The 60,448-nt window shown below is 41.2% G+C and overlaps 2 protein-coding genes and 1 long non-coding RNA gene across 3 annotated transcripts; 1 reads left to right on the top strand and 2 right to left on the bottom strand.

Moving 5' to 3' along the window:
• Positions 1–13,961: 13,961 nt before the first annotated feature.
• On the bottom strand, positions 13,962–15,004 carry LOC137084994 (uncharacterized). The gene is made up of 3 exons (XR_010906873.1): positions 14,574–15,004; positions 14,177–14,405; positions 13,962–14,045 (listed from the first exon to the last, which is right to left on the bottom strand). It is a non-coding gene; the product is annotated as an uncharacterized lncRNA (long non-coding RNA).
• Positions 15,005–17,082: 2,078 nt separating this feature from the next.
• Positions 17,083–49,545, top strand: LOC137084085 (sucrase-isomaltase, intestinal-like). Its single transcript, XM_067450031.1, has 26 exons — positions 17,083–17,104; positions 17,185–17,263; positions 18,657–18,784; positions 18,895–19,098; positions 19,306–19,460; positions 19,776–19,944; positions 21,417–21,513; positions 26,892–27,004; positions 27,225–27,350; positions 27,502–27,633; positions 27,836–27,955; positions 28,709–28,771; positions 41,104–41,220; positions 41,599–41,689; positions 42,709–42,847; positions 42,945–43,078; positions 43,190–43,224; positions 43,381–43,497; positions 43,807–43,955; positions 44,314–44,398; positions 44,538–44,594; positions 44,746–44,870; positions 46,704–46,792; positions 48,044–48,093; positions 48,997–49,158; positions 49,373–49,545. Exons 2-26 carry the CDS (start codon positions 17,206–17,208, stop codon positions 49,451–49,453), a joined length of 2,796 nt encoding a protein of 931 aa, XP_067306132.1. The 5' UTR covers positions 17,083–17,104; positions 17,185–17,205; the 3' UTR covers positions 49,454–49,545.
• A 2,080-nt stretch (positions 49,546–51,625) lies between these two features.
• Positions 51,626–56,007, bottom strand: LOC137084448 (uncharacterized). The gene is made up of 5 exons (XM_067450719.1): positions 55,842–56,007; positions 55,349–55,434; positions 54,702–54,896; positions 54,437–54,533; positions 51,626–54,119 (listed from the first exon to the last, which is right to left on the bottom strand). Exons 1-5 carry the CDS (start codon positions 56,005–56,007, stop codon positions 53,176–53,178), a joined length of 1,488 nt encoding a protein of 495 aa, XP_067306820.1. The 3' UTR covers positions 51,626–53,175.
• Positions 56,008–60,448: the final 4,441 nt, after the last annotated feature.

Below are 60,448 nucleotides of genomic sequence, written 5' to 3'. Positions count from 1 at the left end.
TGACTCAGCTGCACCAACACCATGGACACCAGGGTGTTGAGCGCACTACTGAATTGATACGTCAGCGTTGTTATTGGCCAGGGATGTCCGCAGAGGTGGCACAATGGGTTAGGGAATGTGAGAGATGTCAACTGGCTAAAGACACCCAACCGTTGGCCCGGGGCTTTATGGGTCATGTCCTGGCTTCCAAACCAAATGAGATACTAGCTGTTGATTTTACGATGCTTGAGCCGTCTAGTTCTGGACATGAGACTGTTTTAGTTTTGACAGATGTGTTCACTAAATATACTCTAGCTGTTCCAACTCGAGACCAGCGGGCTGAGACAGTAGTACAGGTCTTGGTTACGGAGTGGTTCTTTAGGTTTGGGGTCCCAGGTCGTATCCACTCAGACCAGGGTCGGAATTTCGAGTCAGCCCTTATGAAGCAACTCTGTAGATTTTATGGGATTGAAAAATCTCGTACAACACCTTATCACCCAGCTGGCAACGGCCAGTGCGAGCGGTTTAATCGAACCCTTCATAACCTTCTGCGCACATTGCCAGTTTCCAGAAAAAGGGATTGGGCCACTTGCCTTCCACAGATCTTGTTCTGTTATAACACCACTCCTCACCAGGCAACAGGTGAGTCCCCGTATTTCCTGATGTTTGGCCAGGAACCCAGACTTCCTGTTGATTTCTTGTTAGGTAGGGTCCAGGAACCTGGTGAGGGTGGGGTTCATGAGTGGATTGCAGAGCATCAAGCTAGGATGCACGTTGCCTTTGAGGGGGCACGGGAACGTTTGAAGGCAGCTGCTGAACGCCGTAAGAAACAGCATGATCAGCAGGTCCGTGATCCACCACTGAGGGAGGGTCAGCTGGTTTATCTCCGGGATCATAGCGTGAGAGGCCGCCATAAAATCCAGGACCTGTGGAGCTCGGTGGTGTTTCAGGTTATGCGTGCACCAAAAGATGGCGGTTCGGTGTACGCTGTTGCACCTGTGGATGATTTGGGTAAGATTCGGCATGTACACCGCTCTCTGATGAAGACCCGAATACAACAAGTCTCATCAAGTGTTGTTTATCCTGAGAGCCCCCTAGCTAGATCGCCATCTTCCCCAGGAGATCAAGAAGAGCTAGATCTTTGGGTTGCCATCCCAGATAGTTCTCAGCTCAGGTTAGGTCAAACTAGGGCATTACAGCCTGCGGTTTCAGCTGAGTATCGGTCACCAGAGTCTTTTGTGATGCGCGAAGAATCGATCCCTCCTTTGGAGGTGGCAGGACCTTCTTCTGTGGTACCCATGCCTTCTGTAAATGGCGAGTTGGTGTGTGATGTTGACCAGGGCCTTATGGGTGAGTCTGTTTTTCTTCCCCCTGCTCAGCAGAGGGATGATGTGGGTGTTGTGCGACGAACGAGGCGAGCCACAGCAGGGCAACATTCTAATGTCCACCATCTTCCACGAGCAGTGGACAATGTAAGGGATGTTGTATGCGTTCCAGGGTCTATATCTAGCATTACGTCTGGGCTGTTTAGACCATGGGACTAAGACCAGGGGTTTGTATAGTTTATCGTCGGGGCGACGACACAAAAATGGGGGGTAAAATGTAGTGATGTGGGTCACGTGTTTTGAAACGTCACCTTATTAAATGCGTGTCCAATAAGGTACCGCCTCGTTTTTGTATATAAACCTGTTGTTTATGCCCCCTGGAATGCGTCTTGGTTGAAAGCCCGCCCCTTTTCTCTCACTGTGTTGGATTTTTGGAGTGTGACGTCGCTCCGTTAAGGCTGTGTGTGTGTGGTGTTCTGCTTACCCCCAGTGCGGTGTTTACAGTGCCCACTCGTGCGTCATGGCAGCACAATAGCCAGGTCAGAACATCAGCTGTTAATCAACAGTTTAAAGGAGCTACTATATGACTGTTTGACGCATCCGTGTGTGTGCGCGCGAGTGTCACTTAGTCTAATCATAAGGGTTTATTGTTCACTGTGCAGCTCTCTCTCTCGCTCTCCAACCCTCGCTCTGGGCCGCGCTGCTGCTTTGGGCGTCATTCTTCTGGTCCACTGGTCAAATGGGCTTGATGTTTGTATTGTTTTGATTTGTTTCATTTCTGTTGAGTAGTTTTCGTTTGGATTGTATGCTCTTTTTGTTTTGTTCATTGATTTGTTATTGCTGTCACGAACCCTCAGTTTTGTTATCTGACTGTTGAATAACAGTCGCTCTTTATAAGTGTTAATTACCGCTATATGCGGTATTTGTGATCTCGGTCATTTGAAACCTTGAGCCTTGATCAGTACTGAGTTTATGCCATCTTTCTGTGACAGTATATGTTTTATTTTTAATGTATATTTGTTTGGAGAATTGATTATCCTTGTTTCATCTAGTACCTTGACTTTTTGATTTCATTTCTCTTTTTTTTGCTTTATTTAAATGTTTGTTTTTCTAATGTGAGTTCTCTTTTTTTTGGTATTTTGCAGGAGCTGGTTGTTTCCGGGAAGTGGGCTGATTCTGGTTTGCACGGGCTCCACTTAGATATGGATTGTCATTATTGCGGTGTCACTATATTTGGTCATTATTTGCAGTGATCTTTTTGTGGATGTGATTCTGATTGGAGGGATTTTCTTCTTTTGTGCACTGTATGCACCATATCAGCCTGCTTCTCATTAAGGAAACCTCAGCCCCCTACATTTATTTAATTTCCTCTTTTGATTTGACCAAGACCATTTAATATTGATGTTTCATATCAATTTTAAATTTTGTATTTCAATTTTAACCCTAATAAAATAATTGTTTATACGGAAACTCTCGCCTACAGCCTATTTTTGGTGGAACGTATTTGCGTGTTCTGTGTTTTTGGTTATTTCCCCGTTGTTCCGGGGTGGCGTAGTCGCTACAAACCAGCCACTTGCTACATATAGGATTCAGGAAGGGGGAGTATGGGGGAAGGTATAAAACTTCAAAATCAGGGTGATCATGGAACCAGTTCTGGACCAGAATAGCCCGATGAAATGAGACATTGTCCCAAACGACAATGTACCGCATCTGGTCCACTTGGTGTAATGCTGTGACAATCTCATGCAATCGGTCAAGAAATGCACACTGTAAAAAATTGTGTCGTAAAATAACGGTAATCTACTGGCAGCTGTGGTTGCCAGCAATGTACTGTTAATTTACAGCCCTCTACTGTTTATATACAGCTCTCATTTTTTACAGTATTTTACCGTAATAATACCATGAAAGGTAACTTTTCATTTGGAAAACTGATTACTTCAAACAGTTCTCATTTTAAAACTAGTATTTATAGGTGTTTGTATCGTAAAACTTCATTTGAGTCCTTTCACACTTGTAAGGTGTAGTAGTGAAATAATTTAGAAACATGACTTTAACTTCACTTTTTGCGGTTCATTGTGAGCAATAGCACACACATATGTGATAAATTACTCAACAAACAGCTCATAACTGCATCAGCAAACACAGTCACTGCCGTTAAATAAAGCATCAGGCAGCATATCATCAATGTTTCTCTGCTCATCCTGGACTGAAGCACAGGCTCTACTCTTCAGCACAACGGTAACCCACAAAACTAATGAATTCAACTAAAAGATCTCTTCTATATATCATCTTGTGCAACAACACATAAACACAGGTCATTTTAATATTTACTCTCCTTATCAGTTACTGACTTTGCACAATTTTTTTTTTACTTGCACTAATATTTCAGTGCAAATATCTTAAATCATCTGGTAAATTAGACTGTTACGTTTTACAGTATATTACTGTTTTTCCTTGATTTAACGGTAATCTACTGGCAGCTCTGGTTGCCAGTAAAGTGCCGTTTTTTTTACAGAACTTTTCTGTAAATTAATTTACAGTTTCTTACTGTTAATTTACGGTTCCCTCTGTGTTTTTTCATCTAACCCCTTTAACCCTTTTAACCCCACAGCAAAATCTTCAGTTTTAAATGAACACTGAAAAGTGTACACACTACAGAGTGTTAGAGTAATTGAAGCATTGATGAAGTTCATGAGATAATTAAGAGATGAATTAAGTGATAACTGAGAACACCTGTTAACAAGAATCACTGAAGGACAGAGAAATACAAGAACTACAACTGACTTCAGCCACAGCTTTAGATGAAATCAACTGAAGATAAAGAAGACATTAAATCTCTGAAGATCTCAGCAGAGGATTAAACAACTCCACAAACAGCATTACCAGCGTCACACATTACTAACCAGACTGACTTTATTCCTGTCAGATGTCGACAGAAGCTCTTATTGGGAATTATCAGATCTTTGGGTGTTGATGTTTAACTGAAAATATTTGGTCACCATTATCGTGATCAGTGTTTGCTTCAGTTGGGATCTTGGCCCTTGACTTTGTAATGATAGTCAGTCTGCTATAACTGTGTATTTCTTAAACACATTTATTGTAGCCAAAAAGCCAAGAAAAAAAAAATATGGTCAGAAGTTATTGACTATGTTTTGCTATAATTGTAATAGGATGTTTAGCTTGTTAATCTTGTCCAGTGTTTCTTCCCCAAACAAGCCCATTCTTTTAAAAACACATACATTTACTCTTATTTTATATTATTAAACTGGGACCTTTCTGAAATTATCAACCACTGATTAGGAATTAGTTATAATTTATAAAGTCATGAGTTCAAAAATTAGTTTGCTCTCTGCTGTCATTTAGACTCACATAGACATGAAGAATCAGCGTATGAATCTCAACAATGGTGACAATCAATAAAAAAAACGAACAGATCAACTCTGATCATCACAAAACACTACTCAAAGTCAACACAACAACAGCAGCAAAAATAACGCAAATAATAAGAATTAAAGAAAATAACCAGGCTATTCAGCAGCATAATTTATTCGTGCCGCAATGCATGCTGGGAGTTTTGAGTGTCACCACGGCTGAGATTCATACGCCGATTCTTGATGTCTATGTGAGTCAGATTAATTCAGATGTTTTGACCACAAGCGTTCCCATGCTCTTCAAACTATCTGGTTGTTGCAATACTGATGTTATAAAATTGTAGGGTTCAAGTTTTGCAAAAAATTAAGCGTCAACTACATGTTTATAGATAAGACTAGTAAATGAATAGTGAATTAAACTATTATTAAATAGTCAACATAACCAACTCATGTTTTTTTCTCAGCTTTGCTTGCTATAACACATGTATTGAAAACACACTATTACAGCAGTGAGAGAAAAACTAATGTTATTGTGTCAATGTTCAAGAGCCCAACTAAAGCAAACACTGATCACCATAATGGTAACGCCAGAAGAAACAATCAAACATCATCTGATAATTCTCAATAAGAGCTTCTGTCGACGTCTGACAGAAATAAAGTCAGTCTGGTTAGTAATGTGTGAAGCTGGTAATGCTGTTTGTGGAGTTGTTTAATCCTCTGATGAGATCTTCAGAGATTTAATGTCTTCTTTTATCTTCAGTTGATGAAATCATGTTTCTCTTTCCTTCAGTGAAAACAGCAGGTGTTCATCAGTGTCTGAATTCACTCTCTTCTTTCCTCTCTCTCTGTCGAGTGGTCTATATCAGTGAACTAGTGTAGGGAATAGTGAATAAGGGGATAGGGAGTGATTTTGAACACAGCCTCTGAGTGTCGACTTTAAGCGTGTTAATTCACAGTATATTACTGTTGGCTATTTTCTCGAAAATGACAAATATTTCCCAGAATGCATTGTTTTCTACAGTATATTACTGTTTTAATGGAAAACCGCATTTTACTGTCAAAATGTGGCCGTTTTTTTACAGCATTTTTTTACAGTGTGTAACCAGGTTGAAATTATATCTTTACTTTAACGGTTGAAATGTCACCAAATCCTGATTAACATTGTTTTCTATATGTTTTCTGTATGTTCTATTGTCAATATTTATGGCTGGATGTTGTATTCAGACCATAATGTTAATACCTGTACTGTTACTTTAAGAGTGTCGCAGGCTTTGTGGCGTCATTCACGCGCTTCTTTCAGTTTGCGCCAGACTAGCTGAGAGAAGGAGCTTGAAACCTGTGTGGAGGAGGCTGCATGTGACTTATGTATTTTTTTGTTGATTTGTACAGTCTGCACCAGGTTCGCTGAGAGGAACCAAATTTGCTGTTTCACCTTCATTAAAAGAGAAACCAGCAATTGATCGTGGTCTGCGTCTTTCCTTCATTCAACCCAACAAGAACACAACGCAAGAATATACAAGGGTTAATGGGCGTGCATTCAACCTAACAACCTGTTAAAGACACAGCGCGCCCGTTACAATGGTGCCGTGACCTTTCAAGGATTGGTCTGAAGATCGACGTCAGCTCGTTCGCCGTGGGAAGCTGCATTCACTCACCTTTCACCGTGGTCAGGTATTCCCTTGGACTGCAGCCTGATATTAATTTTTTTTGTATTCAATATAAAAGCATTTAAAAGAGTGCTTTACTGATGTGCAATTAATTGCTGATTGATGTGATTATTCTAGATTTTTTTTTTTTCTTGTGCTCTTCCAGTTTAGCCATTTAGATTTTATTTTATTGGCTATATATTTTTTATTATTATTCACATTTCTTTTCTGTGTATGAGTGACTGAAATATGGCAGAGGGTTACACATATTTTGCAGAGAGTGAAATTGATGGTGCTGAGCGTGACTCTTTTGAGGACCAGTTTGGTGTGGGTAGGGGTTTGTTCTTTCGAACCTTAGAGTCCAGAACACCAGGGCCTAGTGTCACAGCGTTACACACCCCACAGCTTACCTCTACACGTTATGTAGATCGTGCCATGCCAAGCCAAGTTGGGCAGAATCCAGACTTAAGCTCACTCATTACACAGTTAGCTGAGAAGCTAGGTGAATCCATTACAGCTAAGCTACAATCTGACAGGTGCACACAGAACACCAGTATTCCTGTACAGCCCTCAGAGATGACATTACCTAACGTCAAGGTTGTCATGCAGTCAGACATAAGAGAGCCTCCAATATTCAGGGGTGATAGCTCAGATAAATTCACAGTTCATGAGTGGGAAAATCTTATGACTCTGTATTTAAAGAAACGAGCCATTCCAGTGATTGAGCAGTCACAAGAAGTCCTGGCAAAGCTTATGGGCAAAGCAGGGGATGTGGTGAGGATAAAGCTGCGTAACGACAAATCTATTAACCATGATGCAAATCCCCATGTGATTTTTGACATTCTGAAACAACACTTCAGCGAACTGACTTACTCAAACATGCCTTTAGCAGATTTCTACAGTACATTGCCCATGCCAGGTGAAGATGCTATGGAATACTGGATAGGCTAAACAAAACAGTTGATGTAGCGGATGAGTATCTAAAAAGGCAAGGTCGTAGCATTGATGACCCAGGCCATGAAGTCAGTATGATGTTCATCAAATACTGCCCAGACCAGTCTCTTGCAAGTGTTTTCAAGTTCAAGTCTGCTGAGAAATGGTCGGCATGTGAGATCCAGGAGAGGCTTGATGAGCACATGCAGGGGAGGAAAACTCAAGCTGCAACGGTTAGGCCACTTAAGGTGAGCACAGTAGAGCACAAAGTCGTTTCCCAGTGTCATGTGCCTATGGCTGATAATACACCAGCCTCAAACATCACTGTACCATCTGTGCCATCTCCGTTGCCCATGACTACTGCGAGTGTTGACAATGACTGCATGAGGAGTTTGGTGAACTTGTTAGACCGACTGGTTACACAGCATACACAAGTGCCAGCTAACCCCAGAGCTCAAGTCGCAGTCCCTCACTCGTTTCAAAAGGTGTGCAGGGTATGTAGGGCTTCTGATCATTCCACATTGTCTCACTGCAGGCGAGAGAACAGGTGTTTGAAGTGCTTATCACCTGGCCACTGGAAGAGGGACTGTCCTGATCAGACCAACCAGCGCCGCTCTCACTCTGCCAACAGCGCTGGTGGACAGGATCAACAGTTAAACTAGAAAACCCACACCCTGGGAGGGGCGGTGTGGGTATTTTAAATGAATCCCTCTCTGATACACATGACCCAGCTCGCTTATATGAGGACTGTTGTGCCAAAGCAACTGAGGGGACCCGAATAGACATTCAAGCCACACAGAAGATCGACGCATTCAGTGAGTTGTTTTATGCTACCGTCCTTGTCAATCACAGTGTGCAGCTTAAAGGCATGTTGGACTCTGGCTCTATGGCATGTAGCATCAGCGAACATGCGGTAGAGAAGCTCAGCTCTGCTGGTGTTTTGCCCGAGAAACAGCACCCTGAAGAAAATATTGTTCTGATTGGCTGTGGTGGTCTGCAGACTCGACCTGAGGGTTTTTATGACTTGGAGATGCAGCTTTACGGTGCTCACTGTGTTGTACCTACCTTGGTTGTGCCTGGTCAGCATGACGATCTTATACTGGGCTCGAATGTCATCAAACATGTGATTCATGTTCTGAAGGGTGATAATGATTATTGGAACATGGCTTCCAGACCGGAGTATCAGTCTGATCCCAATGTTGAACAGTTTTTGTCGATGTTTACCAATGTCCAGCGCTGGAGAGGGAGTGAGGTTCCTGACAAAATAGGCACGGTCAAGCTCACCCAATCAGTGATACTACTACCCAGGCATGAACACTTGGTTTGGGGTAGACTCCCTGCTAGTGTGCCAATGTCACCTGGAAGCACTGTCGTTGTAGAACCAACCAATTCCAAAGCCATGCCAAGAGGTGTTCTAGTGGGCCGTCTTGTCACACCTCTCTGGGGTGATAGATGGGTGCCAATGACAGTTGTCAATCCATCTGACAGAGCTGTCACACTGAAGAGAAATTGCAAATTGGCTGATGTGTTTCCATGTTTGGCAATCGAGGATCTAGCTGCTTCTCAGGGTCTACATGTGGCTTCAGAAAAAAAACAACCAGATGGACACAAACAACATGACATTGAGATACATCAGTTTCATACGGAGAAACAAGTACAAGCAATACCGCAACAGAAACTTGACACTTTGCCCAGTGCCTATTCAGCCGGTCAGCTGGCTAAAAGCCTGTCAGAGTTGGGCTTAAGTGACGTTGACATAGACGCATGTCAGGTTAGTAAAGACTGTAAGTCTAGGCTCACACAGCTATTAATTGAATACCAAGACATCTTCTCCAAGCACTCATTGGACTGTGGTGAGGTCAAAGGATACACACATCGCATTCATCTCACCGACGATCGCCCTTTTCGCTTGCCGTACAGAAGAGTCCCTCCTGCCCACTATCAGAAGTTGAGGCAGGTTCTCACTGATATGGAGGAAAAGGGGATTATCAGGAAGTCCTCAAGCGAGTATGCTTCACCATTGGTGATGGTGTGGAAGAAAGACGGTGGGTTGCGGATTTGCACTGACTTCAGGTGGCTGAATGCACGGACCTTAAAGGACGCGCATCCCTTGCCGCACCAGTCTGACTGCCTGGCTGCCCTTGGTGGCAATTGCCTCTTTAGTACGATGGACCTCACTTCTGGCTTCTTCAACATCCCAATGCACGAAGACGACAAGAAGTACACAGCTTTCACAACCCCCCTTGGACTGCATGAATATAATCGCATGCCACAAGGACTGTGTAACAGCCCAGCGTCCTTCATGAGGATGATGATTGGGATTTTTGGGGACATGAACTTCACAAAACTACTGTGTTATCTTGACGATCTTCTCGTCTTTGCATCGTCAGAGGATGAGGCCCTGTACAGACTCCGTACAGTGTTTCAGAGGTTGCGGGAGAATAACTTGAAACTGGCTCCGAAAAAATGCTATCTGCTTCGAGAACAAGTCGGATTCCTTGGACATGTCATTAATGGCGAGGGTGTGGCCGTCGATCCTGCAAAGGTGGAGATCATCACCAAGATGACAGTACGAGATCTCATGGAGGACGATGAGTGCACGCCTTCTGTCCGGAGAATCAAATCTTTCCTTGGCATGGTATTTTACTACCAGCATTTCATCCCAAACTGTTCCTCCATTGCGAAGCCCTTGTTCGCACTTACGGCTGGACAGAAGAGACGGGGACGGTCAGCTAGAGATAAGAAGCCCCTAGGTGCCTATCGCAAGCTTACTCCTGCAGACTGGTCAGTGGAATGTGAAATCGCTTTTGACCGGTTGAAGACCATGCTGTTGGAATGTGTTGTGTTGGCTCATCCAGACTTTGACGAGCCATTTATTCTGTCAGTCGATGCTTCGTTGAACGGACTTGGAGCAGTGCTCTCTCAAGTGCCTCGAGGAGAATCCAAGACCAGGCCGGTTGCTTTTGCCAGCAAGACACTTAGTGCGTCACAACGGAAGTATCCAGCTCATCGACTGGAGTTCATGGCTTTAAAGTGGAGTGTCTGTGAAAAGTTTAGCCACTGGCTAAAAGGCCGTAGCTTCACAGTTTGGACGGATAATAATCCACTAACCTACCTTCTAACAAAGCCAAAGCTTGACGCATGTGAAATCCGTTGGGTCTCTAAGCTTGCGTCCTTCTCATTTGATCTTAAACACCTGCCTGGGAAAAGAAATGTGGTGGCTGATGCCTTGAGTCGCGACCTTTTTGCGAAGCCCATTTCTCAGAGGCTGCTAAAAGAACCATATCCCACCCTGATTCAAGAAGCTAATGGGATAGAGGAAGATTCTGTGCAGGATGTTTTCAGGGTAAGCTGTCAGTCTCAAAGCTACAGATCTGGGGACCATCAAATGTTCAATGTGACGTGTGATTCTGCCGAGATTAGAGCTCTTTGTCAGGCCCATTGTGACTGGATTGATGCAGTGGAATCCAGGGCACTCTATCTGACCCAACACATCCAACAGCTGTCGAGTAGTCAGGATGTTACGTCCATGTTCTCCGCTCAGGAGCTGCTGCTGAGTCAAGAGCAAGACCCCAGCATTTCTAAGGTGTTACCTTTTGTTGCATCCAGGAAGCGACCATCTAGGCGGGAAAGGCATGGTGCTGATTCGAAGGTCCTCAGATTGTTCAAGCAATGGGACAAGTTGGAAGTCCATGATGGGATGTTGTATCGAGTGACGAGAGATCCTGTGTCCAAACAGAGAAGATCTCAATATGTGTTGCCTCTGAGTCTAAAGGAAAAAGCAATGTTGGGCATACACGATCTGGCAGGTCATCAAGGTCAAGACCGTACTCTCTCACTGGCAAGGCAGCGATTTTACTGGCCTGATATGGAGAGGGATGTGAGGGCACATGTCAGATGCTGTCAGAGGTGTGTGTTTGGGAAGTCGCCGGAGCCTGCTGCTCGTGCGCCCCTAGAAAGCATCAAGAGCTCTGCCCCGATGGAGTTAGTTTGCATGGATTTTTGGTCAGCTGAGGACAGTAAGCAGCGTTCTGTGGATGTCCTAGTAGTCACCGACCATTTCACCAAACTTGCCCATGCATTCCCATGTGCCAATCAGACGGCAAAGCAAGTCGCCAAGAAGCTCTGGGACAATGTGTTCTGTGTTTACGGTTTCCCTGAGAGAATACATTCTGATCAGGGCACCAATTTCGAGAGCAACTTGATTGCAGAACTTCTTCGTCTGGCCGGTGTGGCAAAATCCCATACAACAGCCTACCACCCCATGGGCAATGGGGGAACAGAGCGATTTAATCGCACTTTGGGAAACATGCTCCGTACCCTTCCCCTTAAGGAAAAACAACTGTGGCCACAACAAATTCAGACCATCACGTTTGCCTATAACGCCACCGTTCATGAGACTACAGGTTACCCCCCCCTTCTTCTTGATGTTTGGCCGTGTGCCTAGATTACCGGTGGATATAATGTTTAAGCAGGTTTTGAATGACCCAGGGATTGTTGACTATGACTCATATGCCAAGTCCCTGCTTTCTTGCCTCAAAAGTGCTATGGAAATCGCCCAGAAACATTCGTCCACTGAGCAACAGCACCAGGCCCGGCAGTACAACAAACGTGTCAAGGGTACCTACCTTTCTGTGGGAGATCGCGTTTTAGTAGCAAATAAAGGAGAACGAGGGAAGAGGAAGTTGGCTGACAAATGGGAGGATGGAGTGTACACAGTTGTTGGTGCAAATCCCGATATTCATGTTTATAAAATACAGGATATGGAGGGACGCACAAGAGTTGTGCATAGGAATCTTTTGTTGGAGGTCAACTTTTTGCCACTCTCTGGGATGGATGAGAGCCAGGATACCCATGCAAATGATCAGTCTTTGACCAGTGAGGAGTCTGCTCAGGAAGACTGTGATAATGATGATAGAGGCTCAGCGTCTGTGTTATTAACTCAAGATGACAGTGCACAGAACCTGTCAAATTCCAGAGATGGTGAGAGTCTTGCAGTTTTGTCCCCTGAAGTCCCACTTGAATCTGAGTCAGCTGATTCAGAAGAGCTAGACCAGTATAGTTCAGTGCAAAGTCCTGTTGCTGCCATTATTGATAACCAATCCATTTCACCTGCACCACAATCAGATATTTCACACTCACCACATGCTGATCCATTGGTTCACACTGACCCACACACACAGACCGTGACTGATGGTCTTGTTAGAACACGTGCAGGGAGAGTAGTGAAATCAGTGAACAGACTAATAGAATCCATGGTTCAGAAACCATTTCTGAGGGGTTCAAACATTTTGTTTGGGAGCCATAGATAATCTCTTTTTGTTTTGCATAGATGACTCTTGTTATATATATAAAAAATTTGGACTGTGTTATGAGCATTGATACTTGCAATGTCTGCGGGACAATTTTCTTTTGGGGGTCCAAGTGTTGTGTGGCGTATCAGGCGTCGCATTGAGCTAAGGGGATTCAGAGATCTGATCAACCTTTTTTTCCCCTGAACCTTGTATGTAAGGTGACTTCTAAGTTGACAGTGGACTAGGTCTATTTATTTTCATTTGGGCCAGATTGTGTCAGTACCAGACGTATTGTGTTCTTTACAGTCCCGAGATTCCAATTTATCAGGATGTTGGTGAATTTCAGGAGGGGTGAATGTAACCAGGTTGAAATTATATCTTTACTTTAACGGTTGAAATGTCACCAAATCCTGATTAACATTGTTTTCTATATGTTTTCTGTATGTTCTATTGTCAATATTTATGGCTGGATGTTGTATTCAGACCATAATGTTAATACCTGTACTGTTACTTTAAGAGTGTCGCAGGCTTTGTGGCGTCATTCACGCGCTTCTTTCAGTTTGCGCCAGACTAGCTGAGAGAAGGAGCTTGAAACCTGTGTGGAGGAGGCTGCATGTGACTTATGTATTTTTTTGTTGATTTGTACAGTCTGCACCAGGTTCGCTGAGAGGAACCAAATTTGCTGTTTCACCTTCATTAAAAGAGAAACCAGCAATTGATCGTGGTCTGCGTCTTTCCTTCATTCAACCCAACAAGAACACAACGCAAGAATATACAAGGGTTAATGGGCGTGCATTCAACCTAACAACCTGTTAAAGACACAGCGCGCCCGTTACAAGTGCAAGTATCAGATTTGCATTATAGGGTCCCAGATTTGCATGGTGGTGGAGGACCCCATTTTGTGTGATAGCAGCGCAAAGGGTGATGTTACCCCCTCGCTGCCCTGGCACATTGGTGATTTCCCTGTGCCCAATTACATTTCTCCCTCTTCTTCTTGTTTTTGCAAGGTTAAATCCAGCCTCATCCACATATATAAATTCATGTTGAATTTCAGCAGCATCCATTTGCAAGACTCTCTGAAACACATTAAAGAAAATAGGATGCTATTCAATATCTATAGCACAGTATTTTTTTGTGACAGAACATTATGAGCAGTGCATGATACCACACCATAGTCAGATGAACAATGCATACCTCCACATACTCATTGCGCAGATGTTTCACTCTCTCTGAATTTCTGTCAAATGGTACCCGATACAGTTGCTTCATGTATATTTGATTTTTCTTTAGGATTCGACCTAATGTTGACAGAGAGACTCGTTGGATGTTATTGAAAATATTGTCATCATTGATGATATTCGCTTGGATTTCTCGTAGCCTGATGTTCACAATAGATGTTCACGATTTCTCGTAGCCAAAACCATGTTCACAATGGCGGCCTCTTGTGCACGACTAAACATGGGGCCCCTTCCACCTTGGTGTCCTCGACCCTCAATCCTATGTAAAAAAAAAAAAAAAAAGATAAAAATAAATAAATATATATATATGCAGCCTACTGTCAAATGTCACAGTAAACAATATTGATTATACAAGCTTCAGTTTCAATGTATACTGTGTGGTTAGCTTACCTGTTTTCTCGATGAAATGTCCGAATTACTGACGCAACAGTATTTCTGCTGAGATTTGGTTGAACTCTTTGTCCAGCTTCCATCAGTGTCAGTCCATGGTTGATAACATGGTCAATAAGTGTTGCACGGATTTCTTGAGTCAAATTTGGTCCTCGTCTTCTTTGTTCAGGTTCTATCACCTCTTCAAGTCCTTCTCTACCTCTTCCTCTACCTAGGTGTTTTCCTCTACCTCCTTCTCCTCTACCTAGGTGTCTTCCTCTACCTCCTTCTCCTCTACCTAGGTGTCTTCCTCTACCTCCTTCTCCTCTACCTATGCCTCTTCCTCCTTCTCCTCTACCTATGCCTCTTCCTCTACCTCCTTCTCCTCTTCCTCTACCTTCTTCTCCTCTTCCTCTACCTCCTTCTCCACTTCCTCTACCTCCTTCTCCTCTTCCTCTACCTCCTTCTCCTCTTCCTCTACCTCCTTCTCCTCTACCTATGCCTCTTCCTCCTTCTCCTCTACCTATGCCTCTTCCTCTACCTCCTTCTCCTCTTCCTCTACCTTCTTCTCCTCTACCTATGCCTCTTCCTCTACCTCCTTCTCCTCTTCCTCTACCACCTTCATCTCCTCTTTGAGCTCCCCCTCTCATTCTCACTCTTCTTCTTCTTCTAACTCCTTCCATTTTTGTTGAAGACAGGTGAACTCACCTGCTGCCTTTTATAGCACACCTGAGTGCTGCGTTTTCAAATTAGCAAATGTGTGCTTCCACACCTGGTAGATGTGTTTATCCAATTCGTTCATTAGTGTGGTAATTGGCAATCCGGTGCTTTGTAATTACAAGGAAGTAACCTCACAATCCTTATCTGTGTCTAAGATGTGAAAATGTGTGTAGAGTTTTACAAATCACTGTGTGTAATGTTTTGCAAAAATGGTGAAGCAGACATTGTGTGTAATGTTGTGCAAATCTGTGGAGGTGTTTTGCTCATTGGAGTAAAATTTTGCTAATTGTGTGGAAATTTTAATTTTAGTGTGTAAACAATCGTAAAAAACTGTAAAGTAAATTCTAATTATTGGACATTAAGTAAAGTTTACTAAAAAGTCTTAGTAAGGACAGCTGTTGGATTTAACAGTGTGAACATGCATTTAGTACAGCACACTCAACATTCTTAAGTACAATGTACTAAACTTGCTTAGTTTAGCTATTGTATCCGCCTAAAAGTTCACAATACTCAGTTTATTCAAGTTAAATCAACATTTTTTTCAAAATCAGTTAATTTGACAAGTTTTTCTTTAGTAGATTCAACAATTATTTTTACAGTGCTTCTTCTCGTTGGCTGGATAGAATATTTAAATATCGTGCAGCTCATAAATAGGTAAAATGTTATGTTGGCATTACTTAAATTGAACCAAGTTGTAATGCTAGTTGATGGCACTTACGTTTTTTTTGTTTACTTTACGCATACACTTATGTTCCCCTTTTGATTTACAATTTTGTGTTGCATATGCTAGAATATGTTAAGTAGAGCTTGAAATTGTATAAATATATATATTTTTGAGTTTAATCTATTTATCTTTATAAGTAATTTATGTTAAGCCAACGAATCGTTTTTTTTTCTGTGTGTGTGTGTGCGTGTGTGTGTATGTGTGTGTGTGTGTGCATGCGTGCGTGTGTGCTTGCATGCGTGTGTGCTTGCATGCGTGTGTGTGTGTGTGTGTGTGTGTGTGTGTGTGTGTGTGTGTGTGTCTGTCTGTGTGTGTGTGTGTGTGTGTGTGTGTGTGTGTGTGTGTGTGTGTGTGTGTGTGTGTGTGTGTGTGTGTGTGAGGGAGTGTATGTTTGAAGAAATTTGAATATTTTATACTTGCATGCATTGGATTTTTGTAATGTATTTAGAAAACCCCAACCAGGGACAAGAGTTGAAAATTAGCCTTAGCTATAAACTGTATATTTTATTTGACTGTTTTGTTTTACTGAATTGTCCTTGTTAAATAAATAAATAAAAGTGGCTGAAAAGTGGTCATGTTTAGGTATAGCGGTAAGTTAGGGGCTAAAATATATTTATATAATAGTAAAAACCATTTACATAAAATCAATTAATAATTGTAATATTGTATAAAGGATTTGTATAAATTTGTATGTCCTGTAACTGAAAGGTACACCAAAATCTTTGCATTGCATATAAATTATTATTAAAAAAAGAAAATGCAGTTTGTCCACGTGTGAGTTTACACATTTGGCGAGGAATAATTCTCCATTCATTCAAGGTGACTCTGATATATTCAAGGTAATGTTGATTCCAGCAACCACTCACGCCTTTCTCACATGCTTCTTACACAATGCTGTCACATGAAAATACTTATAAAACAGGTTCACAGGTCGCAGAAATTATATTGTTCCACCTTTAAAATGAACAGTTGTGCTATTTTTTTCATTCCTAATTTATTACATTTAATTTCAAATTATATTATCCACGTAATACAACTGATTTTTTTTTTTTTTTTAAAGAAAGACAAATCTCAAAAATCATATGGGTTTTCCTACTTTTCTTGAAATGACAGCAGTTTGTGTAAAACAGGATGATCTAAAAAAAAAATCATGTTTTCCAGCATGATTTGAGGTGATCCAAAGAGCATTTTATGAAAAGTTAGACATTTAGAAACCATGTACATAAAGCATGGTACATGGATGCAACTACAAAATTACACAACTGAATATATGAATAATATCTATTCATCTGGTCCATATACATACCAAGAACAAACCTACATTAAAAAAAATGTTTTTAACAGACTATAACAAACTATTAAAATAAACATTGTTTGTACATGAAGTGAGAACATGAGCAGGTGCTGGATAGTGCTGATAAAACATACGGCCCTCCAATATATAAAAAGGTGAACCAGGGCTCCACAACGCAATGTCCAGATACTGACATTGAGCTCTTGAACTGGTTTGTGTCACAAAAATACTTGAACCATGTAAACTTTGTAATAATTATTAATGTATAATTCTGTTTTAATTTCTTTGCAGAGTTCCAGTTTTTGAGAAACAATGGCGGTCTGTACTGTCTACCTGTCTCTCTGTCTTCTCTTAGCTTTAAGTGCTCCAGGTAAGACCATTATTCTATATTTTACAATTAAACACATTTTTTTTTTCATTAAACAATTTTAAATTAAGATACATTTACGCAAAGAAAAAAAAATTTTTTTACTAACATATAAAAAAGTCAAAAGTAAGTGTTTTTGTAATTTAAAAAAAATAATAATAAAAGAAATCTGTCATTTGGACTAGAAATCTTTTTCCGTTTGACTTGACCCCACTGGCAGATTTTTTTAACAACAACAACAACAACAACAAAACTAGTACTAAAGTAGTAACAAAACTAAAAGTCAAATGTACAACATTTTATGGAATTAAGTAAACTCTAAGTAACTAATTTGTCCTTTACAACAGAGGGTATGCATGTATATGCGGATGGGACAGTGTATTGAAGTGTGTATGTGGCCGCATGTCAAGAATGGAAAACTATTATAAAACTATAATAAAAAATAAATAATAACTATATGGCCTTGACAGCACGCAAAGAGCGCTTCCTTTATAATCACTAAAAGGTGTCACTCATTCAATAAACACAATCTCACAAAGATCTGCTATATTAATCAGTGAAGGAGGTAGCTATACAATGAATCTCTTATTTTCACAATGTCTCCAGCCTAGTTCAGACTACACGATTTTCAAACTCATCAGATCACTGCTCTTTTCACACTGCATGACTATCTGGGGTAGCATTTAATTGAAAATTGTAAATATTAACATTGTAATAATAAAACAAATAATATAATAACAAAAATTGTAAATATATCTATTAAAATACTGATATTCTGCTCTATAACTCCTCCCTGAACCTCCTGCTGCCCTGTATCTCACTCTCTCATTGGCTGTCGGTGTAATTTTCAGTCAGAACGCTGTTCACACAGCAGGAGTTTGAATCGCCGACAGGTCCAGATATTTAGCATGCCAAATATCTCACCGGCGTCTGATGCATCTCAGTCTTTTTGCCACTCAGTAGCGGTGTAACCGCAGTCGCTCCAGCTGACGGTGACGTCACGTGCATTCCCTCTATACATTTTACTCAAACAATATAACACTGAATTAAACCACACTTTGAATGTTTATGCTTACTTAAAAATACAAGTAAATAATACAATAGATATTTGAGACACCATATCTGTCTCTTTCAAATTTTACAAAATGGCAAGTTACTAAACGTAACAACAAAAGCAATGATAAAGCAAATACACCTGTAAATCAGTGACTTTAATGTTTATGTTAGTTTTCTTAAATTGTTTTCAAGTTGAACTGAATTTATAGTTTTAAATGCTTACTATCTTCATGTCATGTTGCTTCTCATCAGTGGCAGCTCCAGGATTTTTTTTCTTAAAAGGGTAATTAACAGTTTAGAGGGGGTGCTAAGATTATTTATTTATTTATTTATTTATCAGTTTTGGGAGCTGGGAAGGACTACACAGTCAATTGGGAGGCCAACTCCCCAAACTCTAGGCACTTCGATTGTTACCCTGAAGCGGGTTCTGATCAGACCAAATGTGAAGCCCGCGGCTGCATCTGGGAGGTCAGAGAGAGAAGAGATTCAATATTTAACTCTTTTGTATTCAAAGACACAGTTTGATCTGAAGTGTGTCTTTTCTGTTACTGTTCTAACGTGATTCAACACATTTATAGCCTTCAGATATTCCCAACGAGCCCTGGTGTTATTATGCCCAGACCCACGGCTACATCACCATGAACATGGTTGAAACAGCAAGTGGCATCATTGTAGATATAGAGCGCAATACCGAATTCCCAAGCCAACGTTCTCAATCTCGAGATGTCAGCAAGCTCCGTGTGGAAATCACATACCTGAGCGGAAAAAGCCTACGATGGAAGGTATGCTTTTCTAAATTTTGTAATAAAATCAAGACATTGACTAAATATATAATTTACATTTATGCATTTGGCAGATCCAAAATGACTTGCATTGAATTTAAAGCGCACTTTACTAGTGTGGTGTTACTAGCACCATGCTCTGTTGTCGAGCTTTTTCGGAATAATAAATTATTACATTTAAGACTGATTTTGGTCCTGTTGATCTAGATCTTTGACCCAGCCAATGCTCGCTACGAGGTCCCCGTTCCCCTTGAGCTGCCAGCCACACCAGAGACAGAGGAAAACAACAGACTGTACAGGGTTCAGATCCAGCGCAAGCCATTCGGGATCCAAATCATCAGAAAGGGCTCAGAAGAAATCATGTAAGTAATACACCTTAATTACTCTGCTAACTTGGACTCAAGAGAGCTTATTTTGGTAAAAATTGTTCTTTTACTGTAGTTTTCACTAAGGTGCACTTTTTGTCACCATAGTGTCAGTAATCAGTGACCACACCTCCAACACAACCACACACACACAGAGAGAATGAGAAAGGGAATTTATGAATCGTGACACTTTTAGGGTTTTCTCAGTCATTATAACACACTATAAAACTATATATAACAACAACATAACTTCTTAATTAAAGCAACTTATTTTTCAGTCTTCTCAATGTTTTTGAATATGTTTTTCTCTAGATGGGACTCTGCTGTGCCAGGGTTCACATTCTCTGATCAGCTCCTTCAGATCTCCACACTTCTCCCCTCAAACTATGTCTATGGTTTTGGTGAAACAGAGCACCCCAGCTACAATCATGACCTCAACTATCACACATACGGACTGTTTGCCAAAGACCAGCCTCCAGGGGTGAGTGTCATGATATTTTACACCCATGATATAATGTCTACTCCACCACCATGCACTACTGTAAAGTTTCACTAGCAGGAATTAGGAATCACTATGACACCTCAAACATCAAAAGAACAAACATATACTGTAGTTGAAGAAATTATAAATGAAGCTTATTCAAGGCTATTACATTTTTACTTTATAAGTTATATCTGATATAATTTAAATTTTGGTTCGAAGTCCTAAAAATTAAATTATGATTCATTCAATCATACATAAACTTCAATGGCTAAAGAAAGATAAGCGAGAGAGAGAGAGAGAGAGAGAGAGAGAGAGAGAGAGAGAGAGAGAGAGAGAGAGAGAGAGAGAGAGCAGAACATCTCAAATGGAGATTGATAAAATGCAGCATACTTGTTTATTGGTGTTTTCAGATCACCCGCGTGCGAGAAAGAGCTTACGGTTGCCAGATTTCAGTAATTTAAATCCCCCAAACAGAGCTTTTCTGTGAAAATAACACGTATACTATCCAGTGTTTTACCTAAACATGTCCAAGCTCTTTTTCGCATGCGGATGATCAGAAAACACCAATAAACAAGTAAGCTGCATTTCAGCAATCTCCATTTGCATGTTTATATACAGGCTATGCAGTGACTGTGATGTACTCCGAAATACAAGCATACAAAAACACCATAGGCCTACTTCAGTTCTCAAAAATATAAATATATAACTTATATTTTTACAAAATGAATAGCCTTGTCAAATGACAGTCGTTTTAACTTATATGGTGGAAAAGTTCACATCTAGACAATGCGGTCTCTCTAAGAAACTTTCAAATTGTTTAAACTGTCAATAAGTGGATAAAATCAGCACTTACTGCTTGCAGGAATACAGTTGTAATTGCCCCTTTCTTCAGTTTAAGACGCTGAGCGAAGCTTGCTTGAAATGGGCCGAACAAACGAACGATTTTGAAATAATTTGTTGTGGTATCCGATAATAAACCTCAACCATGTTGACATATGAAAAGTCCTCACGTCTCCTGCACAGCCTGAACATGACATGTCAATGAGAGCTGCTGTTGTTGCTATCCTCAAGTGTCGTTTGTTTATCTACAATTCCGATGATCCGGCTCTGTCAGTTCCGCCTGACAATGAACATGTTTGGACAGATGCAAATGTTGGGGGCGTGCATATAAATGATCCCCAACGCTTGCGTCACGGTTGGGTTTATGTTGAGAAGCACTTATTTTTCCGTGGTGTTTTTGATGCATGAGATTTACATATGAAGGAGGAGACAATGATGTTTGAGACTCACAGTATCTGATGTCTATGTACTGAACTTATTTTTTCACTATGTCAAGGTTAATTCAATTTTTCATTCTAGGGCACCTTTAAGCCAAATAAAAATCTCTCATTAACACGTATTTGTGTGTTTAACACTGAGGACAACTGAAATCCTATCACAAACTCTGACCTCTTTCTGCCCATGTGTAGTTTAAATTGAACAGTTATGGAGTCCATCCCTTCTACATGGGTCTGGAGAAATCAAGAAATGCTCACGGCGTCCTCCTGCTCAACAGCAATGCCATGGGTGAGTTCAACCACACACCAAACGTGTATCTCACTCGGACCCACCACCTGAGACCAACAAAAATACATTTTAAACCAGCTTAACATGTTTGCTACTTTAAACTGGTCTAGTTGGCACCTTGTTCATGGACAAAGGAAGACACTTAATTATTAAAATAAAGTCTATTATTTCACAACTAATTAGTATTTACAAAATAAAGTTATTTAATTTAATTATTAATAAAAAAAATCTATTATTTATATTATTATTTTTTTTATTTATTGTATTTATTTTCTGTAGATTTCTGTTATATGTTCTCTATAATTTAGGGAGATGTATCACATTACATCTTATTAGACTAAATATGTACTTGTGCATACTAATTTGTTTTTAAAAAATATATAATAAATTATATTTTGCTTAAAGGGATAGTTCACCCCAAAATGAATATTCTGTCATTCTCTCTCTCATGTCATTCCAAACCCGTAAGACATTCATTCATCTTCGGAAAACAAATAAAAATTAAGCGATGATAATACTTTTTGTGAGCCAAAACAAACAATGGAAAAAAACAACGTAAACTGCGTAGGAGACAAACATTTTCGAATGACGAAAACTGTTGAATAAAGAAATTATTTTGTTTTTGTTTTTGTGGACAAAAATTAGTCTTGTTGCTTCATAAAACCACAACCTTTCTAAATTAAGGTTGGACCACTGGAGCCACATGGACTATTTTAACAATGTCTTTACTACCTTTCTGAGCATTGAAAGTGTTAATTAAATAGTTGTCTATGGAGAGGTGAAAGCTTTCAGATTTCATCAAAAATATCTTAATTTGTTTTCCGAAGATGAGGGTGAGTAATTAATGACAGAATTTTCATTTTTGGATGAATTACACCTTTATGCAAAGTCTAGAATTGTAAGCCTATTAAGAAATACATTTTCTTTCAAAAATGTAATAAAAATGATATGAACAAATTAAGCACTTACACTTCTATCTCCAATTTTTGTTGCCATGTTGAGAAAAAAAATAGTAATATATTATATTATAAATAAAATTATATATATATATATATATATATATATATATATATATATATATATATATATATATATATATATATATATATATATATATTTAAGGGAAACGCACAACTAAAGTAGTTCCAGGCAAGTCTTGACCGTATTACAGTTCCATATCACTTCGCCACATGATTTCAGTTATTTTGAAGGTCCTTGCAGCGGACAAGAGCAAGAGAACCAAAACTGACGACACTGACCAAGCAAATAAATATAGTAAGCAATAGGATAAAAACAACATTATTTCATGTTTTTGCCACAAATTTAGCATTTTATTTTGTGCTGTAAAATAACAATAATCTACTGGCAGCTGTGGTTGCCAGCAATGTATTGTTAAAGGGTTAGTTCACCCCAAAATAAAATGTATGTCATTAACTCCTCACCCTAATGTTGTTCCACACCCGTAAGACTTCTGTTCATCTTCATACACAGTTTAAGATATTTTATATTTAGTTTGGCAGTGTATCTATATACACACTATACTGTCCATGTCCAGAAAGGGAATAAAAACATCATCAAAGAAGTCCATATGTGACATCAGTTAATTAGAATCTTTTGAATCATCGAAAATACGTTTTGGTCCAAAAATAACAAAAACTATGACTTTATTCAGTATTGTCTTCTCTTCCATATTTGTTTTAATCCTCAAATAAAGATTCAAACGGTCATGAATCAGCGTATTGATTCATGATTCGGATCGCCAATGTCACGTGATTTCATCAGTTTGGCAGTTTGACACGCGATCCGAATCATGAATCAATACGCTGATTCATTACCATTTGAATCTTTATTTGAGGTTTAAAAACAAACACGGAAAAGGAGACAATGCTGAATAAAGTCATAGTTTTTGTTATTAAAATACAGAGCAGACTCCCCAGACCAATGTACAATTTTAAATTGAGCTTGGTCTGTTGATAGCCAGACAAGTACTTTCCTTAAAGGGGGGGTGAAATGCTGTTTCATGCATACTGATCTTTTTACACTGTTAAAGACTTGGAATCCCATACTAAACATAGACAAAGTTTCAAAAGTTAAGGTGGACGTTTGATGGGAGTATTTCTTTGTCAAAAATACTACTTCCGGTTAGTCATAAGTTTCGGCAAGTTTTTTGAGATCATGCGTCCCCTTTGACGTTAATGGGGGTGGAATTTCCTTGTATGGGCCTTACGGACAATTCTACCGGAAGCGCGTGAGAGAGAGCGAGGGAGAGAGCGAAAGCAACAGGCTATGCCCATCAAAGCGCTGGCTTTGTAGGATGCTGGACAGGTGATGTGCACATAACAATGTCACCCAAAAAATGCGTTTTTGGTTGCCAGACCAAGACAGTCCTGCACAGATTCCCCCAAAACCCCGCGTTAAGGCAACAGTGGATGTAATTTGCTTTTCCGGATCAGCAACTGAGTTGCGCGAATGTTTATATCTGTTCGCTGCATTTCGGTGGCGACTGTTTCATAAACAAGGTCCAGCTCGACGCCGGATTTTCCCGATCGCCTACTGCTGAATGATGGAGCAGTCCCAATGTTAGAACCGCAGGCGGTGAGTAAGACTGCTTCAAATGTCTGTGTTATTGCCAATGCTCATCAAGTAGCCCAAACATGATCACATATAGTTAATTGATCAATGGAGCATGCGATGTGTAGTGCGTGTACATTTGTTTAGCTGGTCACTATATGTGTAACTTTATATTTGTGTATTGTAAAAGCACTCCAAACAACAATACACAAAGAGGGGGGAAATATGTTGAACTAAATAAGCGCGCTTCTTCATTCAAATGCGCTACTATTCCGTGTCTTTCTATGTAAACACTAACTTAACCTGCCGTGCAAAACCAGTCCGCTTACTGTCTAACGTTACACAAACCACGCGTAAACACACAAACACACGTGCACAACTGCACTTCCCACATGTACACCTTCAAAGACAAAAATACGACGATATAATTCAAGTATAAATATGTAAATAACACAAGCCGCTAAGCATATTATATAGTTAGTGTATAACTTGTACCACATAGAGACGTCCTGCTCTAGTCGTTTTTGCTGCTGCTCCTGTTCAACTGCAGCCTCTGGGTCTGATTCCGGATCATAGATGTATGGCTGTATCTGATTAAAAGCCATATTTTTATTTTGAATAAAGTTTTTTTCCCGCTGTTAGGGATGACACAGCTTTACGACGCACTCGACTCAACACAATAGCAGCAGCGAGCACACGTCATTATTTAGCTCCGCTCACACGACACGCCCCCACCCGCTCGGCTTTTTTCGGAAAGACTCGGAACAGCGCATCTTTCTTATATAATTATAAAAAAAATAAAGACTTTTCGGAGATATGCAGGATGCAATGCTACTCTATAGGTACTCAAGATTGACATGACACTGACTGAAACTGAGTGTTTCACCCCCCCTTTAAATTTACGGTAATCTACTGGCAGCGGTGGTTGCCAGTAAATTGCTGTTTAAAAAAAAAAAAAGTATTACAGTACTTTCCCATAAATTAATATACAGTTGCTTAATGTTAATTTACATTTCACTCTTGTTTTTTCATCTAACCATATTAACCCCACAACAAAATTTTCAGTTTTAAATTAACACTTATACATGTGTCCACACTACAGTGTTAGAGAAATTGAAGTATTGTTGAAGTTAATTCGATAATAAAGAGATTAATTGAGTGATAATTGAGATTTAGTGATGAACACCTGGTGTTGACAAGCAGAACCACAGAGGGAAAGAGAAACATAAGAACTACAACTGACTTCAGCCACAGCCTTAGATGAGCAGATAAAAGACGTTACATCTCTGAAGATCTGCTTTACTTATTATTGACCAGATTGACTTTATTTATGTCAGACATCTACAGAAGCTCATATTGAAAAAAATAACAGATCTTTAGGTGTTGATGTTTAATTGAAAATGTTTGGTCACCATTATGGTGATCAGTGTTTGCTTCAGTTTCAGATTTTGTAACGGTACTTTCCTTTAGCTGCTGTAACCGTGTATTAGACACATTTATTAGAGCAAAAAAGCAAAGAAAAAATTGTGATCAGGTGTTTTAGGTTATGTTTTGCTTATGACATAAACATAATGGAGTACTTGGTCCGTTAATCTCATTCAGTGTCTATTCCCTAAACAAACCCATTATATACATATATATCGTTTTACCCTTATATTATGTTACCAAAACCATGATACTTCTGCAAAATATCAAGCAGTGATTAGGAATCAGTTATTAATGATCATATGATTTACTACGGTGATATTTAGACATGAAGACATGAATTTAGACATGATATCTAGACATGAAGAATTAGCATATACGTCTCAACAATGGTGCCTATAAACAAAAACCATGAACAGATCAACTCAACAGATTACTCATTTAATGTTAAAAACATGTTTATTCTGTTTTGAAACTTGTAATTGTTTTAGATGATATGAGTATATTTATCAATGTTTGGCAACAATTCATTTTTTTGGCTAATTGTGTAGTGGTATGTCTGTTGATTTGGATTAGATGATTGTTGTTATTTGTTTTGGTTTGTGTTGTATTGTTTTGTTTTGTATTTTGTTATTTAATGCTGTGTATTAGGACCCCCTTGAAAATGAGATGATGCATCTCAAGGGGTTTATCCTTAAAGAATAAAATTGGTTACAACTCTGAATATCACAAAACACTACATAAAGTCAACAAAAAAACAACACCAAAAATAAAGGTACATAGTAAGAATTAAAATAATAATAACCAGGCTATTCAATAGTATAATTTATTCATGCTGCAGTGCATACTGGGAATCATGGACGATTTTTGTACAATGGATCTGTATTGTACTAATGGGTCTCATGCTGTAAAATGATTGGGATGCCATTAAAATTAAAACATCTATAACATTAAAGGTTAGACTCTGAACAAACTCAGTGAATCAGACCATTAATAAACAGTCATCTGTTTACAGATTGTTTCAGGTTTGTGTACTATAACAGATGCATTTAAAACACATAATTACAGCAGCAAGAGACAAACAAACATTATTATGTCAATGTTCAAGGCCCAATTAAAGCAAACAGTGATCTACATAATGGTAATGTCAAAAGAAACAATAACACAACATCTGTCAATTCTCAATAAGACATTTCTCATTAGGGAGGTAATAAAGCCGGTGTTCTTGAAGTAGATAAACTTACAGATGCTGCTACTTAACACTGTTGAGAATTACACAGAGGGTAAATCAGACATGCTAAATATCTCTGTGAGCTGAGGCTACACATTGAGACACATGGAAGATGTCATTCATTTCTCTTTTTTGTTTGTTTTGCTCTTAGATGTGACCTTCCTGCCGACTCCAGCTCTGACCTACCGCACCATTGGAGGGATCTTGGACTTCTACATGGTGATGGGACCCACTCCAGAAGCTGTTGTTCAGCAGTACACTGAGGTGTGTGTGTGTGTGTGTGTGTATACTCAATTTAAACAGACACACAAAAAATAACATTGGAAACATGCATAAATTAAATACATAAATGTGTATCTAAAGGAAGCTTGCTTGTCACATAGACAGAAGGGGCAAATCAATGCTAGTCACTTGACTATTTTTGTTCTAAAATGCATTTTTCATAAAATAAAAAAAATATTGCTGTCTGTGTTTTGTTTGACAGATGATTGGCCGTCCGGTTCTTCCAGCCTATTGGTCACTTGGATTCCAGCTTTGTCGCTATGGCTACGCCAATGATGTGGAGATCTCAGATCTTTACAACGAAATGAAAGCTGCTAAAATTCCTTATGTAAGTGATCTAATATTTTAGTGTATGCATGTGTGATTTTCAGTCTCCCTCTGAATGCAACAACAAACAGGCATGTAACTAACTGACCTTCAGAACCTGCATTGGTCATTAAGTTTAATGCTCATTATATTTGATCTTTGATCTCTCAAAGGATGTTCAGTATTCAGACATTGAATACATGGAGAGGCAGATGGACTTTACTCTGGACAAAGTGAATTTCAAGGGACTGCCTGCTCTGGTGGACCGCATGAGGGACGAGGGGATGCGTTTCATCTTCATTTTGGTACCAACAATTCTCAATTACTCAATGAATTGGTACCAACAATTCTCAATAAAAAATTGCTTCCATAAAATAGTAAAGGACATTGTAATGAGAACAGAGTTTTTAAATATAGATGGATGTAGTCTGAAATCAATATGGTCAGAAACATGCAGTGAAATATTGTGTAGCAAAAGTACATGCTTTATTTGTTTGTTTGCTTCAGGATCCGGCTATAGCGGCTAACGAGACTAAAGGCTCCTACCCTGCATTTGATACCGGGATTGAAAAAGATGTTTTCATCAAATGGCCTCGTGAGCTCAGCGATGACATCGTGTGGGGAAAGGTATGACAAACACAAAGGGGAAGAGGAACATATATTGATTTATAATGAGTCAATACCTTGTAGTTTTGTTATTTGTTGGGCATTCTTCATGTTCTGCGGTACCTTGAACTCTGTATTTTTTTTCAACATTGGTTTGCTTGTGTAGTAATTTAAGTATAATATGATTATCTACCTAACAGGAAATGCCTAATAGGATGGAAACAAAGAAAGTTTGCCATTGCTCAGTGAGGGATCAGTTTACATAAAACTGAGTTTGTAAATTATTATTATATTATCATACCAATAGCCATAATTTTCTCAAACATGATGCTTGTTTTATAGCAGCCGTCTTCAACCCTGCTCTTAGGACCCACTGTCATGCAAAGTTTATTTCCAACCTGCTTCAGCACACTGGCCTGTGTATTTTCAACAAGTGATCCTGAAGAGCTTGATCAGCTTCACCTGTCTTTGATTAGGGTTGGAGTAAAGTAAAACAAATTATTGTAATTTTCCCACTTGGGAATAACCATTGGAAGGCAAATTAATCAACCCATACTTTTATTCAGAATGCAGATTTATTTAAGGTTAAAGTGGAAACATTAATCTGGAATGCCACATTGAAGTGATTTTATAATTACTGGTAGTTTAGAGCATTTTGATTAGAGAACCTATTCATTTGATGTTTTCAGGCATATACAGAATGACGTGGGCTTGTACTGAAAGCAGGAATGATTCTGAAATGCTGATTTTAGCTGTTGTTTCTGTCTGTCACAGGTGTGGCCTGATTATCCCAATGTTACTGTGGACAATTCTTTGGACTGGGATACTCAAGTAAAGGTATCTGCTCCCCTCTCTCTCTCTTTCTGTTTTATTATATTTCCCTATATATCGCTTTCTTTCTCATTCCATCTCTCTTTAATCAAAGATCCGGGCTTCCCTTTTGAAAACGGTTCTCTCGTATTTGGTCTTCTAGATGCTAATGGGAAAATACTATTCTTGTAAATACTGAAGCCTTTATTTTAAAACACAGTGTAGCTGCACAGCCAGCATAGTGCAGAGCTATTAGCACATTGATGGCCTGGGTTGCGGGAACAGCACAAACCTATGGTGAGGTGGCATAACTGTGCAAACCAATCGGGGAGGCCGCCAAAATGGGCGGAGCTGTAAAAGCGGCACATTTTGCCATCAAAATCAGATTTATTCTCCTTCAGTAAAGACTCACCTCTTCACTGATGTCTTTGCTTGAAAGCAATCTCACCATCTACAGAACCTACCTAGAGAATCTGCAGCAGCAGTTCAGCAGACTGTTAAGCAGTTGAAGTTCAACGGCTTCCTGTTCAACACATCTGACTTGATACTGTCATCGGCAGATCCTTTAAAGAGCTTTTTTTTTGTTTTTTTTCTTTTTAAAAAAACACATTTTCTTTCTAAAAGAGCAGCTTCGCATTGTTTCAAGAGGTCCTCGTTATCCCACTTTACCAGCACAGTGTGTGTATTTCCTGCCTGGGCAAAATGCATGTAGATTCAAGGGGCTTCAAGGACAAGCAGACCATTTTATCCTCTGCAAAGAAATTAAAAGGCACACGTATTTATATAAATGAGGACTTTTCTGAGGCTGTAATGAAGAAAAGAAAAGAACTGCTGCCCAAGCTGCGAGCTGCCCGGGAAAGAGGAGAAATAGCCACTCTGAAATATGATAAACTGGTCATAAAATCCAAGAGTGGAGGAGCCTAGTTAGAAGTATGTAAACATTCAATCTTTTTGTTTTGCTTACTTGTATATTTGTCTGTTTTTATTTGTAATTTAGATCATGGCTATTGACTTGTGTCATTCAGCTTTTCCAATTAAGGGTATTACAATAGCGCACTTGAATATCTGCAGTTTGAGATACAAAACTAATGATATATATCAGATTTTGCAGTCCAATAGTATTGAAATCCTAGCTCTATCTGAAACACACTTAGATTTTAGCTTCACGGATGCTGATGTGAAGATAGATGGTTACAGATTGTTTAGGAGGGACAGAAATAGACATGGTGGTGGTGTAGCATTCTATGTTAAGGATAACATCCCAGTTAATGTTCGAAATGACTTCATATGGCAGAACATTGAAGCATTATGGGTACAAGTTCATATACCACACATAAAGCCTATCTTAGTTGGGTGTGTATATAGACCTCCCAGTGCCAATACTCAATATCTAGATAACATATGTGAAATGTTTGATGCTGTTTGTGATCAAAACAGAGAGATATTTATTTTAGGTGATTTTAACATTGACTGGCTGTCACTAAACTGTCCAATGTATAATAAACTTAAATCCACAGCTGCAATATGTGGCCTAAAACAAATCATAACTCAACCCACTAGGGTTGCAACAAGTACATTGGTTTCATCTGCAACATGTATAGATCATATATTTACAAATGCTTTTGAACAATGCTCCAAAGCAGTCTCTGTGCCCACTGGTTGTAGTGACCATAATATCATAAGAGTCACAAGGAAAACTAAATTGCCTAAAGGAGGCTGTAAAATAATTCATAAAAGAACTTACAGATTTTTCAACCAAGAGCAGTATGTGGGTGAAATTCAAGGTGTGGACTGGTCAGAAGTGTATGAAGACCGTGACCCTGACTCAGCCCTTAATAAGTTTATGGACATACTAATGAAAATAGTTGACAAGCATGCTCCTCTCAGAAAAAGAGCTGTGAGAAATAAAAGTGCCCCTTGGTTGGACAAAATTCTTAAAAATTTAATGCTGTCTAGAGATAACGCTAAAATAAAAGCTAACATTTCTTGCGAACTAGCTGATCAAAAACAATATAGAACTCTCAGAAATAAAGTAGTTAAAATGAATAGAATGAAGAAAAAAGAGTACTTTCAAGAAAAGATTAATGAAGCAAAAAATGATGGTAAAAAATTATGGAACACTTTAAATCAAATAATGGGCAGGAGTAAGTACTCAGCTGCTTCATATGTTGAAAATGATGGAGTGTTCATCACAGATCCAGAGGGAATTGCTAATTATTTTAACAATTATTTTATTAGTAAGGTAGAGAAATTTAGATCTGGTATGAGTCCAAATATCTCAGCATCTTATGATGCAATATTAAGTAAGATAATGAGTGAGAAGAACCATTCTGTCACTTTCTCATTCAGTCAAGTTGACAGAGGTTCTGTTGGAAAAATTCTTGCAGCTCTTCCTGATGGAAAGGCATCAGGCATGGACCATTTGGACTCCAGGCTTATCAGGGTGGCAGCTGAAGCTCTGTCCTTTCCCATTGCTCATTTGGTCAATTTAAGTTTGTTGCAGGGCGTATTTCCTGAGAAATGGAAGGAGGCTAAAATTATACCACTGCCTAAAAATAAAAGAGCCACATTTACAGGACAGAATAGCCGACCTATCAGTCTATTACCTTTACTCAGCAAAGTCATGGAAAAGATTGCTTTTGAACAAGTTTATAAATATTTTTTTTCTAATAGTTTGATTACAAAATATCAGCATGCATATCGGGAGGGTCACTCCACATGTACTGCTTTAACTCATATGACCGACAACTGGTTAGAAGAAATAGATGCAAACAGATTAGTAGGAGCAGTGATGTTGGACTTCAGTGCAGCGTTTGACCTGATAGATCACAAAATACTGCTTCAAAAATTAGAATGTTATGGTTTTACACCTTCGTCTCTGTCATGGATGGCGAGTTACCTATTCAATAGGAAGCAGCGTGTGTTCTTTAATGGTCAATATTCATCTACTAAGACAATACATTGTGGTGTGCCCCAGGGTAGCTGCCTTGGGCCTTTGCTATACTTGATCTTTACAAATGATTTACCTTTTATTGTGAAACATTCAACTGTTGTTATGTATGCAGATGATTCCACACTGTACTGTTCTGCAAAAAATCCTCATGATGTTTCAAATCTATTAAATCATGATTTGCAGAATATAAGCAAGTGGGTAAAAGATAACAAATTAGTTTTAAATGTAGACAAATCAACATCTATGTTTTTCTGGAAAAGATTGAAATTAACTACCCAGCCATCTTTGAACTTGTCAGTCAATGGGCTGCAGCTAAGACAAGTGACGCAAGCCAGGTTACTGGGCGTCACCTTGGATTCTTACTTGTCTTTTTCAGCTCATATTGATGGAATGATTGCTAAAATGGGGAAGGGTATTGCAATGTCCAGAAAATGTATGTCATATATCCCTATGTCCATTGCTAGACAGGTGGTCCAGTCTCTTGTTTTGTGCCATTTAGAAAACTGTCCAATTATATGGTCATCTACATCACAAAAACATCTTCGTAAGCTTCAAGTGGCACAAAATAGGGCGGCAAGGACTGTCCTCCAGTGCTCTTTAAAAACTAACGTGGCCCTGATGCATAAACGTCTTTCTTGGCTCACAGTTGACGACAAAATTAAATTACGATTACTTTTAATGTTGTGGAATGCAGTATTTATGAAACAGCCACAGTTTCTCTCTGAGAAGTTTGTTTTTGTAGGAAGTGGACACCTACACGCCACCAGGCAGGCACTAGGTGGTGATATAAAACGTCTCAGGTTACGTATGTAACCCTAGTTCCCTGAGGGAACGAGACGCTGCGTCGCTTTGCCATACTCCCGGCGTGTCCGTGATCACTTACTACACTTACATACGTAACCTGAGACGTTCCCTTTCGGGGAACTCGAGCTGCGTCGAAACGCTGTGAGAACGCTTATACCCACATCGCCATAGGACCAAGTGTCTCGTATGTGTGAAGCCGAAGCGCACACGGTTACGAGAGTACCTGTGCCCCTACTGTAGATGCCAGGTCTAGTTCGTAGAACCTGACGAAGGTAGAAGGAGACGACCAACCGGCCGCGTTACAGATATCATGGAGGGAAGCCCCCGACAAAAGTGCTTTAGAAGCAGCCATACCCCTGGTTGAGTGCGCCCGGACAGCCAGTGGAGATGGCTGCCCGGTAGCTTCATAAGCAAGTGAGATGGCCTCGACCACCCACTTGCTCATCCTCTGCTTGGATACTGGGGCCCCCTTCTTAGGGGGTCCAAAGCAAACAAACAATTGTTCAGTTTTTCTCCACAGGGCAGCTCTGTGGACATAAGTATCCAGTGCCCTCACAGGACACAGCAGATTTAATCTTTCCTGGTCTGACGTCAAAAATGGAGGAGGACAGAAGGCTTGTAGAGTGATGGGGCCCCGTGGGCTCGTAGGAACCTTGGGGACATAACCCGGCCTGGGATGTAGAAATGCTTTCACCATCCCTGGCGCAAACTCTAGACATGAGGGCCCTCCTGACAGGGACTGAATATCTCCTATCCTTTTAAGAGATGAAATGGCCAAAAGGAAGATGGTTTTTAGGGTGAGGAACTTATCCGAAACCTCCTCCAGAGGTTCGAACGGAGGTCCGGACAAGCCCCTCAGAACAATGGCCAAGTCCCATGCTGGGACCCTCGAGTGCATAACTGGCCTCAACCTTAATGTGCCACGAAGGAAGCGTGTAATTAAAGGGTGTCTTCCCAAAGACACTCCACTGCAAGGGACGTGGAAGGCACCCAAGGCCGCCACGTACACCTTAAGTGTGGAGGGGGTCAACCCTGCCGAGAACCTCTCCTGCAGGAACTCCAGCACTGTACCAACCGGGCAGTTAACTGGGTCCCACTGGCGTTCTCTGCACCATGCTGAGAAAAGTCTCCATTTCAAAGCATACAGCTTCCTTGTGGACGGAGCTCTGGAGTGTAGGATGGTCTCTACGACCTCGGCCGAGAGACCTTCCTCTATGAGCCTAGCCCCCTCAGAGGCCAGGCCCACAGTTTCCACATCTCTGGGCGTGGGTGCAGGAATCTCCCGCCCGCCTGAGAGAGTAGATCCCTCCTGGTCGGAATCTCCATCGGAGAGCCTTCCAGGAGAGATATCAGGTCCGAAAACCATACTCGGGTCGGCCAGTTCGGAGCCACTAGAAGTACCTGGGCCCCGTCCCGGCGTACCCTCTCCAGAACTCCTGGAAGCAGAACAATCGGGGGGAAGGTGTACAGAGGCAGCCTCGGCCACTCCTGTACCATGGCATCCAGCCCCAGCGGGGCCGGATGGGTCAGAGAAAACCACTGCGGGCAGTGAGAATTCTCCGCCGAAGCGAACAGGTCTATCTCTGCCTTCCCATAAACCTTCCAGAGGAGCTCCACCACCTCTGGGTGGAGTCTCCATTCCCCGGGCCTCGGCCCCTGTCTCGACAGGCTGTCTGCTTCCTGATTCAGGGCCCCCGGGATATATACTGCCCTGATTGACAGCAATTTCCCTTGGGCCCACAGGAGGATCCGATGTGCCAATTTGTCCAACGGACGAGACTTCAGACCCCCCTGGTGGTTTATATAGGCCACCACGGACGTGTTGTCTGTTCTGACTAGTACATGGTGGCCCCTGAGGTCGGGCAGGAACTGTTTCAATGCAAGAAACACTGCGAGCATCTCTAGCCGATTTATGTGCCAGTGCCGCTGATGCTCCTGCCATAGACCCTGGGACGAGCGACCACTCATGGTTGCCCCCCAGCCCGTGAGAGAGGCGTCTGTCGTTAGCGTTACGCGACGAACATGAGCCCCCAACACGGGACCCTGAGATAAAAACCCCGGGTTTTTCCACATGACCAGAGCACGTAGGCATCGCCGCGTGACTTTGATCGTGCGGAGCGGATTTCCCCTCGGGGAGAACCCTTTTGTCTTGAGCCACCACTGCAGTGGCCTCATGTACAGTAGGCCAAAAGGTATCACGTTGGACGCTGCTGCCATGAGACCTAACAGTTTCTGGAACTGTTTCACAGTGACGGCTCGGCCTAGCTTCTGTTCTTTGGCGGCTGCCAGGATCGATGCTATGCGTGTTGGCGATAATTGCGCCCGCATAATTACCGAGTCCCAGTTCACACCTAAAAAAGTGGTTCTCTGAGCCGGAGAAAGCACACTCTTCTTGGCGTTCAGCCTCAACCCCAGCTTCGACATATGGGCGAGAACAGCATCTCGATGCTGAACCGCCATCTGCTCTGTATTCGCTAGAATCAGCCAGTCGTCGATATAGTTCAGTATGCGGATGCCCTGTAGACGCAGCGGCGCCAGAGCTGCATCCACACACTTGGTGAACGTGCGGGGTGACAGTGCTAGACCGAAGGGAAGTACACGATATTGGTATGCCTCTCCCCCGAAGGCAAACCTCAGGAACTTCCTGTGATGTGGAAGGATGGAGACATGAAAATACGCATCTTTGAGGTCTATGGTGACAAACCAATCCTCCGATTTGACCTGCGCTACAATCTGTCTGAGTGTAAGCATCTTGAATTTTAGCTTGGCCACCGAGCGATTCAATAGCCGCAGATCTAATATCGGGCGTAAGCCCCCATCCTTCTTCGGCACGATGAAGTAACGGCTGTAAAAGCCAGACTCCCTGCTGGGAGGGGGAACCCTCTCTATAGCCCCTTTTTGCAGGAGTGTCTCTACTTCCTGTGCCATTACCAGAGCCTGCTCCGGGCCCACCTCTGTAGGTAGGACACCGCAGAAAGGAGGTGGCCGACTTCTGAATTGAATGGCGTACCCCTTTTCTATTATCTGCAGGACCCAACGAGATATATTTGATAGACGTTTCCACTCGTCTAGAAAATCTACTAAGGGAACCAGCCTCTCGAGGCTGGCCTCTGGTGTATTTTGAGCAACAAGCGCAGTGCCCTGAAGCGGCGGACCGGCAGGGAACAACTGACTTGACTGCTCGGGGACCCCCCGAAGGGGGTGCGGACCACCCTCGGGTGGCCCGCGGAGACCGACTGCGCCCCGGCATTGCGGCGGGGTTGGCAGCGCGGCCCCCCGAGGGTGCCGTAGGGAAACGGGTACCGTAGGCAGGGGTAAGCACCGTTTCCCTACGGGGGGAACCACCCTCAGCGTCCTGACGCTTCTGGCGTCAGCAACGCTTCGACGAGGCCTTCTTGGCGATCAGGACTGTCCGCAGATCAGCCCTGCCCCTCGAAGGCCTCGTCTGAGAGCGCCGCCCCTCGTCCCCACGCTGAGGGGGAGCTCGGGCAGCGACGCTCTGTTTCTGTTGAGCCCTGTATGAGGAGCTCGTACTCGGCCTGGGCTGCTTGGTGGTATCAGCAGCAGCCCCAGGGACCTGGACCCGGAGAGGGAGGAACTGCTTGAGCGCCGCAGCTTGCTTTTTCGACTCCTGGAACCTCTCGGTGACAGTGTGAACTGCGTCACCGAAGAGGCCTCCAGGAGAAAGCGGCGCATCAAGCAGGAAGGCTTTCTCCCTCTCCTTGATGTCTGTGGGGTTTAACCATAAGTGCCTCTCCGTAGCCACCAATGCTGCCATGGAGCGGCCCACACATCTGGCCGTCTCCTTGGTGGCCCGGAGAGCTAAATCAGCTGAAGATCTTAACTCAGTGATAATATCTCCCCCCACAGCATCACTACCGTCCAAATCCCTTAGCAGGTCAGCCTGGTATGCCTGCACGATAGCCATCGTGTGCAGGCATGCAGCCCCTTGACCCGCCGCCGAGTACGCTTTACCCACCAACGCCGACGTTGTTTTTAGAGGTCTGGTGGGTAAAGTCGGGGCCTTCAGGGACGATGCCGAGGAAGGCGAGAGATGGCTCGCAAGCGTCTCTTCAACCTTTGGCATCGCCCCATAACCATACTGTCTCAGCCCGCAAATGTTGCTGTAGACCGAAGTCTGCGGGCTGAAGACACGATATGAAGCCGGTCTCTTCCACGATCTTGCCACCTCGGTGTGCAAATCGTGGAAGAACGGCAGGCCCCGTCGCTGAGGTTCTGAAGCGCGAGACGGCAGGAAGCGTTCGTCTAGCTTACTATGACGTTTTCTTCCTGCCTCAGATCTTTCAGTGGGCCAGTCGATGTTTAACCTGGCCACTGCTCGCGTCAAAACCTCAACTAGCTCCTCACTAGCAGGGGACTGAAGTGGCGAATCTTCAGTATCGATACTTTCAACGTCCACCTCCTCAGAGCTGGACAGATGAAGTACCGGCGACTCTCTCGGGGGAGAAGAAACCGCCATGCGTGCTTCCATGCCCCGAGAAGAGCCGCTGGATGGAGCAGGTGAGGGCAGAGATAAGGCAGCGCCCGTCTCTAATCCCTCTGCAACATCCAATTGTGATCCCCACGACTGCAGCCTCCGCTCCGCCTCGGCGGCAGCGGGACCAGAGCCGCGGGGAACACGAGCCGAGGCACCCTCCTCGAAGAGTGCCCGGCGGGAGCGCAGCGTTCTCAGTGGCATACGCTCACAGTGCTCGCAAGCAGCCCCCTCGAGGGCTGCCTGGGCATGCTGCGCTCCCAAGCATGCAACACAGAGAAGATGTGTGTCCCCGCCCGTGATGTAGCGTGGGCAGGGAGGAACACACTTTCTGAAATTGCTGCTTTCACTCGCCATTTCTATCTATTTTATTTTCTCTTTTTCTGTTAATATATGGAATATTTAACAAAAAGGGTGGAAAATCTCTGATAATAGACAGACAAAAACACCAAATAGACAGACAGGTTCACACAGATCGCTTGCTGAAGGCTCAGAAGCTAGTTCCTGTTTGTTTTCACGGACGTTTTATAGCTTCCGGTCGATGACGTCATCACGCCGACGATCAATCTTTTTTCCGATGGAATGGTTCTACAGGCGCTTCACGACGCATTAACGCAGAGGCGTTCTCACAGCGTTTCGACGCAGCTCGAGTTCCCCGAAAGGGAACTTCCGCTTCCCAGGACAAATTTTTTGAAACGCACATCACTTTACAGAGCAATATCTATTTGGAATAGACTTTCTATCTCATCACGCAGAATTCAAAACAAATACAAATTTAAGAGGACAGTAACCAAGGAACTGCTGCAAATAATCTAGTGCCAGCTGTAAATTGTCTTTATTTTATTTTTTTTCTCTCTCTCTCTCTTCTCTCTGAATGTAAGCGCAATGTTTGAATTATTTTTATTGTAATTTGTGTTGATTATTGTTTTGTGTGATTTTATGATGTGAATAATTTTAAAAGAGGACCCCAGGAAGATTAGCTGCCATTAAATGGGCCGCTAATGGGGATCCTAATAAAACAATAAAACAAAACAACAATGTAGAACCTGCTCTCACTCAAGGTGGCTGTTCTCACTGTAAGAGCATGCCACTCTCCCCTCTGCATCTCTGCCCCCTGCCCACCCACCGCCATTGGATGGAAGGCCAAAATGACCAAAACAACTTCTGCTCTCACCTACCGAGCCTATGCTTCTGCTGGTTATACTGCCTCAGCCCTGCACACTATGGCTTAGGTGTTCCAGGCAAATCTCATTCGCTCCGCTCATTCGAGTCTGAACAGGACCCGGGAGCCTTTTGTAATCTGTGCAGTGCCACTGAATTGGCCTTATACTTACAAAGTCCACTGACCAGACCATTGGAAGGTGCATGGCCAGCCAGGTAGTACTTGAGCACCACCTGTGGCTCAATTTAATGGATATTAAGGATGCAGACACTACTTTCTTCTTTGACTCCCCTGTTTCTACCGCTGGTCTCTTCAGCCCCATGGTGATGGCTGCTTTACTAAGCTCTTCAAACAACCACAGAAGTATTCGCAGGCCATGCGCCACTTCCTGTCCAAACGCTCCAGCTCTGCTTTAGGTCACCCAAAGAATGTGCCAACCCAGTAGCCAGCCAGACCAGCGCCGCTGGTCTCCCAGCACCGTCCAGCAGCTGGAACAAAACAGCGCCTGCAGACATCTAAGTGGTTCCCGTTCTCTAAACGCAACCCCAACTGGCCTAGAATTAAGCTGGACCCTGAGCCTCGGAAGCCTTCCTAATAAGAGAGCTGAAAGGAAGAGTAAGCTCTGGCCCAGCCTTCTCTTTTATTTCCTCTGGTTTTGATACACCCTCAGGCCATTGAATGGATCAGGGAAAACAAGTGTTCTGCTCCTAATAACCCCACTCTGGTGGACATAAACATGGTTCCCCGAGTTGATGCAGCTACTTGGAGCAGCTCCTTGGCAATACCCCTGAGGGAGAACCTCCTCACTCAGGCAAACCGGACAGTGTGGCCCTGTTCCGACTTGTGGGCCCTCAATGTATGGCCCCTCAAGGGCTGGCTACCAGCAGCCATATCACCCTGTAGCCCAAGACTGGTTTTCCACTGAAGCTAAGCAGGTCTGAGCCTGGTCAGTACCTGGATGGGAGACCAAATGGGAAAACCAGGTAGCTGCTGGTAGAGGTGTTAGTGAGGCCAGCAGGGGGTGCTCACCCTGTGGTCTGTGTGGGTCCTAACACCCCAGTATAGTGATGGGGACACTATACTGACAAAGAGCAATGTCTTTCAGATGAGACGTTAAACCGAGGTCCTGACTCTCTGTGGTCATTAAAAATCCCAGGATGTCCTTCGGAAAAAGAGTAAGGGTGTAACCCCGGCATCCTGGCCAAATTTGCCCATTGGCCTCTGTCCATCATGGCCTCCTAATCATCCCCCTCTCCTGATTGGCTTCATCACTCGGTCTCCTCTCTGCCATAAGCTGGTGTGTGGTGAGCGTTCTGGCACAATATGGCTGCCGTCGCATCATCCAGGTGGGTGCTGCACATTGGTGGTGGTTGAGGGGATTACCCCCTTCAATGTAAAGCGCTTTGAGTGCCTTGAAAAGCGCTATATAAATCGAACACATTATTATTATTATTATTATTATTATTATTATTATTATTATTATTATTATTATTATTATTATTATTATTCAAGGGATCTCCCAGAAAGAGTCTCCCTTAAATGGTCAGTGTTCACCAGCTGGTGCTCAGCTCAGAAACCAAGACCCCTATACATGTGATGTACCACTGGGACTTTCCTTTTTATTGCCAGTCCTAAGGAAAAAAATAACTTAGTTGTTCACTTCCTCAAAGGGGCCAGGAGGATGAACCGGCCACAATCCTCAGGGGCCCCATTAGAGCCGCTTAAGGCCGCACTCCTGCTAGCTCTAGCATTGGTCAAACAAGTGGGCAACTTGCAAGCGCTCTTCTTGAATCTCGCAGACACAATACGAGTGAACTACTTTTGAAAGGGAACATACACGGTTATAGCCTAGAAATCTAGACGCACCCTAGTGGCAGCAAATCTAATCTGCCCGCGAGTGTCGTCTAGCAACTCTCAATACACTTCTCACAGACACTGGCAAACGGCGGTCTTTTGAATCAGCTTTGACTGCGACTCTGGAAGACTTGGAGTTAAGCTTTTCTCTCAGAAAAGAACAAAGAACTGCACTGAAGTCATTCTTAAGAAGGGCTGATGTGTTCTGAGTTTTGCTGACCGGATACGCCGAAAGTTTTCTCTTTCAACTAGCTCTGGTTGGTTGTAGCACTATCCAATTGCGTGCACGCCGTGCAGAGGGAGTTTGAAAGACAACCGTTTATCCCGCCCCTCGGATTGAGCCCTGTCAATGGTGAGTTTCCAGACCAAACATCTTGATGTGGGTCTGGCTTATCAGGCTATCTTGGTTACTCACACAACCTTGGTTCCCTGAGAATAATGGGGAAAAGTGTTGTGTATATGTCTATACACACTATGCTATTAAGCTTTGCTTCCAGGTATTGTTGCTTCAGTCGAATTAACCTGATTTTTGTGACAAAATGGGCCGCTTGGTGGGCTCAGCTCGCTGGTGACGAGATGCACCCAACTGGTTTGCACAGTTACAATGCCTCACCACAGGTTTCTGCAGTTCCCGCAGTCCAGCCAATCAGTGTGCTAATAGCTCTGCCCAGCTTCACTGTGTTTTAAAATAAAGGCTTCAGTATTTTTGAGAAAAGGAGTTTTCCCATAAGCAGACACAATATTCAGTCCTGTAATTCTCAGGGAACTGAGGTTATGTGAGTAACCAAGTACAATAATTTCTCTCGTTCCCCCATCTTCATGTCTATTTATATGGAAATTATCAGTACAATGGGCTATTATTGCAAAGGCAGTCAAGAGAGATGAGTTTGACATCATATACTATCAACCAATCTGTATGTAGAAGACACATCATCAGCTAATGAGCACATACTAGCATTATGCTTTTGTAAACAATCTCAAACTCAGCCAATCAAACCAAATAAGATTACTATTTAAACAAATGAGAAAATATCCAATCAATGGTTAAAGCACATTGTCCAACCCAGTGTTTCTTTCATTTAAACTTTCAGCTATTCCGAGCTTTCGTGGCATTCCCTGATTTCTTCAAGACCAGTACAGCAGAGTGGTGGGGAAAGCAGATTAAAGACTATTACAACAACGTCATGAAGTTTGACGGACTTTGGATTGTGAGTGATTTGTTTTTTGTTGTTGTCATTTTTCATTATGGAATGAAAACTAAAGCAATTCATAAAATAAAATTGTATGATATGTTCCTTGAGGACATCCGTGCCATTAAACGCCATTGTTGCTCTTAAAACCTAACCATACGATTAAATGCCTCTAAAATTGAGGAAAACAATAGAGTCATAAGAATGTTAAAGAAAAAATTCCAACAAGGACGTTGATTCAGGAATACATCTTACTTGACAAAGTCATAGTGAGCTTTGCAAGAACAAGCGAAGGTTCAGCATAGTCTAATTTCTACACTTATTTGCATATTACAACCGTTTTCTCCTATGGATTCATTGTATGATAACACTTTCATTGTGTTTTGCTTCCTGAAGGACATGAATGAGCCGGCCAGTTTCGTGCATGGCACCACTGGAGAGAAATGTCTAGGGGATCAAAATCTGGAAAATCCTCCATACATGCCCCGTAAGTTCTTATGAGAGCATCCTGGCATGTATACATGGCTACAGAGATTTTAAAATACCATGATCAACATTAAATAGGCCTGCCTCTGACTAAAGATATCTTTTTTTTTTTAGTTGTTCAGTTAAGCCATGAGTCGGCTAATCGTGTTTATACTAATTTAATTACTTAAAAACGAACTAAACCACAATGAGCCTTAAATATATAGTCTTTTCTGCATTCAAGCACAAACGTAAAGCTTGGTAAAAAGCACTGGCAAAAAGAAGGACTATTAATTTGTAGAAAAAAAGAGAAGAGAAACAGATTTACAGAGAAATGCCCCTTTATGGGGAATGCAGAGTATGTGTTTTTATTTTAACTGGTTAATTTAAAAGTACTTCAAGCATTAGATAGTTATCATGTCTGTGAGGCAAGTATAAAGTTTGAGTAAGTTTTGGTTCATTTTTGTGACGTGCTCCAAAAAGTAGTTCACAGAGACTGAGACAGCAGAAAGCACACCACCCTGTTTGTTTTCTTTATTTTACAAGGCACAACATCTTGTTTTTGTAAGTTTACACAAATAAGACCGTTTTGAACGGTGTATTACTCTTATCTGAATGGCCGGAAATGTTGAGTTGTTTCTGATAATGTCAGAAAATAAAAAGTGAATGATGGCACTGGCCCGCCATGTCGTGCAGTAAAGCAAGCTAATACTTTAGCTTCCAGACTCCATACAATCACATACTTGGATATGTGCATGCATTTATCTTGATTAAAGTTAAAGTTATGTAAAGTTGCTACTTGCATGTTTCAAATGGTAAGCCATTTTTGAGGTTGATGGATGATAAGCGAAGATTTGGATTTCCTGCTGTAATTACCACAAGAGTGGTACATTTTCTGTAATTAATGAACGGAAATAAAACATTTATTGACAAAATCTCTTCTCGTCGACTAACGTTTAGTGGACTATTAAAAGGGCAGCCTAAACATTTACACCTGTAAATGCCCAACATGAATCTTTCCTATTTGTGATCTTTTCCCAGCATTGGAGTCCATGGACAGAGGTCTGAACCATAAGACTCTGTGCATGAACAGCGAGCAGATCCTCGCTGATGGCACACGCGTAAAGCATTATGATGTCCACAACTTGTACGGTTGGTCTCACACAAAACCCACTTATGAGTATGTTTTCTGTTCCTCCATATTTACTACTATATGTATTTCTCGGTTATTCTGGAACAAGTTTTAATTGCTATGTGTGTTTATTTGTATTTCACAGTGCTTTGCTTAGTACAACTGGAAAGAGAGGTGTTGTAATTACCCGTTCAACATACCCGTCTAGTGGTCGTTGGGCAGGACATTGGCTGGGAGACAACTACTCTCGCTGGGACCAGCTTCTGAAGTCCATCATAGGTGTGATGATGCTGCTTATTATTTGGTGCTTCTTGGTATCTACATTTCAGTGTATTAACTGATTATATGTATACATCAAAACGAAACTCCCTCTCTCCTTCTATCTTTCAGGCATGATGGAGTTCAGCATATTTGGCATCCCTTATGTAAGGGCCTCCCTGGATTATTGATTTTTAATTTGTGCTTTATTTCCTATTTTCAGCTGGGTGTGATACATGAGCATGCAGCCATTACACTGACTCCAGAGTTTATTAATGAATTTTTGAGACCTAAATATGTTTCTCTTTCCACTTGCATTCCAGACCGGTGCTGATATCTGTGGCTTCTTTAACCCTGCCGAATATGAGATGTGCCTGCGTTGGATGCAGCTCGGTGCTTTCTACCCATTCTCCAGAAACCACAACACAATAAACATGCCAGTAAGAACACCCAGAGCACTTGGTAATGGACAGATCGAGGATTTCTGGACCAGTGTGACACACACATTTGATTATCTTATTCTAAGCCTATAGGTGTGATGGTATTATGAATGTACTGTGTCAGAGAAACTGTGACTTATTAAACCTTATATTATATATATGTGACTTATTAAACCTATTATATTTTTGGATCTAAAATTGGGTGAATTTAGATTCTTGATCACTGTGCTGATGAAGCTCACATAAGATTCCATTCCCGTTTTCTTGCTGAATGATTATGATCTGATGAGTTTGTGTGATCTTTGACAGAGGCAGGATCCCGTGGCCTGGGGAGCGGAGTTTGCTGCTGTGTCTCGTGATGTGCTGAACATTCGCTACACTCTTCTTCCATATTTGTACACCCTGATGTATGAAGCTCATGCTCACGGAAACACAGTGGTCAGACCCCTGCTGCATGAGTGAGTGTTTCTCAAGAGTTCAGCCACGCATGAAAATTAACCGAAACCATGAGCCAGATGTTCAGCAGTACACTCACAGTTCTCTTCTTCCACGCAGTAGAAGTAAATGAGAGGAAATAATGACTTTCACTGTTCTTTTAACACCTTCATTCATCTTCACCCATCTTTCCCTCTGAATATCTTCATCATACCATCTTTTCTTTTTGACACTATTTTCCGTTCATTCTCACATTTAAATTATCTCCCCCAAAGCATCATGGGAATGGCTAATCAGAACTTGGGCCAAATTCTGAGTCTAACATGCTCTAAACCTCTCTCTTTTCCTCCATGGTTGATGAGATAATGTTCTGTATTGCAGGTTTGTCACAGATGAGAACACATGGAAGATTGACAGGCAGTTCCTCTGGGGCCCCGCTCTTCTGATCACACCTGCTCTGGACCCGGTACTGTATGCACACAAACACAACTCCACTGTGTTCATGCTATATAAGCCAGAGTCTCCATTAGTCATGTTTGAGTTTTTGAACCCACTGTTGTTTGTGTCCTTGTTTGTTAATTTCTCATTGATTGTATTTTGTTAAGGGCGTTACTGTGGTCAAGGGCTACGTGCCAAATGCCCGCTGGTATGATTACCACACGGTAAGCATTTTATTAGCAAGCAAGCAAGATTTTAGTACGATGTCAATGAAAGAAGTCATAATGCTGTGACTTCCAAAAAAACTCAACCTGCAATATTTTGTCCTTTCTATATTAGCTTCATTCATCTGCTAGTATGTGATTTGTCCACCAGGGTAAAGATGTTGGAGTGCGAGGTCAGTTTGTGGATATGGATACACCATTATGGAAAATTAACCTGCACGTGAGAGGAGGACACATCCTGCCCTGGCAGAAAGCAGAGGCCAACACACGCTACAGGTCAAGAAGCTGTCTTCCATCTTTATTATGACTTCTGACATTTCTCTAGTTACATAGGATTTCTTAACACTTTCACTTGCTCCACAAACAGTCCATTTTCTTTTATATGTTCATATTCTGTGTATTTAAGAGTTAACCTTGTTGTATATCCAGATGACCAATTTTCTGATCACTGAATAAGTGTCCCTATTATGCTTTTTCAGATATTACATTTCATAAAGTTCTGTAATTAAGCTGTTTGTGACGGCAAAGAATGAGCAGATAAATTTAGTTTTTTTCTCTCTAAAGAAGAGATTCTGAACTGAAACAAGTTGTCAGTAATTCCAGTCTCAATTTCTGCTGAATCTATGCAGGTTTCTAACTAATTCACATAATGCTAGCCTATTCATTGTCTGAACAGTGTCTGCTTTGCCCCGCCCTTAAACACTTTTGCTGTAGCTGAGACAGTAAGACGGCGACACACTGCAAGCGTGGCGTGAGCGTCTCGGCTGCGTGGCGTGTCCATTTCTATCTTGGCTCCCATGTTAACAGCTTAAACAGGCTTGAGCCGCCCCGAAAATGTGTGCATGCTAGAAATAGAACCGACGGCTATTTTTCACGTGACGCAAGCATGTTGGAAGTATTTACAGGCAAAATCATAAAGGAAAAGATTTTTATATGTCATTTTGACACAAATACATATTAATAAATTACATCTTGATGTTTGAAAGTCTCTAGGTTAACATAAATGCTAGGCCTAATTGTAATAAAAAAATATAATAATTATCGATTTTGAAATATTGCACCTGTCAATACAGAACAAAATATTCTGTAACCTATTTTGCCTTCAATACTGCTGATGTTGTCTTTGCTGCAGTAGGCTATATGTTTATGTTTAACATGAAGATTAGGCCTTTCCTGTATCTGTACAGATCCACTTTTGCAACATGACAAAAGCTTGGTGTTGCGATGCTTCCCCTCATTTGCATGTTGATGGGCATGCTTTTGAGCCAGCGGAGAATGAAAATCAAAGGATACGCAAGAGACTTACCCAAGTCTCAATGTCCTCTACTTCTATTGGATAGTCGTGTTTGTTCAATGGATTCATTTGTATAAAGAGGGGAATTGGCCAGCTTTTTTTAAGCGCAGCATTTTTTCAAATGCAGCGTTACTTTCCTGGAATGCTTTACATTAAAGTCGCTTGACGTCACTCATCAGAATAAAGTGGAGTGCAGCGTCACATAAGTATTTTATGGACAAGTGGATCTGCACCTTATGTCACCTAGCAGCAGTAGCGGGTCAGACACGTTTCTAGTGTGCAAAGACATAGAAAACGCCACGCAACTGACACGCAACAGAAACACCACGCTCACGCCACGCTGCCATTGTAGCTGGCCAAAGAGTTTGTCCATTCATGTCGAGAATACACTGTTTTCTGCTGCCAAAGCAAATCCAAATTTAATGAGATTGATACGGTAAAACCCATGCCACCGTTACTGTTCTTTTCACTTTATATCAAGTGCTGAAATTCAGATATGCTAATGAGTGTTTGGTTTCTGACCAATCAGAGCAGAGTAAATAAATCACAGCAGACTGGGCCATCTGACCAATCAGAGCAGAGTAGGCTCTCAGAAAGGCAGGGTTTAGAGAGACTGAATCAGGTTCTGTGAGAAATGTGCTAATGATGAATATTATGAGAAAATTAGTGTTTTTTGATCTTGGATGAATGTAAACCTGTTGTAGGAGACTCAAATTATCATAATATCATGCACTAATACGTAAATGTAGGCATTAATATGTTTATTCTTTGAGGTCACAACACTAATGTACTATTTGGTGTTTTTCTTCTTGTAGTCGTCTGAATCCTCTGGGTCTTCTTGTTGCTCTTGATGATGGAGGTTCAGCACATGGATCCTTGTTCTGGGATGACGGAGAGGGAATTGGTAAGTTATATTTGTATGTGTGTGTAGGGATGGGATTTGTGAGGAATTTAATGTTTTCATGTCAGAAAAGGTATGGTGGCCCAGTAGTGCAGCCGTACTAAATTAAACCACAACACAATGAAATCGCCCTAACACAACAGAATTAAACCACAACACAAAGAAATCGCCACAACACAGCGGAAATGCTCCCGACCACGAGGGGGCTCTCGGAGTGCAGTAAAGTTAGTTTTCCTTGCCATTTTTCTATAGATTGGCCAGTCTTGCAAAGATATAAACACTATGATTAGTTTTAAGTGTCTAACCATTGTATATCGACATGAAATATCAATTCAAAAATCACCTCAATGCATTATAGCTGCATATTTATACTCGAAAACACTTTTCCACTCTATCGTGGCACTTGATGCCCAAGGGAACGTGCGCCAATTCCACCAAGTGGTTGAATTGTATAATTTTATCAATTAAAAATTCTTTTTGTTTTGTTTTGTTTAAATCTTTAAATTAAAATGTTGTGCATTATTGAGTCAGTTTTTTACAATACAGCAGGCTGTGGAACTTTAACATGTCTGTTTTTAAATGTTCATACAAATTATATGTTTCAATTGGAATTGGCAGACATTCCCTCGGACATCAAGCACCCTGATAGCAGGTAAAAGCGTTCATGAGTTAAAATATGCAGCAATAATGCATGAAGGTGATTTTGAATTTATATTTTATGTCAATATACAATGGTTATATACTTAAAACTGATCATAGTGTTTATATATTTGTAAGACTGGCCAATCTATAGAACAATGGCAAGGAAAAGTATCTTTACCGCATTCCGAGAGCCCCCTTGTGGTCGGGAGCATTTCTGTTGTGTTGTGGCGATTTCGTTGTGTTGTAGCTTGTTTTCGTTGTGTTGTGGTTTAATTTAGTATGGCTGCACTTCTGGGCCACTGTAGAAAAGCCATATGGAGATGGTTATGTGATGCAAATGTCAAAATGTATTAGTCTACAACAGGTACAATATTTAGTTTTTGAAGTTTTGCATTTTTGATGAGCCTGTAGGCTCTGGGGGGCTCTTTGAGGATTTATTACTTTTCCTCAAATGCTATTATAGGTAACAATTTAATGTTAAGTCTCATCAGCATTACAGACAATAAATATTAGTTTGTGAATTTTTTTATCATTCTAAAATCAGAGTAATTTTTATTACAGGGTTTATTTGTCCTTTCCTGTTCTAATCTTGTTTCTTTATTCTCCTTACAGATACAGTTCAGAATAAACGTTTCCTTTTGACAAATTTCATTGCATCTTCGGTACGTTCATATTTTTTGAAGAAAGCTGTGTGTGCAGTTCTATATCAGATTAATTTGTAATTGGATTTGGAATCCAAGATTGTGTCTCTATTTATAAACAAATTCAGATCCAAAGCTAGCAGCTCATGCTCACTTTTGCACTTCCTGTGACTTCCATATAGTCGCTTATAGTTAAGCGACTATATGAGAACTGTTTGTCCCTCAGCTAGTTTCAGATGATGTTACATAAATACTGAAACAACACACTTTTCTAATGTTTTTCATTCTTTTCTAGTCAGTTCTAAGTAAGTGAATCTCAAGAAGCATATGTCATATGAGTTTTTGCATTGTGATATTATCTTCATGAGAATTATAATTGAACTGGGGGGTATTGCAGAAAGCAAGGCTAACTTACCGTCACATATACCTTGAACTCTCGGTTGAATGAACCAAACCTTGCTTACTCGAGGTAAGTTGGTTCCAAAAACTAGTCCAGGAGCAAGCTCAGATAATATATTAATAACTTTATTAATTATATAAAACACATCTGAATTCCTCTTAAGCAAACGAACCCTGGATCATGAGCAGGTTATGTTTAGAGAGTGAGTTGATATGACATACATACCATAAGTTACCTACGTTTTTTGGAACCGAAAGTTGAGGTTTTTCGCTAACTTACTCTTAAACATACTCGGCTATGTCACATGACCTGCTTTCTGGAATACCCCCCTGGATGTTTTACTGTCAACAGTTTGCTCACACTTTAAATATGCATGTGTGTAACAGCTGTCCTGTGTTTTTAAATCTGTGTAATGGCTGTCCTGTGTTTATATGTATTTAATGGTTGTCCTGTATGTTTATATGTGTGTTGCAAATGTCCTGTGTGTTTACTTGTGTGTAACGGCTGTCCTGTGTGATGTATAGGGTGTTCTGACCAGCGCGGTTCCTACAGACGGTCTGGCTGAGACCGATAGGTTGACCCTGGGTGTGGTGAAGGTGTGGGGTGTAACAGCACCCGTTACTCAAGTTACTATGAGTGTGAATGGCCAGCCTGATGCCAACCTGCCATTCACATATAATGCTGAGGTCAGATGCTTCATGCAAACATATACTTTAGCTTCATACTGTCAAAACAACTGATACACAGTGTTTAAAAAGTAAAATGTAATTTAAATAAAAAATATATTTAATAGTTATTTAATAAATGTAATAGTTTTCTACATTGATTTTTATTTTTTAATTCTGTAAAGAGGATTTGTGTAGTAACTGCTGACCTTGAGTGTCTCTTCCTCTCCCTCAGGTTCAGGAGTTGCAGTTTGATGCAACATCACAATCTCACACCATTGAAAAGCCTTTCACAGTCAGCTGGAAGACAGCTTAGACTCGGACACCAGTCTATGGAAAGAGCAATTGCGGGCATTTTACTATAGATATCATCTGGATTTTAAATAAAATAAATATGATACAGCAAAACATTGAGACAGCAATACTACTGTTTGCTAATGTTTCCTGTTGTTAATCTGAAAATTAAGCTTTTGTCTTTTGCAGTGTGTTTGTGATGATAAGAAATGTCACAGCAAACACACAGGTGTCGTGATTTACTATCTAAAAGGGGACCTGAGTCAGTGTGTGTGTAACATAATCACTATTCAATAATGACCTGCAATGAATACATTAGAGAGCTATTTCTGCTTGATTTAACCCTTTAAACTCAGGTATTGCTGTAAAAGCTCTAAATCTTTACAGTGTGTTTGTGATGATAAAAAATGTCACAGCAAACACACAGGCGTCGCGATGAGTCAGTGTGTGTGTAACATAATCACTATTCAATAATGACCTGCAATTAATACATTAGAGAGCTATTTCTGCTTGATTTAACCCTTTAAACTCAGGCATTGCTAGCCTAGAAATCTAGACGCACCCTAGCGGCAGCAAATTTAATTTGCCCGCAAGTGTCGTCTAGGCACTCTCAATAGGCCTATGTCACACTTCCTGCTTCCGGAACGCGGAGTAGGGAATCATAACTTCCGGTCGTTTCTAGCAATAACAATAATAATGGCAGCCTCCGCCCGCAGTTGTTCTTGTAGTGTACCGGGTTGTTCTACATCAGGACGTAGACAGCCATACCTCAGTTTCCACGCTTTCCCGAAGGATGAAACACTCCGCAAATCTTGGGTGCAATTAATTAAGAGGGATGAGGGCCCTTCTTTTCATATTCTCCGGGGCAGCACTTTCGTTTGCAGTTTGCATTTCGATACAGACAGCATATACGTCTCCGAAAGTGGTCGGAAGCGACTTAAAGTTAATAGTAGACCTACCCGGTTTCCTTGGAATAACTGGGGGAATGATCAGCCCCGTCGCCGGTCAGTTTTTGAGCGCGTTAACACACGCCTAGGAGTAGTACAGGGTGTTCAGGCTAGTGCTGCCGCGTCCGCGGCTGAAGAGGACGAACAGTCTGCCGCCGGTAATCCCGAACCTGCCTCTGACCACAACTATGCCTGCGCGGGTGTTGTAGATGCTGCCGAAACCATCAGGCTACTGGAAGCTAAAGTGAGAGCTTTAGAATGCCAACTAAGGGATCTGTCCTGTACACTGACCATCAACCGGTACTGTGCGACGGACGACGAATTCCGATTCTACACCCGGTTTCCGTCGGAAAAAGTGTTTTGGTCGTTTTGGAATTCCATCGCCCCCTCAGCTTCCAGGTTAGTGTACTGGAGTAGAGCCCAGAGAACAACTGATGTCATGGCACTAGAGAAGCCCAGCCCTAACAGGACACTGCAACTTGTTGACGAATTATTTCTGTACTGCTGTCGCGTTGCTGTTGGGATGAAAGAGAAGGTGATAGCAGATATATTTGGCATCAGCACCACCACTGTGAGCAGAATCATTATCACATGGGCCAACTACCTGTACCTTGTCTTGGGGTCAGAGCCAATTTGGATGACAAGGGAACGAGTACAAGCAACAATGCCATCTAAGTTTGCCCAGTACTGTCCCAATGTGAGAGTGATTCTGGACTGCACAGAAATCAGGTGTGAGGCACCATCATCACTCACCCTCCAGTCTGAAACTTTCTCAAATTATAAGAACACCAACACCTTCAAAGGTCTAATTGGCATTGCCCCATGTGGAGTGATCACCTTCATCTCCAAGCTCTACACTGGTTCCATATCAGACAGAGAGATCACACAGCAGTCAGGGATACTTCATCTACTTCAGCCTGGAGATGCGTGCATGGCTGACAAAGGCTTTGTCATCGACAGTATGCTTGCTGAAGTTGGGGCCACCCTCATAATCCCCCCATTTAAAAGAGGTGCCAGGTTCAGCAGAGAGGACACCGAAAAAACCCAGAGTATCGCCCGACTTAGGATCTTGGTTGAGAGGGCCATCAGACGGGTCAAAGAATTTCATATCTGGGACAAGACCGTTCCTTTGACCCTTTCAGGCTCTGTGAATCAGCTGTGGGTAACTTGTTGTTTAATGTCAAACTATCAAGGTCCTTTAGATGTGAAGGGTGATATCCCAGTGTGACACATTGAAACACACAACATGATTTTTCAAGTTTATTGAATTTTCAGTAATGCTTTTTTTTTCCAGTTCTTAAAAAATTAGCATACATATTACAAAGTAATGATTTATTAGACATAATTGTGAGTGAGTGTGTGTGTGTGTGTATGTATGTATGGATTCATGTTCTGATTTAGCGTGTGTGCATTCATGTTCTCAATTAGGTAGTGATAGTGACAATTTTAATGTATGAAGCCAAAGTACTGTTCAGTAGGTCATTAGAAACAACTCTGTGTGTGTGTGTGTGAATTCATGTTCTGATTTAGTGTGTGTGTATGAATTCATGTTCTGTGTGAGCGTGATTAAGAGGGAGAGAGAGTGTGTGTATGAATTCATGTTCTGATTTAGTGTGTGTGTTTGCATTCGTGTGTGGGTGTTGTGTATGTTCAGTAGGTCGTTAGAGACAACTGTGTGAGTGTGATTAAGAGGGAGTGTGTGTGTGTGTGTGAGAGAGAGAGAGAGAATTCATGTTCCGATTTAGTAAGTGTGAGAGACAATTTGAATGTATGAAGCCAAAATACTTTTCAGTAGGTCATTAGAAACAACTCTGTGTGTCTGTGTGTGTGTGTGTGTGTGAATTCATGTTCTGATTTAGTGTGTGTGTGTGTGCATTCGTGTGTGGGTGTTGTGTATGTTCCGTAGGTCGTTAGAGACAACTGTGTGAGTGTGATTAAGAGGGAGTGTGTGTGTGTGTGTGTGTGTGTGTGTGTATGAATTCATGTTCTGATTTAGTGTGTGTGTGTGTGTGTGTGTGTGAGTGAGAGAATTCATGTTCGGATTTAGTGAATGTGAGAATTTTAATGTATGAAGTCATTAGAAACAACTGTGTGTGTGTGTGTGTGAATTCATGTTCTGATTTAGTGTGTGTGTGTGCATTCGTGTGTGGGTGTTGTGTATGTTCCGTAGGTCGTTAGAGACAACTGTGTGAGTGTGATTAAGAGGGAGTGTGTGTGTGTGTGTGTGTGTGTGTGTATGAATTCATGTTCTGATTTAGTGTGTGTGTGTGTGTGTGAGTGAGAGAATTCATGTTCGGATTTAGTGAATGTGAGAATTTTAATGTATGAAGTCATTAGAAACAACTGTGTGTGTGTGTGTGTGTGTGTGTGTGTGTGTGTGTGTGTGTGTGTGTGTGTGTGTGTGTGTGTGTGAATTCATGTTCTGATTTAGTGTGTGTGTGTGTGCATTCGTGTGTGGGTGTTGTGTATGTTCCGTAGGTCGTTAGAGACAACTGTGTGAGTGTGATTAAGAGGGAGTGTGTGTGTGTGCGTATGAATTCATGTTCTGATTTAGTGTGTGTGTGTGAGAGAATTCATGTTCGGATTTAGTGAATGTGAGACAATTTTAATGTATGAAGTCATTAGAAACAACTGTGTGTGTGTGTGTGTATGAATTCATGTTCTGATTTAGTGTGTGTGTTTGCATTCGTGTGTGGGTGTTGTGTATGTTCAGTAGGTCGTTAGAGACAACTGTGTGTGTATGAAGCCAAAGTGAGTGTGTGTGAAACAGAGATCCTACCATCACTGTTGGCTATATTTACTTGGCATTCAGGAGGAATGTGTCCATGTATCTGTTGAAATAAAACAGATCAAGTTTATCCTTCATTGCAGTTATTAAGGATTCATCGTGCCAAATTCTTTCCACTGTCAAGTCACTTTTTGTTGATGTAATGAAATCACACCATAACAAACCAGTGATGGCTAACTGGCCTTGCACTTGGCAGTAATATTTGTGGGTTTTTTTTAGTTTGGCCTTACCATTAACAAACTTAATGTGCTTGACTTCTGTTATACTGTCTACATTTGGACATTTCACCTCAGCTAAGCCAAAGGGTGGGGTTGCAGTGGGATCATACACCCTTGCATCAGGGCTAGCCCCGAGGTAAGACGCATCAGGGTGAACAATGAAACCAGATGGGAAGACATTGACGTTACACAGGTCACTATACTGATGTAACACTTCTGGCTCGAGGTCGATACCCCTTTTCATGGCAGGTGTTTGCCTTACCCCCTTCATGATCCTCACTGCAAGAGCCTGAGCAGAGGACTCCCCTCTCAGAGTAAACACGTCACCAAATCGACTGGCAGTTAAACGGGGCAGCCGGACTTCCTTCCACATAGGATTTTCTGACTGCCCCCTTGTATGCTCTTCAATTAAACTAGCCAATTCAGGGGTGACTTCTAAACTCTGCAAGTGAAAAAAGTGGAGGTAACTGGCAACAAACTGTAGGTTTCGTTTAAATGTATAGCCTAATAGGGGAAGTTGTGGGAATGAGGGGGCTTCTGGGTGCTTAATGATTTCTTTGGATATTTCTGGGGGGCACTGATAAGACAGAACAGAACCATGAGGGACTGGCCCAAACTTAGAGTCCACTAAATTTAGGTTGGCAAGGTCACAGACAATCTTGCATATTCCAGGTTGAGGTCGAAGGTCTCGCAGTTCATCTCCAATAGACAGCACTGCAGGGTCAGGAAGGGGTCCTATAAAGAAAAATAACGAGCCATTGTGCCTGTTAATATAACATTAGCTATTGTGCACTGTGTGTATAATATTCTGTTATTGTTGAGCCTCACAAAAGGCAGAAAAACATTATAAAGCAACATTAATGCTTTGTGCACTGTATTAAGTGCTCTGAAGCCATTCTATAGTTAATATGAGGTACAGATGAACATTTCAGTCATTAAAGAAATAAAAGAATATTTAAGTCATTCTCCATTTAGATATATATATATATGTATTCATTATTTATAGAATTATGTGTGCGTTTCTTCTTTTGAACTTGTAGACCATATTTTACCTGCATAGGCTCGATATAGTGTTGATTTGACACTACTGCGTCCAGGTGCCTTGGGTTTCCTCACCACAAGTTGGTCTGTGGGTTCTGGGCGAATCCCCTGGAGCAGGGAAAAAAAAAAAGAAAAGAAAAAAATTGCAGTCAAAATGTAAATATACATCTAAATATACTGGAGTCAGTGCAAGTCACATGTCTAAATACTAGAACTTCAAAAACTATTATTGAGTAGAGTAGACTATACAGAGTGTTTGGCTAGAACCACACAAACCTGTGTCCTTGGTCGGTGCCATGACTGAAGCTCACTGGTGCACGACAGAAGTGTTGGAACGCATTTCTCCCCAGTAAAGCTGTAGTGATGTGTCTGAAATAGGAGTGCCACCACATGATTGCATAACGCCTCTCCAGCAGCACATGAGCAGGAGCATCCATTTAACTGCACTGGTGCAACTGCACGCAGCACAATCTAGACATGGAGAACATATTTCAGGTAAAGCTTGAATGTTATGTTGATAAAACACATTTATATATAAACTACTTGTTTGCATTTACCACAAACATCAATAGATTAAGGAACAAAATATGAGAACACAGAATCTGCAACAGCAGACATGAAAAGAACATTACAATCTGCAACAGCAGATCTAGAAAGAGAATTTTAGAACAGCAACAAGAAACAATAATACACTGAATGTGCACCTGAACCTGTGCAGGTCTGAAACAATGCTCTATTCATTAGGCACTACATATGAAGAACTTCAGGGGGCCTAATGTCTGAACCCCAAAATATAAATCTGGTTAACGTGGTCAGAAAGGTAATCCTAAGTGTAACAGTCCCATTGATGCACAAAGGATTACAAAAAGCTAGTTATGCATGGATAGAGCATGACTTCAGCCTTGTCATTCTAGCACTGAAACCTGCAGGGTTTGAGGCTCCTCGTTTTTCCTCATAGAACAGTAGCAGTTCGCCCGAACTGCCACTTCCATATTAACTAAATCTGACACTGCAGTAATAGAGGGAAAGATTATCACACCATACAGCAAAATATATGGCAATTGATAGCCTATGACAGCAACCCAGCCACATTTCCCCCCGAATAATATCTCTCAAATATGTTCTATCAGTAACCTGGAGCTTATCTGACATGCTAGCTACATTTACCTGTACAGTAACGTTAGGCAGTGCCAAGTTATGCTAACTTACTCAACATCTCGGGGCTCGTCAGGCAAAGTTTCGGAGCCACTGAGAAACTAAATACACATTACTACCAATGATTAAAAAAATGTTTCGATTAATTAAAAAAGGATGTTTTATATAAATATATAAAATATTATATATATATATAAATACACGTGACTTTGACAGTCAAGCTAGCTAGCGACAGCGTGTCAGCAGAATTCAAACGCTTACCTCTGTAGTTGAAAATGAATTTCTCCCAGAAGAACTTGTACCCCTTTCGCAGTTTTGAAGTCTCTACTTGAGAGTGTTCATTCACAATTCTAACTACATCCTCGTAAGTGACTTCAGGCAGATTGCGGAGAGACTTGGTCCAGCGGTATATATCAGCCTCCGCCATTGTATACCGCTAACCGGAAGAGCCGTATCCCCACTCCGAGACGTTCTTCCGGTCTTCAATTGTAGCGTGACATAGGCCTATACCCATCTGAGCTGTGTTCCTCAGAATCTGGACAGCCCAATCACATTGGCCCTCATTTATCAATCTTGCGTAGAAACGGGTGTATATGTTGGCGTAAGATTATGCTTACACTCCTCTCACTGCCGGATTTATGAAACTGTGCGCACCTCTGCAATTCAGGTGTACACAATACTTGCCCTTGATAAATCCCACGGCTGAAAACGATCGTCATTAGAATAACACGCCCCTATATATTCAAGTCTCTGCCTCCCGCACGCCCTCATTTTACGCCATGGACAAACAGAAGATGGCAAAGAAACGAAACTTCTCCGACGTGGAGATCGGGCGCGCTCAATCATCTCACTAGTCCACTAGTCAGGGCACTGATTAGGACATAAGTCAACGGGCTGACTCCCTGATCAGTGCTCTGACTACTGAACTATTGAGATGATTGAGACACGCCCATCGAGACCATCACCAGGGAAGTGGGGAAAAAAAACGAAATTGTTTTATTTGGGAGTTTAAAGAGTGGGATTAAAGGCGCTCACAAAAACAAAATATGGACCCGAATTACGAGTAGCTACTGTTAGTGTGGGGGTTGAGAAGCGCACTCCAGCAGTTTAAATAGCTGTTTGGATGATAAATTACCATCACAATGCATTATTTTACAGCACGTTTTGAAACAATTAGCATTTAATTTCGTATCACGGCACATGTATTGGGGTGTACAATAGTGATGATGATGTGATGTGGAGTAAGATTCATCCACATTAATAATTACATGACAATTTGTAAGATTCTTCTTCTTATTATTATGATTATTATTCTTAATGACGCTTGTTATTTAGAAAAAGAATGCGGTTTTTATTGATTTTATTATTATTTAAAAGAAGAAGGTCATTTTTATTATTTTGTCAGTCTGAATTATTTTAGTCCCAGTCCGTGCGTAGCTGCTGAGCCAGGCGCGGGCCTGAAACGTCAGATAAAGCGCACAGGCTCGCGACTGGAGGAATACATATGCCTACAAATCAAATGCTTTGGTAAAGTCACACAAATTAAACATTGACGTTCATGTTGCACAAAAATAAACACTAAATGTTGTTGTTGTGGTTTTTAACAGTGGGTCATATAGCATATCTTGTCAGTGCGTTTTGTGGTGTTAGGAATTGTTTTTCTGCGCATTTTCCCACTAACTCAAACGTGCGTACACCACCTCCTGAGCTGGCGTAGGATTTGAGCGTGCCGTACGCCAACGTCCATATTGATAAATCTCAAAGTCACCGTGGGTTTGGGTGTACGCAAGGTGTACGCTGGAAATTTGGTGTACTCACTTTTGATAAATGAGGGCCATTGTGTATAGAGTCGGCGGGCGGGGCCATAATGACGACGGCCGAGTTGCACTTGTGTGCTTCTAGTAAACATAGAAACTGGCAAACGGCGGCGGTCTTTCGAATCAGCTCTGACCGTGACTCTGGAAGACTTGGAGTTAAGCTTTTCTCTGAGAAAAGAACAAATAGTGACACTGAAGTCATTCTTAAAAAGGGAAGATGTGTTCGGAGTTTAGCCAACCTGATACGGCGAATGTTTAATCAGTCAGCGAGCTCTGCTTCACCTTCATGTTGCTCTGGTTGGTGTAGCGCTATCCTATCGCGTGCAGAGGGAGTTTGAAAGACAACCGTTTATCCCGCCCCTCGGATTGAGCCCTGTCTATGGTGAGTTTCCAGACCAAACATCTTGATGTGGGTCTGGCTTGTCAGGCTAAGGTATTGCTGTAAAAACTCTAAATCTTTACAGTGTGTTTGTGATGATAAGAAATGTCACAGCAAACACACAGGCGTCGTGATTTACTATCTAACAGGGGACCTGAGTCATTTTGTAAATCATAAATAAATCAAAAGTGGTTAGTTTAAAAAACTCATAATAAGGTGGTAAGATGGGCCTTTTACACAGGCCAAAAGTCACACATTATTTTTACAAATAATTGGTTAAAATAAAATATTTTTAATAATGTCTATGTTAACACTTGTTTAAAAGAACTTTAGATGCAAAGTTTGTCCCATTTACCATACCGTTTATTTTGATAAATAAAATAATGCATTATTTTGCAATAAAATATAGGCTACTGTCATTAAAATGACCGTGATTTTAACGGTGTAAGGTTGTAATATTCTACGGTAAAAAACTGTTATTTGGTAAACAGAAAGTTTCTGTAGGAAACAGTACAGGTTCCGTACTATATACGGTGAATAACTGTAATAGATCTAACCTTATGCCTGTAAAATTTACAAAAAAACAAAGTAAAAACCCAACAGAATATTATTAGAACCCCAAAAACATATATTTTTTGTTTAAATCACAATGAACTTTTGTAAACTGTTAAACAGAATATTGTGTTATATTTACAACAACATGTGATTATAAACAAATTTGTTTGTTAAACCTACAAAATTGGTATCAACAACAGAGAACTACTGTAATACTTTAAAAACTATTTTGTTAATTTGATATCTAAATATTGTAAAAACTTATGTTTTCTGGCTGCTTTAAAGGGTTACTTCAGCGATTAGTATATGGCTTTGTATCAGTAGAAACCCTGGAGTATATTCAAATGATTGTGCTTTCCCCCCTCATATCCCCCTGAGAAGAGATTTATGCATTTTATTTCTGGAAAAATTCCTCCTATGATGCAAATTGACGATTTTTGCATCATAGGAGGAATGTTTGGCCAAAGGCTAAAGACTACAGCCAGCAGAGGGAGCCATTTCCGCATGTTTTGAATCCGTGCATAGGGGATGGAGATCACACTCAGAGCTCAGCTCAGCTGCAGGCACTCATTTAAACGGAGCTATGATGAGCAATGTAAGTCTTTTAACTTCTCAAATTAATTTCTGTGAAAGTTAAGCTTGCAAAGGCATGAACTGAAACGCGCCGGACTGAACTCGCGTTGTGAATGTATGCCGCGAATGTAGTCGTGATTACCTCAGCGCTCATCACGAGAGCTCATTCAGCTCATTTATCTCACTCCTGCAGTCAGTGCTCAGTGCTGTGATTCACTCATTATATTCTTCTAGTGTCTTCTCTGTTCTCTAACTCAGTCACAGTAATCTAGTAGTTGTGGCTTTGGGAATGGCCTCACAGGGCAGCGAAGCATTCTGGGAATTGTAGTCTTTCATCCCCATGGGACAAAAATACATTTTATGTCTTTTCTCAGTCTAGAAGGCACCAAATTCAAAAATAATTTCACATTTCTACTACATTGATGACCCAGTTTAAATACAGATTCATCTTCCCAGCACTGAAGTACCCCTTTAACTGTGTTTATAGCACTATTGTTATGGCATGGAAAGCAAAGCAAAAACATGGCAAGGTGATTTGGCTCTTTGTTCATGATGTATAATCATCATCTAGTGATCACTGGTCTTTTTTAGAGTCTAAGGTCCTTGTTATGTGTGTTAATTTTGTTTTATTCATAATAGTGGCCAACTAGCTATTTCGTTCTACAGCATGAGTTTCAGCAATGTGGTGGCAATCTAATAATATGCAGAGCTAAAAAATAAAAAATAAAAAAGTGTGCAAAAGGTTTTAATCTATGGCAATTATTAGACACAAACAGATATCAAGAATCAGTGTATAAATCTCAACAATGGTGACAATCAATGAAAAGCTTCATGCTGCAGTGCATGCTGGGTACCACCAATCAAAACTCTCCAATGGGTCCCAGCATGCATTGCGGCATGAATAAATTATCCATCAAATTGACAAATTTTCTTTGATTCTTACAACTTTTTTTTTTTTACTTTTGCTGTTTTTCTTGTGACGTTTTATGGTAGCTTGTTTCATGTTAAGAGTAGATGTTTATCTGATTTTTTTTTTTGTCACCATTGTAGAGATACATACACTGATTCTTGATGTCTGTGTGTGTCTAAATAATGCTGTAGTTTAAAACTTTTTTTAAAAACCTGCATATTGTTTGATTACAACAATCATACTGGATTTCATACTGCAAACCACATGGATATTTTTACACATACAGCACATCACCTTTCTAACCAGAGCATTAGAATCTGAATGAGCTCAATGATTCAACCACTACGTGATGATTATGTCATCATTAAAGAGCCAAATCACCTGGCCATGTTTCTTACTTGGCTTTCCATGCTTTAACAAAAGTGCTTTGTAAACACAGTTAAAGCAGCCAGAAAATGAATGGGAAAGATATAAGGGTCAAGAGCCCAACTAAAGAAAACACTGTTCACCATCATGGTTATCATCAGGTGTTCACCACTAATGCTCTATCATCACTTAATTATCTAATTAACATCAACACTGCTTCAATGGTACTTTAACTCATTAGTGAGCACACACATGAACACCGGGAAGT

The sequence above is a fragment of the Pseudorasbora parva genome, chromosome 8 (assembly GCF_024679245.1).
Source record: "Pseudorasbora parva isolate DD20220531a chromosome 8, ASM2467924v1, whole genome shotgun sequence".
NCBI lineage: Eukaryota > Metazoa > Chordata > Actinopteri > Cypriniformes > Gobionidae > Pseudorasbora > Pseudorasbora parva.
The sequence above is the reverse complement of the archived record's forward strand: the minus strand, read 5'-3'. Positions and strand labels throughout refer to the sequence as shown.

Coding starts and splice junctions, on each gene's coding strand:
- LOC137084085 (XM_067450031.1), top strand. CDS start 17,206: ATGGCGGTCTGTACTGTCTACCTGTCTCTCTGTCTTCTCTTAGCTTTA. Junction 19,945..21,416: donor CCAAAGACCAGCCTCCAGGG/GTGAGTGTCATG, acceptor GCCCATGTGTAG/TTTAAATTGAACAGTTATGG. Junction 27,005..27,224: donor TTGTTCAGCAGTACACTGAG/GTGTGTGTGTGT, acceptor TTTGTTTGACAG/ATGATTGGCCGTCCGGTTCT.
- LOC137084448 (XM_067450719.1), bottom strand. CDS start 56,007: ATGGCGGAGGCTGATATATACCGCTGGACCAAGTCTCTCCGCAATCTG. Junction 55,435..55,841: donor ATTCATTTTCAACTACAGAG/GTAAGCGTTTGA, acceptor CTATTACTGCAG/TGTCAGATTTAGTTAATATG. Junction 54,534..54,701: donor GGCACCGACCAAGGACACAG/GTTTGTGTGGTT, acceptor TCCCTGCTCCAG/GGGATTCGCCCAGAACCCAC.